This window comes from Hypanus sabinus, unplaced genomic scaffold (assembly GCF_030144855.1).
Source record: "Hypanus sabinus isolate sHypSab1 unplaced genomic scaffold, sHypSab1.hap1 scaffold_1680, whole genome shotgun sequence".
NCBI lineage: Eukaryota > Metazoa > Chordata > Chondrichthyes > Myliobatiformes > Dasyatidae > Hypanus > Hypanus sabinus.
This window is the reverse complement of record NW_026779764.1, coordinates 17,501-74,232: the sequence shown is the minus strand read 5'-3', so window position 1 is coordinate 74,232 and position 56,732 is coordinate 17,501. Positions and strand designations below refer to the sequence as shown.

Below are 56,732 nucleotides of genomic sequence, written 5' to 3'. Positions count from 1 at the left end.
GCCAATTTTCATTGGCATGGCTCACAGAAGAAAACTGGTCTGAAGCATATTGGATGGCTGTCCTCAGAAAACATCAGTGCCTCCGTGAGAGGGCTAAGAAGAGAGCCACTTGGAAGTCGGGTGAGGAGCCAAATACTCATCATTTACTAGGAAAGAAATGATGTAATTTTACGACATGTGTTAGACCACTCCACTCTTTTGCAGAACCCTATTGATCACAATTGTAATGTTTCACATTCAGAAGACAAAAAAGAACCTTTGATATCATTTATTTTAAGAAAAAAAAGTCAGTTCCTCTTTCAATATAAATAGACTAAAGACATCTTGATAGATGGGCTAGTGCCATCTGTAGAGCCAGGGTTAAAACCCACACATAATTTTGTTAAATAAATAAATGGAATGTTTTATTAAGACAAGCTGATTAAATGTTTAAAATGTACACAAATTCAAGTACAGAACATTGCATTTCATAGGGTTAAGAAAACAAATGAAGCAAACTCATTCAACATTTTGTATAATTCTTACCAAGAGGCAAAAGAGGAAAGAAAATGATGTGGTCAAATGCTACAAGTGAACTGATTCAATAAACTGTACCCAAAGTAAATAGAAGAGCATATCAAATTTCATTCTTTTATTACCTACACTACTCCCAGGGAAGATCAGAGGTATGGAGGAGAACTAAAAGGAGTCTTGCTCAGGCTCAACTTGTGAGTTCACAAAGTTCAAAGACTAAAGTAATGCTTGGCCTATAAAACTGAACATTTTAATTTATGTGATCAACAGCAAATTCCTCTGAGATAATTGCCTTAATGTTAAAACAGTGTGGAAAGAAAATTGAATAGTTAAGTCTTATTTACTTATTATACCCACACATATTATTTGAAAATATGCATCATTTACTAAAATAACACTACATTATTGAAAATTTAGAGATGGTATTTCTCCAAATGAAAACGCTAAATGGGAATTTATTTTTCCTGGCAGTAATCCTGTCTTCCAAGACTGTCGGGAGTTCATGGCGTTGAAAATCTATTTCTTTGGAAATTATCCCTTTACCAAAGGACCATGTGAAAAATGAAGCAAAATGAACCATAAAACCATAAGACTTAGGGGCAGAATTAGACCATTCAGCCCATCGAGTGTGCTCTGCCATTTGATCATGGCTGATTTTTAGCAGTCATGATTGTCCTTCAGTCACACAAACTCAACCCCAATGAACTAAAGTAGATAGAAAAAAACTAAACCAACACCTTGTTATTGGTCCAATGCTCACAGACTACTCTAATGATCATTCATACAAATGTAGAGAAATGGTCATATATAAATGAAGTCTCCAGTGTACAACCCCAGTCAACCAGAAGTAACCACAGACCATATAATCCAGAACGATCTTCAAACAAGAAGGGATACTCTTCTCATAATTGTATTGATTATATATTAAAAATAAATTATAGTTGATGATCTATATCAGCTCTACTTGTGTTTATTTACTGAATCTATTTGCTTTAATGGGTGGATGAAAGTAGAAAACTACTCTGAATGCATGGTCAATTTCCAGGCCAAAAGCTACTTAGGTCTCAATGCAACATTTTGGCTCAACGACCTACATATAGGTTGTTCTGCATTTACTTCAGCCTTTTGAATGGAGATGAAGCTCATAATCATTTATTTGTTCACAGAATCCTTCTTTGCACTCAAGTTAGTTTATCCCATCCCTGGATCCTGCATACTATCTAGTAACGGCTATTGAAAAAGTTAATACACATCATTTCCAGAACTCTGCAACAGAGGTAAACGAAATAGCAATTTGCATACGAGATTCCTTTTCCTTTGTGAATAGGTATCTGATCAACATACAAACTGAACCTTCAAAATCAGTATCTTTTGTTTATTTTCTGAAAAGGAATCTCAAGCTATTTCTTTTGTGAGTACTGGTTAGCTCAACACCTGATGTAACTAATTGTTAAGTTATATAGCTCATGCTTTAGTGTTTTCTACTGGAAACTGGTATTCGACAGTTTTAAAAGGAAATTTTTCAATTTTGGTTGTAAGCATATGATCTCTCACGATCAACTTTCTGCCTGACATTTTGCACAGGTATCTCATAAGGTCACTAATGAAGACCAAAATTCATGTTTTTGACATGATTTAGGAATAATTATTTAATGCACAAATGAACATGTTCCTAGGAACTGTACAGCAGACTCAACTTTAAAGGCCTGATTCACGACTCTCTTTATTTCCACTATATAAACCTTAAATACTGTATTTCCCTCATGAAGTAGTGTTTTTATTTTCCCCATGAATGAGTTTTAGGTTCTACCAGGACAAAGATAATATCTGTTACTCCTCATTGCAAAAATCTGATTCATAATAGTCTGACTTTTGCTCAGCTGGTAGGGCTGCACAAAATTTCTATTTACTGGCCAAGGAAAACATTAAAGAATAAAGCAAAAGATTTATAGTGAATATTAATACTAGTCAATTTCTAACATTTAGTGAATGGAATTTTAATAGGTGTTTTAGAGATCAAATTCTTTCTGTTTTTATTTTGTTAAAAAATGCTTTTCCGTGGCCTTACCTGTCAGAAAACCTGACGAGCTATCAAAATGAACAACATTATGTCAAGGCACACGAGTGAATCTGCAGATGCTGGAAATAATTGATTGATACCTGGAATTCGTGGATTGATACCTGGAATTACGATGTTGCAGTTATTAGTGAAACATGGTTGCAGGAAGGGTGTGATTGGCAACTAAATATTCCTGGATTTAGTTGCTTCAGGTGTGATAGAGTAGGAGGGGCCAGAGGAGGAGGTGTTGCATTGCTTGCCCGAGAAAATCTTATGGCGGTGCTTTGTAAGGATAGATTAGAGAGCTCCTCTAGGGAGGCTATTTGGGTGGAATTGAGGAATGGGAAAGGTGTAGGAACGCTGATAGGAGTGTTTTATAGGCCACTTAATGTGGAGCGGGAGTTGGAAGAGCAAATGTGTAAGGAGATACCAGATATTTGTAGTAAACACAAGGTGGTGATTGTGGGAGATTTTAATTTTCCACACGTAGATTGGGAAGCTCATTCTTTAAAAGGGCTGGATGGTTTAGGTTTTTTTTAAATGTGTGCAGCATAGTTTTTTGCAACAATACATAGAAGTACCGACTAGAGATGGGGCAGTGTTGGATCTCCTGTTAGGGAATGCGATAGGTCAGCTAACAGATGTATGTGTTGGGCAGCACTTCGGGTCCAGTGATCACAATTAGCATTAGCTTCAATATAATTATGGAGAAGGACAGGACTGGACCTAGATTTGAGATTTTTGATTGGAAAAAGGCTAACTTTGAGGGGATGCGAAGGGATTTAGAGAGAGTGGATTGAGTCAAGTTGTTTTATGGGAAGGTTGTAATGGAGAAATGGAGGTCATTTAAGGGTGAAATTTTGAGGGCGCAGAATCCTTATGTTCCTGTTAGGTTGAAAGGAAAGGTTAAAGGTTTGAAAGCACCATGGTTTTCAAGGGATATTAGAAACTTGGTTCGGAAAAAGAGGGATGACTACAATAGATATAGGCAGCATGGAGTAAAGGAATTGCTCGAGGAGTATAAAGAATGTAAAAGGAATCTTAAGAAAGAGATTAGAAAAGCTAAAAGAAGATACGAGGTTGGTTTGGCAAATAAGGTGAAAGTAAATCCGAAAGGTTTCTACAGTTATATTAAAAGCAGGAGGATAGTGAGGGATAAAATTGGTCCCTTAGAGAATCAGGGTGGTCAGCAATGTGTGGAGCCGAGGGAGATGGGAGAGATTTTGAATGATTTCTTCTCTTCGGTATTAACTAAGGAAAAGAATATTAAATTGTGTAAGGTGTGGGAAACAAGTAAGGAAGTTATGGAACCTATGACAATTAAAGAGGTGGAAGTACTGGCGCTTTTAAGAAATTTAAAAATGGATAAATCTCCGGGTCCTGACAGGATATTCCCCTGGACCTTAAGAAAGGTTTTTGCAGAGATAGCAGGAGCTCTGACGGAGATCTTTCAGATGTCATTAGAAATGGGGATTGTGCCGGAGGATTGGCGTATTGCTCATGTGGTTCCATTGTTTAAAAAGGGTTCTAGAAATAAGCCTAGCAATTATAGACCTGTCAGTTTGACATCAGTGGTGGGTAAATTAATGGAAAGTATTCTTAGAGATAGTATTTATAATTATCTGATTAGGAGTAGCCAGCATGGATTTGTGCGTGAAAGGTCATGTTTGACAAACCTTATTGAATTTTTCGAAGAAGTTACGAGGAATGTTGACGAGGGTAAGGCAGTGGATGTAGTCTATATGGAATTCAGCAAGGCCTTTGACAAAGTTCCACATGGGAGGTTGGTTAAGAAGGTTCAGTCGTTAGGTATTAATGCTGGAGTAATAAAATGGATTCAACAGTGGTTACATGGGAGATGCCAGAGAGTAGTGGTGGGTAATTGTTTATCGGGATGGAGGCCAGTGACTAACGGGGTGCATCCGGGATCTGTCTTGGGCCCACTGTTGTTTGTAATATACATAAATGATCTGGATGATGGGGTGGTAAATTGGATTAGTAAGTATGCCGATGATACTAAGGTAGGAGGTGTTGTGGATAATGAGGTGGGTTTTCAAAGCTGCAGGGAGATTTATGCCGGTTAGAAGAATGGGCTGAACGTTGGCAGATGGAGCTTAATGCTGAGAAGTGTGAGGTTCTACATTTTGGTTGGAATAATCCAAATAGAACATACAGGGTAAATGGTAGGGCATTGAGAAATGCAGAGGAACAGAGAGATCTAGGAATAACAGTGAATAGTTCCCTGAAGGTGGAGTCTCATGTTGATAGGGTGGTGAAGAAGGCTTTTGGAACGCTGGCCTTTATAAATCAAAGCATTTAGAACAGAAGTTGGGATGTAATGTTAGAATTGTACAAGGCATTGGTAAGGCCAAATTTGGAATATTGTGTACAGTTCTGGTCACCGAATTATAGGAAAAATATCAATAAATTAGAGAGAGTGCAGAGCCGATTTACTAGGATGTTACCTGGGTTTCAGCACTTAAGTTACAGAGAAAGGTTGAACAAGTTAGGTCTCTATTCATTGGAGCGTAGAATGTTGAGGGGGGATTTGATCGAGGTATTTAAAATTTTGAGAGGGATAGATAGAGTTGACGTGAATAGGCTGTTTCCATTGAGAGTAGGGGAGATTCAAACGAGAGGACATGATTTGAGAGTTGGGGGCAGAAGTTTAAGGGAAACACGAGAGGGTATTTCTTTACTGAGAGAGTGCAAGCTGTGTGCGATGAGCTTCCTGTAGAAGGAGTAGAGGCCAGTTCAGTTGTGTCATTTAAGGTAAAATTGGATAGGTATATGGACAGGAAAGGAGTGGAGGGTTATGGGCTGAGTGCGGGTAGGTGGGACTAGGTGAGGTTAAGAGTTCGGCACGGACTAGGAGGGCCGAGATGGCCTGTTTCCGTGCTGTGATTGTTATATGATTATATGTTATATAAATAAAAACACAAAATGCTGGCAGAACTCAGTAGGCCAGACAGCATCTATGGGAGGAGGTAGTGACGACGTTTCGGGCCGAAACCTTTATCAGGAGTGAAGTAACATGGAAGGGTTTTGGGCCGAAACGTCATCACTACCTCTTCCCATAGATGCTGTCTGGCCTGCTGAGTTCTGCCAGCATTTTGTGTTTTAAATATTATGCAATTTAATCTCTGCTGTTGTTGTGTTAATGAACTGCACCATCATTGCAAATGGAGGAACTATTTTCAGAGACTATCTTGAGCGTGGTATGTAGGAGAATAGTACAACTTGACAATGTGTTGATTATTCTTTTGAACATGCCAAACAGTAGATGTATTTTGCATCTCTTCTCAAGCCATTATTGATTGTTAACATTTTATGAATGGCCAGATCTTGCTGGGTTTGCCCATCTGCACTTACTTATATTCATTTGGAGATACAGCATGGTAATAGGCCTTTCGGCCTAATGGGTCTGTGTCTCCCAATTGCAACCATGTGACCAATTAACCTACTAACTCGAACATCTTTGGAATGTGGGAGGAAACTGGAGCACCCAGAAAAATTCACGTGGTCAGTGGGAAAGAATACAAATTATTTAAAGAGAGTGGCAGAATCGAAACAGGGTCACTGTGGCTGTAACAGTGTTACACTAACAGCTATACTACCGTTCTGCCCCCTTCCCAGGGGTCGTTTCTGGAGGACTGATTTCCATATGCTCCTGCATCATTGAGGTAGGTGATTTATGGAATTATTCTCTTGGCCTAAACAAACTGAACAGAAAAATAACCCTTTCTTTCAAAGTACAACTTACAATTGCTGAAAACCATTAGACTAGATCCTAGTATTGATTTGTACTTTATTTTAGCAACTGAAAAACGATTTAGAATATACAAGAGAACAGTCGTCTAATAAATCTTGCATGAGATTATCCAAGACATTGGAACCAAGGCCTATGCAACAAGAAAACAATGAGCAAGCATGACCAATTAGGAGAACATTGTTTTGGTGGTCAATGGGAATAAAGGTAAGGAGGTATGAACATTGCTACTACACTCAGAACAAGAGCTGACCTGATTAGTCAGAAGAGTCATCATCCCATTCAGTCAAATTCAACAAGTCCTTCCAGTCAAACTGACAATTCCAAGAATAATCATATGTAGCAACTAGCTAAGATAAGGATCTATACATAGAATCGTTTAAGCAATTCGTTATAGTTAGTGAGGGTACTGATACGACTTGCTGAATAAAATTATTCTGCCCCTTTTTTCCCAGTCCTGATGAAGGGTCTTGGCCCAAAGCTTACACTGTTGATTCCATTTCACAAAAACTGCCTGACTTGCAGAGTTCCTCCAGTATTTTGTGTGTACTGCTCAAGATTTGCAGCACCTGCTGAATCTTTTGTGATTGTATTTGATTACTGGATACAACTTGGCTGCGTTTTGTAAAAGTATAAAGTTGAAATTCTAAAATGGTTAGGTTAGCGAGCTCTCGGCAGTGATTAATACTCAGATGAAGCAGCACAATAGCTCTGTCCTGACACACTCCTTGCAGATGAAAAGCAAAGACTGCGAGTGGAGCTGCAACTTCTGTCAAAGGTATCACCACTGATAAAAGTTATTTAAAAGTTATTGTAAAATCTTTAAGTTATTTAAAAATCTTTGTTCACAGCTGCAAGTGAGCGGCGACTGTCCAACTGGTTGAACTTGATTTCAGCGGAAAGGACGCACCCTGTTCTGAATCACGTGTGGGTGTTGGAATCTGTCCAACATACAGGGCGGATGCTAGCACGGAGATAATGAGCTCTGAGTTTCACAGAAAAACAACGGGCTCTTCCTATACTTAAGAAGAAATGCTGATGCTGAAACCCAAAGCAACACACGGGAAACTCTGAAGAAATACAGAATACCAGATAGTTGACGTGTCGGGCCGAGACCCTTGATCAGGAACTAACCCTCAACTCCTAAACCAGCCAAGTATTCCCCTGCTCGTTGTTCGGAATGAAGGTAGAAACAACTACTTGGAAATATACCCACAAGGAAATAGAAGATTGTTATGTTACGTACCCCGTAACTGAGTGTCTGACCAGCAGAGAAAGAAGAATCCATCAATCAATTTTAAATGGCTGTGTCCATCAAACCAGCCCACACTTGCAGTCCACTGAGGAATGTTATTGAACAGAATGGTATAGGATAAATAACCCTCGCAGAAGTCATAATACGGTAAATCAACAAGCCTCTCTCCCCTCTCTTAACTGTAGCAGATGTTGTTGCAGGTTTTCTTTTCATCTCTCTCTCTCATGAGCAGCATAGCAACAGTAATGGTTTGTGATACTCAAAGGGGAGATATGGGCAACCCTGCACCCTATTGTCCATCAGAACTGTTCATCCTTCATAACACCCCCATCCTTCTGGGAATTTTAGGTGAAAATTAACGAATGCAGCATATTGCAGAATTACGGAGTTTAACAGAATACGATAGTGGTCTTAACTACAAAAATAATACAGATACACATTCAACTTAGCATCGAGACAAACTGTCAGCAATTATATAGTCACACCCTTTAATATGTTTCATTTTAATATCGAATTCCTGTAGCAACAGACTCCAACTTTGTAATCTCCTATTTTTGTTTTTCATGTTAGCCAAAAATAACAAGGGGTTATGATCAGTATAAACAATTACTGGCCGCTGTGCTGAACAAATATAGACCTCAAAATAATGTATCGCCAAGATAAGTGCTAACAATTCTTTTTCCACAGTAGAGTAATTTCTCTGGTGCACATTGAACTTTCGAGAAAAATACGCTACTGGGTGATCCACTCCATCCCCTGCTTTCTGCAGTAGGACTGCCCCTGCAGCCTCATCACTTGCATCGGTCGCCAGGGAGAAAGGTTTCAAAACGTCAGGTGCTCATCCCGAGTGTCACAGCAAACCACCACATCGTCAATATAAGCCCTTGTGTTTGGTAACCCTCTAATCACTGCAACGATCATTCTCTGAAATGTCCCAGGTGTCACTCCAAACCACCACATCGTCAATATAAGCCCTTGTATTTGGGAACTCTCTAATCACTGCAACGATCATTCTCTGAAATGTCCCAAGTGTCACAGCAAACCACCACATCGTCAATATAAGCCCTTGTATTTGGTAACTCTCTAATCACTGCAACGATCATTCTCTGAAATGTCCCAAGTGTCACAGCAAACCACCACATCGTCAATATAAGCCCTTGTGTTTGGGAACTCTCTAATCACTGCAACGATCATTCTCTGAAATGTCCCCGGGGCATTTTTCATTCCAAACGGGAACACATTGTATTCATAGAACCCGGATGGGGTGACAAAATTCTCGAGCCCTGTCCGTTAAAGGAACGCACCACTAGCTTTCGGACTAGACCATTTCTCTTTAAGTAGGGTTAAAGGTCCTCTGGGCCTGCGACCAAAAACAAGCTCAAACGGACTGAACCCCAGAGATTCCTGAACCGGATCCCTCACTGCAAATAACAGAAGTGGTAATGCATCATCCCAGTCTCCAGTGTTTTCCTGACAGTAAGTTTTGATCATGGTCTTCAAAGTAGCGTGGAATCTTTCCAACGCTCCTTGAGATTCCGGATGGTATGAAGAGGCTAAAATTTGTTTAACTCCCATCTGTGTCAACATTTGCTGAAATGCTCTGGATCTAAATGTACTCCCCTGATCCGACTGTACTTCCTTAGGTAGCCCAACTGTGGTGAAGAATTTAATGAGGGCCTTCACCACCGCAGGCGTCCTAATGTTCTCCAGGGGCACAGCCTCTGGAAATCCTGTAGCAGCACACATCATGGTCATGACGTACTGCCGCCCACTCGCAGTTCTAGCAAAGGACCCACAAAATCCACAATGATTCGGGAAAAGGGCTCCTCAAAAGCGGGTATCGGTCTGAAAGGAGACTTTGGGATAACCAGTTTGGCTTTCCTACCACCTGACACGTATGGCACCTTTTACAATAGTCAGCTATCTCCTTCCTCATATTTGGCCAGTAAAAATCTTTCATAACTCTATGCACTGTCTTCCTTACTCCCAAATGTCACCCAGAGGTTCCTTATGAGCTAAGGGCAAAATTGCATCCCGATACACCTACGGGACCATCACCTGGTGTACCACCGCCCAGTCCTCATCGACTGGCACCGTGGTCGGCCTCCACTTCCTCATCAACACTCCGTCCTTCAGGTAGTCACCCTCTGGTTCTTTATCCAGTTCTGACTCAGAAAGAACTGACTCTCTCAATGCCACAAGCTCCTCGTCACGTCCCTGCTCTTTTATAAATTCTCTCCTTGCTAAGGCTAAGTCTACATCCTCTCCTTTCCTCTCTTTCACCTCCCTATTCTCCGCTTTACCATCCCACAACCCCTCTTGGTACAGAGTCGGTAAAAACGTCTCAGCCAAATCAACAGTGGACTCATTTAAACTGTCCTCTTTCTCAGCCGCCATACTCGACATGCTGCGAGTGATTGCGCATGCGGGATAGATCTTAGAATCTCTGGGCGGGTTGTCAGCACTCACAGGCTTGCTTGTCAGCTTCACTGCTGAACACACGTCACCACCTGTTAAATCATTACAAGAAGGACGTCCACGCCGTCTCTCGGTAATTCTCAACGCACCCCGACTTCGACTGGTCCAGATAACAGGTCTCACTTTAAATGATCCTGTGCAAAGGTACAGATTCCTATGTCTCTTAATACTACCTCTCCAGTTTCGGGACCGAAATCCAGCACCTTACTTAGGATCAATGACTGGTCAGCCCCAGTATCCCTCCAGATTCTCACTGGAACTGGGGTTTCTCCCTCTTTCACAGACACCGTCCCTTCCGAAATAAATTTCTGACGGCCCTCTCGTACTCTATCGACATTTGCCTTCCTTGTCGACTTGCTGATCGACTCAATACACCCTGTAGGGACTGCCGTTTACCCTTTTCCCGTCTCCTTCTTCGGAGCAAAGCACTTAGATGCAATATGACCAACCTTTCCACAATTATAACAGGTCAAGCCAGGAACCCTCCTGCGAGCTTGCTTGTCCTCCTCCTTATCTTTACCACTACCTCCCGGCTTATTCTCTGCCTTAGCCCGTGGACTTTCTCTACCGTCTCTACTGCCTTTCTGGTAACTCTTATTTGGGGGAAACTTTGTCTTGTGGGTTAGGGCATATTGATCTGCTAACCTGACAAATTCCGATATAGACTTATTCGACTTCTCGTTCAGATATGGCCGGATATTATCCGAAACACAACCATTAAATTCCTCGATCAGAATTAACTCTCTTAAGCGATAGAAATCCTCCTCCACCATCTCTGCAGCGCACCAACGACCCAAGAGCACACCCTTCTCGTATGCAAACTCTGTAAACTTCTGATTCCACTGTTTCTTTAAATCCCTGAACTTTTGTCTATACGCTTCAGGTACCAGCCCATAGGCCCGAAGGATAGCCTGTTTTACTTCCTCATAACCCTCTGCAGCCCCCTCAGAGAACGCCGCATATGCCCGTTGAAACTTCCCGTTTAATACACTTTGTAACAACGCCACCCACTTATCTCTGAGCCACTTCTGATTCACTGCCACCTTTTCAAAATGCAAGAAGTACCTATCAACATCCGTCTTCCCGAACGGATGTACTAACCTAAACTCCCTACCAACATTAAACTTCTCCTCCCGGTCTGCCCCGCTGCCCATATGTTGCCATCTCTCCCTCCCGAACTGCCGTTGTTTCTCTGCCTCCTCCCACTCCAGCTTCTTCCTTTCAATTTCCCTGTCTGCTTCCATCTATTTCATTCGAAGTTCATGTTGCCTCTGCCTCTCCTTCTGAGCCAACTCAGCTCTTCCTCTTCCTTCCGTGCCTCCAACTCAGCTCTTTCTTTCTCCCTTTTCGCCAACTCCTTTAGCTGGATCTCATCCTCCATTTTCTTCTTTTCTGCATCCAACCTTAATTTTTTAATCTCTAACTGAGCCGCCCCATCAACTGGTTTCCTCTCAGGAAACAGATCCAATAACTCAGACGTGAACACAGCCTCGGATACACAATGATGGTCTATGGCCTTCTGTATCTCCCACTTTCTCATTGACGACTTCACCTCTGGGAGATGTAATCGTTTCGTAACATTCACCAAGTCTGCCTTTTATGCATCATCTAGCGCCTTCAAAGTCGGCTTTTCTATAATTTTGTCTATTTCCATCTCTGCTGGCTTCCCGTCTGGTTAACCACGCAACCAGATAAGATAAGGGACTTTTAGCCCCGATTCACTGCACCCCCTCCCCAATTTAGTAATAAAATGCCGGAGGAGCCCCCAATTTGTTACGTACCCCTTAACTGGGTGTCTAACCAGCAGAGAAAGAAGAATCCGTTGGAGTCTGGTCGTACTATATTCAAAAGTGTTTATTAATAAAATAAGCAAATTACTATCAATAACGCAAATATATAGATAATACATGTTAGCAGTAATAAACCTAAAAATGTAGGAATAATAATAAGTAATAATAATCAAGCTCTATCGATGTCCAGGGGATAATGAATTGTCATATATAAGTATAAAGTTCAGTTCCGTTCATACCTGCTGAGTTAGATATTGGTTGTTGTGTTGTAATCGATGGAGAGAGAGAGAGAGAGAGAGAGAGAGAGAGAGAGAGAGAGAGAGAGAGAGAGAGAGAGAGAGAGAGAGAGAGAGAGGGAGAGGGAGGGAGGGAGAGAGAGAGAGAGAGAGAGAGAGAGAGAGAGAGAGAGAGAGAGAATGAGAGAGAGAGAGAGAGAGAGAGAGAGAGAGCAGTAACAGTTACAGGCAGGCAAACCTTCCTTTACGTTCTTGATCCGTCGTTTCGTCGATGTGGTGGCCATTCAGTTGTGACCCCTCTTTACTTCAGCTAGACCGTTCTTCTGTGGTGGACTCGTCACTCTGGCATGAGTGGACACACACACGAGCCCACACCGGCCCTGCTATCACACTGTGAGTTCAACTGACCGATCTCTTTGTTCAGTCTCCGATGCCAAACACCTTCCCGTGGGTTCCAACACTCAATCAGTGTCCACTAGTGTGTCTGAGGGGTGTCTCCCCAGGCCTCACTTTTACCCCTACTCACGGGGTCTCAGTAGTCAATTAATTTTGAATGGCTGTGTCCATCAAACCAGCCCACTCCGGCTGTCCATTGAGGAATTTTAATGATCAGAATGGTGTAAGATAAATAACCCTCTCAAAAGCCGTAAGTCTCTCAGAAATCATAATACGGTGAATCAACAAGTCTCACTCCCCTCTCTTATCTCTCTCTTATCTGCAGCAGATGTTCTTGCATGTTTTCATTTCCATCTCTCTCTCTCTCATGAGCAGCATAGCAACAGTAACGGTTTGTGATTCTCCCGGGGCGGGGGGGAGGGGGGACATGGGCAACTCTGCACCCTTCTGCGCATCAGAGCTGTTCATCCTTCAAAACACCAGCAATACTCTCAAAACAACCCAGTTCCTCCTCCATCGATCACTTCCCCGCCTTCCAGGTCATGGTGAGTAAAATACAGACAGTTTTACACATCGATGGAAATAATAGCTTGTTTTCCCATCGTGGCTGGAGCTTTTACTAAGTACATTATTCACACCACGCCCAGGCCCATCTCAACCCACTCTCAAGCATTGAATCAGTTCCGTGTGAATGTAATAAATATTAAACTAGAGGTCAGACAATTCATCCCCCAGCAAGGTTCACATGCACGTGTATGCCACAGACATGAACACACACACACACACACACACACACACACACACACACACACACACACACACACACACACACACACACACACACACACACCCCGGATGTTCGGATTGAACCCGGTACACGGGAGTTGCACGGCAGACGTCCCACCCACATGGTCAAATATATCATTTCGAACGTGCTGTTAACCCGATGGATTAAGTACAATCAGCGACTTGGTTTGCCGCACATGAATGCTGCCAGATGAACCTCCTCCGGGATCGCTGTAAATTTCGAATCCACTTCTCAATTAATCCGAAAGTTATTCGTCCGAACGCACAGCGCCCTGCAGGAGGATCAAACACACTACGCTGGAGGAACTCGGCAGGTCCAGCATCCCCTGTGGACGATCACCGCTGTGGGGCGAGACCCTTCACCAGGACTAGAAAGGATGGGGAAAAGTGACCAGAATAAGAATGTGGAGTGAGACGAAGTCGGTCGGTCAGACTGAAAGGCCCGTCATGGTGACGTCAGCGGTGACCGGGTTGTTGTTCAAACCTTGCCAGCGAGCAGTGCCTGAATCTAGTCCGGCCCCCGTGACGCAGCAGGGTCACCAGCCCGGGGCCCTGCAGGCAATTCCAGAGAGTCCAGGAGCAAGCAGGGGAATGGGCTGAAAACAATCTTCATTCAGAATAAGAATGTTTTGCAGGGTAAACCGTGCAACGCCTCCTCCATCTTTCATGAAGGGAGTGGGTGGCGGTGAAGACTACCTTCTCTCCACAGAGTCCAAAATTTAACTTTGGGGCAAAAGTGATGTTTAATCGCCTTTTCTCCTTTGAATTGGCAGGCGCTGTGGGCTCTGGAGGTGACATCCTGTCCCTGGATGATTAACCGCTTCATTTGCTGGACCGTTCACGCTCTGTGCATCAGATACCAATCTTGCTCTCCCTCCAACCACCCCCTCCCCCACCACAGCCGATCTTCTTCTCCTTCCTCTGTCCTGATTACCCTTAATTTTGGCAGTCGGATCTTTGCAGAGATATAAAGGGGGTGAAAATGTTGGTTGAGGTTTCAGAGAGGGTCTGGAATCTCAGAGACGGAGACAGTACCCATCCAAGCGGATGCACGGAACGCACTGCCAGCGACGGTGATGGAGTCAGATACACTAGGATCTGTTAAGACACTCTTTGGTAGGTTCACGGATCACAGAAAAATAGAGGGCAATGCGGTAGGGAATTTCTCGGCCGTTTCTAGAGTAGGTCAAGTGGTCGCCTCAACATTGTGGGCCGAAAGGCCTGTGGTGCGCTGGAGATTTCTCTGTCTATGTCCTCTGTTTTGTGTTGTTTCCTCAGTTTACAACGCTCCCCGGTTGTTTTATTTCCACACTGACCGACAAGAATATATTGACTGTTCACAGTTGTGAAACACAGGTCGGACTGGACAGACGCAGAGTGATGACGAGATGTGGGGGTGGAGTTTGAAAATTGTTTGGAACCGGAGCGTTCTGGAGCATTGGAGAGGGCGCCGAGGAAGTTCACCAGGATGCTGCCTCGATCGGAGGACCGTGTGCGTTGGAGAGAGTTCGGTTAATCCTGTGTTATCCTCTCCGGGGTGTTGGAAGCCGCCCGGATATCGCTCACAGGTTCCCAGCCGGGGGTCAATGGGCGACTCGGTTAATGACAGAGATCTATGCAGTAAAACAGAATCTCAGGAATCGCTGGCAAAGCCACGATTGGGGAAGTTGCTCGCAAAGTGCTGTCAGGCAGGCAGTTGCCGGCTTCGGACCCCACCAGTGTGAAGGCACGGGAGACGGTTTTCCGAGTGGGGCTTCTCCTTCTGTTTTCTGTCCTTCGGCCTCAGAGCAGCAGATGATGGGTGGGGAATGAGACATTAGGAGAGGCTGGTGGAATAACCCTGGTGAGTAAAGATGATGCAGTTCTGTAAACGTTGCACACATCGGCCACTGGGTGTCGCTGGTGGTTGAAGGGAACTACTGCAGAGTCGAACTCGACACTGTCTGCGAACAGCAGGTAAGAGAGAAAAGGGAAACTGTGGTAATGACTTCCTCATAGTTCCTCAGCAGTTCAATTAAACAATAAACAATACAAACAGAACCCACTTTCTGATACTTTTCTCCCTCTCCGCCACTGGCCAGTTCATGGTAAACAAAATACAGGCTGATTTAAACATCGAAGTAAATAAGAGTTTATTTTTCCATCAAGAGCTGAGACTGTACTGATTATAGGATTCACTCAACATCCAAGCCTTCTCAACACACTCAAGTGCTGAATCCGTTCCATGGGACTGTAATGAATACTAAACCACAGGACATGCAACCCATCCCCCAGCAGTTTCCTCTAACCCGCTCTTCACAAACACACACACACACACACATACACACATACACACACACACACAAACACACACACACACACACACACACACACACACACACACACACACACACACACACGCACACACACACACACACACACACACACACACACACACACACACACACACACACACACACACACACACACACACGCAGGTCGGGAGGTACTCGGGAGCTGTCCGGCATCGGCCACACCCATGGGTGCACTGTGACCGATGTTGCAGAAGCGACAAACTCCAACATGTTGTCGCTTCTGAAGGATTGAATACTGTCGGGGACCCGGGTAGGTTGCAACAATTGGGTGATGCGGGATCAAACTCCTCCGCTATCGTTGTAAATCATCGAACACATTTCTGAAAATAATCTGAGAGTTGTTTTCACACGCCCAGCAGTTACACACACACAATGCTTGAGGGACTCAACAAGTCTTGCAGAATACATGGAAGGACAGTGTTGCAGTCCAAAGCCCTTCACCAAGACTAGACAAGAAATGACAAGAAACCAGCTCAGGAATGTTGGGGAGGGAAAGCGGGTCAAACTGAAACACCAGTGATCGCGTCTTCGGCAGTAATTAGACTCTTGTTCAAATCCAGCTGACGGGCAGTTTACAAATCTAGTTTCTACTCCGCAGATCAACAGGGTCCCAATACTGGCCCCAGCAGCCAGAGGAGCATCAGAGACATTGCAGATGTTCCGGAAAGCGGCTGGGGAAAGGAAATGTCCAGTTTGGGTGTGTTAAAGTACACGTGGAACACTGCCTACCGTCTGGGTGGGAGAACCAGCTGATGGTTTGGGTCCTGGGACCTTCATTCGGGATTTCGGACCCGAAACGCAGACTGCGTCTCTCTCCACAGCTGTTGCCTGAACCTGGGTGTCCTTACAGTAATTTGTGCCTATTCGAGGAAGAACTGACAGTCGGAAAGAAATCACTGACAGGAGATCAGAGACCAAAGTGTTCTGCTGTGGCGCAGCTACAGAGTCCCGTGCTCAATCTCTCTTTCTCTCTCCGTCCTCTCTCCCTCCCACTGGACGCTAATAAAGGGTTAATTATTTTGCTATGGATCTGAGTTCGCAGCTGCAGTCGGCTCCATCCTTTGTTGGAAATAAATTTCGTTTCATTTTTCAATCTTTTTATTGATTTTCAAATAAAGAATATACAAATCGAAAGAGGAGTTTAACAAATAAATCATATAAAAGACATATAAACAGCAATATTAAAAACTGGAAGTATATAATATCAAAATCAGATAGGTAATATATTATGCTGTTATATATACAATGGTCAGAGAGAAGTTACAACTCCTCATCGCAATCGTAAAAAAAGATTCCCTTAATGTTTCATGTTTGAAAAGCCTTATCCAAAGTTGATGGTTCAAAAAAGAAATTAGAATAAATATTACTAAAGTAAAAAAATCATTTTATTCAAAGAATCTACGAAATTGAAAGCAATTTTTTAAAGTTTGTTTTACAATAGGGTTAAGAACTTGTCTACCTATTCTGGAGAGCGAAAAGGGTAGAGGAGCTCCTAATAAAGAAGCTAACGAAAACCCCGCTACTGAATTTTCCGCCGGCTGTAACCATGAAGGGCGATCTTGGTCGTCTATATCATAAATCCAGAAAGTAATATAGCGAATATTATTTGCCCGATATTAAAATCTAAAGTTTGGTAAAGCCAATCCTCCATCATTTTTTTTGATTTTTGCAATAAAACTTTATTCACTCTAGAGCTTTTATTATTCCAAACATAAGACAAAATCAGAAAGTCTATTTTATCGAAAAATGTTTTTGGAACAAAAGAGGTAACTACGTGAAATATATATATATACATTTCGGTAGAATAACCAATGTTATAGCATTTATTCGACCTATCAATGACATCGACCTATACCTACAAAGGTCTTCAATTTTTTTGTAATTTTGATACCGTTAAGTAAAATGGTTTTTGGCAAAATTAAAAGGTATTTGATCATAATAATCAGAATAATTATTAATAGGAAATAATTCACTTTTATGTAGATTAAGTTTATATTCAGAAGAAGTACCAAATTCCATAAATATGGATAATATAGAAGGACTAGATTTCTTAGGAGTTGAAATGTAAACTAATAAATCATCCGCGTATAACGAAACTTTATGTAATTTATCCCCTCTCCTAATACCCTGCACAGAATTGGAATCCCAAAGAGCAATAGCAGGTGGTTCTAAAGCCAAATTAAATAACAAAGGGCTAAGGGGAGAGCCCTGACGAGTACCTCTATATAATCTAAAGTAAGGAGACTTTTGATTATTAGTTAGAACCGCAGCTACCGGGGCATGATAAATCAATTTGATCCAGGAAATAAATCCTGGACCAAAATTGAACCTCTTCAAATCCTGAAATAGATAAGGTCACTTCACCCTATCAAAGGCTTTCTCTGCATCCAAAGATACAATACATTCAGATTCTTTGGCTGAGGAGAAATAAATGATATTTAATAATCTTCGAATATTAAAATGTGGGTATCTATTTTTAATAAATCCTGTGTGATCATTTGAGATAACATTAGGCAAGGTACTCTCAAGCCTATTTGCTAGAATCTTAGAGAGGATTTAAAAATCTACATTCCCTAAAGAAATAGGTCTATAGGATAATCATTCCAGTGGGGCTTTCCCTTTTTTTTGGAATCAATTAATTTAGTGCTTCATAAAAAAATTTAGGAAGGTTCCCAGAGGATGTAGAGTCGATAAACGTTTGCTGAAGATGTGGTATAAGCATTTCATGACAGGTCTTGTAAAATTCTACCGCATAAAGTTCTACCGCCATCTCCTCCTGTTTAATAGGTGCATCTAACAAATCAGCATCTTGAAAGAAATTTGAGGTGTGTTTAACCTTTGCAAAAATATATTCATAGTAATATTACTATCAGATAATTCCGATTTATAAAGATTAGAATAAAAGTCCATAAATATCTTATTAATTTCATAAGGATCTGAAGTTTCTGTTCTATCTGGTCGCCGAATTTTTAAAATCTGTCTTCTGAGCATCCCAGCCTTTAACTGACCCGCTAAAAGTTTGGCAGATTTTTCCCCATGTATATAAAATAAACTTTTAGATTTAAAACTTTGCTGTTCAATGGGAAAGGTCAGAAGCAAATCATACTGTGATTGAAGTTCGACCATTTCTTTATATAGGTCTGAATACGTTTTATCTATCTGTTTAATTTTATTAAGAAGCACTGACAATTCCACTTCATTTTTCTTTCTCAAGGCTGCTGAATATGAGATTATCTGTCCCCTAAGAAATGATTTCAAGGTGTCCCATATAACCAGATTTGACATTCCTTCAGTTGTATTAAATTCAAAAAATATAGAAATTTGCCCCTTAATAAAATTAACAAAAGCTGGATCCTGTAACAAAACAGGGTTCAATCTCCACTGTGAAATTTTCAAAAATTCTATCCGGGAGCTTAAGGGTTAACTTTAAAGGCGTGTGATCAGAAAGCGCAAGGATGTCACACGCACATTCAACAACGGAGTTTAACAGACGTGTATCTAAAAAAAAGTAATCAATTCGAGAATATTTGTGATGGGCGTGTGAGAAAAAAGAGAAATCTTTATCATTGGGGTGTTTATATCTCCAAATATCGACAAGGCCATATTCTAATAAAAAAGAGTTAATACAAGCTCACGCTTTATTAGGAAGAGACGGATTGGTCGATGACCCGTCAATCGCCGGATTTAAACAACAATTGAAGTCACCACCCATGATCAGCTTATATTCATTGAGATTCGGTAACACAGAAAAAAAAGTTTCTTAAAAAAATCAGAATTATCTACATGAGGTGCGTATACACACACCGGAGCTACCTTTTGCTGGCAGAATAAACCAGTAACAATTAAATATCTTCCAATCGAATCAGTGGTAGTATTAAGGTGCACAAAAGGGATTCTGGGACCGAGAAATATAGAAGCGCCTTTTGTTTACTATCCGACAAAGGCCCTTTCCAGAACCGGAACAATCTGTCCTCATCCTGTTTTTGTATATGATTTTCTCGCGCAAAGATAATATCAGCGTTAAGTGTCTTTAATTTCTTAAAAATCGTTTTACGCTTAATGGGATGATTGACACCGTTCCAATTCCAAGATATTATATTAATTTTATTAACACCCATGTTGAAAATTGAATTCAATATTATATGAAAGAAATGTTACGCAAGTACAGATTAAGCCAAAAGGCGCCGGTACGACCAGAAGGAGTGACGCATTTACGAGAAATCCATCAAAAGAACTGCCCAAACAAGAAAAAAAAACCTACTCTGATAGACCCCTCCCCCCTCCCGCCGCCCAATAGATAGAAATGAAGGACCCAATAGGCTGGTCCCATGCTAACTAATCACCTTAACCCTGTTCTCCATCTTGCAGCTCCATATATATATATAAAAGCAAAATTTCCATGGAAGATAGCCATAATAAAAGGCACAAACAGAATTCAACAACTATAATGTAGTGTCTAACATTAATAAAGACATAATCAACAACGTCCATTTTAGAATCAGCTGAAGTAGCTTAAACACATATTCAAAAGAAGGAATAAATCCGAGCAAATAATGTTACAAGCAATATTATTTCTCTCAAAAAGAAATGCAAATGAGTATATGTATATAAGAGACCTACAGCTATAAGTATTGAAACAAATAAAAGAAATAAAAAGATTAATACAAAACAGGTCCGACACGGACCACTAAAGTACAATACTATAAAGGTTCCCTACAAAACTGTTATAGATATACTAATTATTAATAAGGTAAAAAAATTTATTCGTACACGTCCCATATCAGAGAATGAAAAGGTTCAGCATGTACTTAACTCAAAAGCTCCATAAACAACTCATACAGCAGATACTTCAAAATTGCCTATTGAATAATCGGAGCAACTTTAATATTTTATTCAGTAGGCTTAAATTTCAGGTTTTTAATATACTCCCATCCCTCCTGAGTAGAGAAAATTCTCAATGGTTTAGATTTTTCACGAAAAAAATTTCAGCTTTGCTGGAAAGCGAAGGGAGGGATTTAAATCTAATTTATACATTTCACTCATAACTTCTCGATATTTCTTTCTTTCGGCAAAGATTTCGGGAGGATAGTCTTAAACTACACGAATCTGTGTTGAATTAAAGAGTAATTTCCGTTTCTTTCTGGCTTCTGGAAGAATAGCTTCTTTAGTCGTGTTGAAATGCTCGAGGACGGAATTCGGCAGAACGCCGAGAGAATGGAATTCTGTGGGTTCTGTCGATTAAGGGGCTAGTTTCGAGTGTCCCATTGAAAAGTGAATACAGCATATCTGACAAGAATTTTAACAGATCGCCAGTTTCAGTATTTTCTGGCAGTCCCAGAATACGCAGATTCCCCTGATGCCCTCTTCTGTCTAAATCAACCATTCTTTTCTTCGTTTTGGATAGTTCCATGGTAATTTCATTGATTTTCTTTTCAATTGAAGATATCTTCATTCCTTGATAAATCAAGGAATTTATCTGCTTGAATAAATCATGCTCACTCTCGATTCGGGTTGTAGTCTGGTGAAGTGTTTGAAGTTGAGAGTCCAAGTTTCTCAGCGAGTCTTGAATCGTAGAAATAGCTTTTTCGAGCTTCCCGTTTGAACCGGTCAGCTTATCAATTTTACTATTAAGCGATACGAATTCCGACGTCGTATCTTGTATTGAAGAAAATAATCTCGCTAGTGTAACAGATTCCTCCGTTATCTTGGTTTGTTCAGTTTGTTCTATTTCATGGAAAGTCTTGCCGCTTCTCAATTCAAAACCAGAACGACTTTTTCCGGCCATTGTAATTAAGTCGTGAAATCCTTCAGCAGAAATAATAAATCCTGCAGTAGAAGTAGTAAGTCATCACAACTAAAAGGAACCAGTTCGTGCAATATAAAATATATTAAAAGAGAAAGAGCCGCTAAAAATGCGGCCTACTCCATATGCTGCGAAGTGGAAAATCCCAATAAATACGGTTTTTTATTCTCAGATTGGTTGTTACTTTACTTCCTGAAGTCACGTTTGCAGCGCTCGGGGTTCTGTATTCTGAGAAACGCAACAACTTCTCCAAAAACGTCGGGAGGTTCACTCGATAATACGTCGTGACGTCAACTGAAGCTGCTACTGTGAAGAACGGCTGTGAGCGGTCCTGCTTGCAGGCCTGGGCACAGAATGTCCCTCGGGTACCGAAGCAGATAAGCCGACATGGCACTGCAGAATTTGAACCGTATAGTTCTGCCCGCTCTTTATTTCTTTCTGCTCTGAGAAACATGAAATACTCTTCGCCATAGACTTAAATGAAGATATTAATTTTCCGGCAAATTGACTTCTAAATAAATCACTCCAGAATGTCGATGATATCTGCAACTCTGCTCCATATTCACTACATACAGTTCTTTTCTACTTCTGGTGACCGCAGCCTACAGAAGTGCAGATCGTGATAATTGCAAAATAAAATTACTTGGACGTTTCAGTGTTCGATTGAAGTGGAATATCAACAGGAACTTTTATTTAGGCGGCAAACTGATCTATACAGAAAGTCTGCTGTGTTGGCAGGTATAATTTCCACTTATTTATCAACATTGATAAATGACTCGATGGTGTACCCTGTCCTTTCTGCTGATTATTTGCTCCCTTGCGCCATCTATAGTCAGTATTGGGAACTGACTGGACTGAACAAGTTGATTTCAGACTTGTGACAGTACGTCTATATTTTCCGATCATTTCTGATAAAACGCGTTATGTTCGGATTAGCTTTTTTTCTGAAAAGAGAGATATTGCCTCGGTTAGATGTCTTGTAACCATGTTTTATTTGAATTGCGCCCTTAGCGTCACGGGTGAATACAACTGTATCGATGTTTTCCTGAGGACTGTAAGAGTTGATGTTTACATTGACATGAGACACGGGCTCTGCCAATAGAACTGAAAGAGGAGTGGAATCACTCCTTTCTACTGCAGTCCAATCACATCAGCTGGGAGTTTGTAAACAAAGTTACGAAATGCAGTTTATGAAAAGGAGTTCCCGGCCATAATTCTACGGATTTATTTTGTCGGCCTCTTTTTTCACTGTTGGCCTAACTTAATGTCACTTAAATTTGTTTAATTCTGTATGTCCAGCGGCTGAATTTCGTTCACAAACGGATCGATTCCTTAACATCGTGAAATCACGCCCGCCCTGCTCGGAGGTCTGTACTCTGAGATACAGATCTACTTCTCAAAACTTCAGGAGCTTCACTGCACAGTTGGTGGTGATTCCAAATGAAGCTGCCGGTGTGAAGAGAAGCGATGTGAAATCCAGCTTACAAGCATGGACACAGACAGTCTCTCTGTGACAGAGGCAGATAAACAAGGACGGTTTTCATTTATTTTAAATGAAGAGTTAAAATGCTCTGGCAAGCTTGGGACATTATCGCTGTAGCCTTAAATGTTCATCTCCAGAAATTTGACAAATAAATCCAGGACAATGAATTATAATTAAAAGTCCTGAAGGACCTCTAGTATATCTGTTATTCTGCTCCACTTCCCCTGTTCCTGATAAAAAGTTTTTTCCCCCCGTGACGACTAAAGTAGATAGAGTAGAACAGCGTGAAAACTGCAAAATAAAATTGCTTATAAGTTGAATCGGTGGTTGGAAGTGGAATATCGACAGAACCGTTCACTTGTCCGGTAAAGTGATCTTTACAGAAAAGCAGTTGTGTTTCATGGTTACTTTGATCTCAATCTGACAAGTATAATTTCTACCGACAGCTTTGTTCACCGGCTCAGTGGGGTTGTTCTGGCCTGTCTGCGCATAGTTTGTTCTATTGCGCCATCTATTGTCAGCATTGGGTACTGACTGGGCAGAACAAGATTATTTCAGGTTTGTAACGGTATCTGCCACAGTTGGGCCCTGAAGTTGAATCATGAAGTTGTCTGGCCTATCTTCAACAGAAATCGAGATGGTGCGTTGTTTCTATAATCAGTAACACTGAATATAATTTGATGTAATCAGCTACCTGCTCATGACATTCATGTAAGATTCTGCATCGGTCTAACTGAGAGGGTATCGGTATCCGGACGAAGGCAAAGAGTTCAGCGGGAGTGCTCATGGCGTTGAAACGGAGTCTTGAAGGTGTTAGTGGGAACAGCGGCTGTGGTTGCAAAATCTCCTCTTGAAGATCGGCACTAACAAACAACAACTCAGAAGCGAAAGGCATGCCCCCCGTTTGCAGAACAAATATAAAGGCGTGGTAGTTCAGAGGGGTCCCTCATTTATAGCCCGAATATAATTTCCTACATATGTGAAGGGTCTTGGTATATTCAGCAGCTTCACACAAGAATTTCAGTGTCTGGGCATGACAGAAGAAGAAACACACCTGCACACGGCGATAAATGACACTGGTGGCAATACAGTGACGTCAGGAGATTCACCGCTTATTGAATGTAGAACCTGTCTCTTATTTTGGTATCTATGCTATTTGCTTGCGTTTGTTTTCACGGTTTGATCTTTTTTTCCTGCACATGGAGTGTTTGACGGTCTTTTAATGGGGTCTATTTGGGTTCTCTGTGTCACCGAGACGACTCACCTCCCACACTCTGAATGCCGCGTTCCGGCCCAAGGAGCTCCTAGTCCACCAGGCAGAGCGCTTGCCCGCGTCAGATAGCAACAGAGCAGCGTCGCCTCTTTCATGACAAACTCATCATGGAGCTCCGACGTGTGACTCCGAGAGGAAGCGAGTATTTCTTCCATGTCCACAGAGTATGCGTCCTGATCCTCTAAATGAGGAATTCTCCAATCACCATAGCACTCCTCTTTCACCATTCGCTTCTGGGCCACAGAGTTGATCGCAGAATCTTCCTCCTGGTCATTCCCAAGCCCCGGCAAACCACCAACCCCATCTCAAGCGATATACTTATTATTGAGGGGCATGGCCACAAGGGGGCACTGCTCTTGCTGCATATTCCCTTCCACTCTCCTGCCGGTCACCCAAGAAACTGCCCACTTCATCTCGGGCGTCTACCTCCCTGTAGCTTCTACCTATCCCCTCCTCATTGTCCTGTGTGAATCGAAGCTCATCGAACAGCAGCTCCCGTTCCTTAACATGCTCCCTCAGGAACTGCACCCGATGCACATTCTGCAGATGTATTTATGCGGGATAGAGGAGGTATCTCAATTTCACCTAAATCTCACACAAGGAACACGACACTGACTCCACATCTATTATCAGCATGATAGCTATGTCATAACACTGAAAGGAAATCAAATCACCAGAAACTTCATTCCTTATTTCGAACATGCGTCTGCGTTTGTCCAAGCGTGATCATGCCTAAGATTGTTTAACTAAAGGCGGCCCACGCTAACAATTCCCCACTCCAGCAATGACCGCTCCAGCAATGGAGAATCCTTCTCCATCGGGGAGACCAAGTCAGAGAATTGCTATCATTGCTGTCTTAAACGCCAGGCGGCGTAACATAAATAGATAATAAATGCATAAAATGTACATATTATTTAAATACGTAAACAACTGAATGAACGAATAAATAAAGGAAACAACAAAATAGTAAATGAACAAATAAATAGAAGAGGAATTATGAGGTAGAATTCATGGATCAATAGATCGTTTAGAAATCTGATTGCAGAGTCAGCAGGTAAATCATTGAGCGCGGGTCTTCAGAGTCATGTAACTTCTTCCAGATAGCAGCAATGAGACAAGAGCACATTCCGGATGGTAGTAATGAGACAAGAGCATATCCAGGATGGTAGAAATGAGAGGAGAGCATATCCCGGATGGTAGTAATGAGACAAGAGCATATCCCGGATGGTAGTAATGAGAGGAGAGCATATCCCGGATGGTAGTAATGAGACAAGAGCATATCCCGGATGGTAGTAATGAGAGGAGAGCGTATCCTAGATGGTAGTAATGAGACAAGAGCATAACCCGGATGGTAGTAATGAGAGGAGAGCATATCCTAGATGGTAGTAATGAGACAAGAGCATAACCCGGATGGTAGTAATGAGAGGAGAGCATATCCTAGATGGTAGTAATGAGACAAGAGCATAACCCGGATGGTAGTAATGAGAGGAGAGCATATCCTAGATGGTAGTAATGAGACAAGAGCATAACCCGGATGGTAGTAATGAGAGGAGAGCATATCCTAGATGGTAGTAATGAGACAATAGCATATCCCGGATGGTAGTAATGAGACAAGAACATATCCCGGATGGTAGTAATGAGACAAGAACATATCCCGGATGGTAGTAATGAGACAAGAACATATCCCGGATGGTAGTAATGAGACAAGAGCATAGCCCCGGTTGGTAACAATGAGAGGGGAGCATATCCCGGATGGTAGTAATGATAAGAGAGCATATTCCGGATGGTAGTAATGAGAGGAATGCATATCCCAGACTGTAATAATGAGAAGGGAACATTGAGCGGTTCTAACTAATGATAAGAGAGCATATTCCGGATGGTAGTAATGAGAGGAAAGCATATCCCTGACTGTAATAATGAGAAGGGAGCATTGAGCGGTTCTAACTAATGATAAGAGAGCATATTCCGGATGGTAGTAATGAGAGGAAAGCATATCCCAGACTGTAATAATGAGAAGGGAGCATTGAGCGGTTCTAACTAATGATAAGAGAGCATATTCCGGATGGCTCTAATGGGAAGGGTGCATATTCCGAATGTCGATGGCGATGGTCTTTAACTGGGGACCTGGACTTCTGCAGGTGCAACGTTTTCAAGATGTCCAGGATTACGGTGAGGCTAGTACCGTGATGGATGTGATTGTGTGCACAGGTGTTTGCATTCTGTGTGGATCCCAGGCATTGGGGCCCGCACACCAGACGGTGATGGAAACAGTCCGAATGCTCCCCACCTTGCAGGTCCGTACATATCCCAGTCTTTGTTGACATACCGATATCAGACCTCCTCCATCACCGAATAGAATCCAGCCGCTGACGTGCGGTGACAACACTCAACCTTTCTATCTACTTCAGAGGAGTGTAGTTTTGAGGAAAATGTCACGTGATCTGGTAAACATGAGGGCATAGTATCGAGGGCTGAATAGTCTGTTTCTTCAGCGCTTTAAGTCTGTTTATTTCCCTGCTTCTCGCTCTACTATCCAACAGCTCCGAGGTTTGACCTAGCACACTCTCGACATCTGGCACGGAGACGAGGAAATGCGGATCACTCTCCGAAAGTAACAGAGACAGATGCCGATCTCTCGGGATCGCGTAGATGACGTTCACTTTACTCGCTCTTTTTCTCTTCATGTCGGTGGGTGAGAGACACTCTCTTTGAGACCATTATCGCACTCAACAAAACAGCAGCAGATAGTTGTAGAACAGCTCACAGGATTTGATGTAGATTCGAGCAAAGTACAGACTCTCTGATCCAATCAGCGCTGCCGCTTGTGACGTCAGAATCCAGATATCAGACCCGCAAACCAGGAAGTGCGGCTCAGTCTCCGAGTGTAACAGAGATCGGCGCTGCTCTCTCGGGATGTCGGGACTGGCCTTCGCAGCTCTCGTTCTTTGTCTCCACATAACGGCGGGTGAGGGTCACTCTCTCGAACAGTGAGCGGTCAGATAATCAACAGAACGGCGGGTGGTCAGAGGATAGAAGGGCAGTTTATAAGAGGCGATATGACTATCAGTGTCGATTGAGCTAATTGCAGTTCTCGAGTCTCTCCGCATCTGTCACTTTTCACTCTTACGATTTTCTCATTCTCAGGTGAGTCTCGGCAGTTTACCATTCTCGAGTTCAGCCAGATAAATGTCACCGTCAGGAGAAATGCGTTCTTGTCGGTGCGGCCGTCGGCCGTGGTCACCAGTGGAAGCTGGAATTTTAATGGGAGAACAATCGCCCAGTGGATCGGCCAAACCGTGTCTATTGACAACGCCTACACATCGCGGACTGAGCTATTCACGTCCACAGGGTCGCTTCTGCTGAAGTCGGTGAAAATGTCTGACGGTGGGGAATACCGTGTGAATATGGTTCCAACTAGTGGCTCCATGACCTCAGCGACTATCTCTCTGCGTATCATTGGTAAGTGAGACAGAGTTATACAGAATCATGCGATCTCGGACTATAACTTTCATTTTATTTCTGGTGTGATAGAATACAATATAACCTTCCCTGTTCGCTGCTGGGAGATGCATTATTTCCGATTGAACAAAACTATAGCGGGTGAGCAACATAGTTCCGCATTAGATTTAGATTAGAGTTCCTCTCGGACATGCATAGGTGGCTGTGATGCAGAAACGGGCCACCAGTGCACCCTGCCAGTCCCACGTTATGGACTGTTCAACTCTCACTCGTACTCTGTAAAGCTGCAGATCAGTAACTATAACAGGAAGAACACGATAGTGGACCGGACAACATACTGTGCAGATTTAAAAATATAAACAAATATTAACAAAAATGGAGAACATGAAATGACGAGATAAAGTGTCCTTAAAGTGAGATCACTGGTTATCACTGGATGGGCAGGTGAGTGCAGTCATCCGATTTGATCAGCCTGATGGCTGAAGGGTGGTAACTCTCCTTGAACCGAGGGCTGCGAGCACTGAGTTTCTCGCAGCTTCTACCTGATGCCAGCATGGCGAGAAGTCCTGCGTGGTGAGGCTATTTGATGACGGATGCTGTTTCCCTACCACGGCGCTTCATGTAGATGCGCTCAATGGTTGCGAGTGCTTTACCGTGATGGACCGGGCTGTATCCAATACACTTTGCAGGATTTTCCGTTCCAAGGCATTAATTTCCCTCACACCGGACCATGAGGCAGCAGGTCAATGAGCTCACCATTACACATCCATCGACCTTTGTCGCAGTTTTAGACGTCATGCCCAGTCTGCGCAGTCTCCTTAGGAAGTAGGGGCGCGGCCATGCAATCGTCGCTATTGCACCTACGTGTTGGGTCCAAGACCAGAACGTCCTCAAACAGTTAGCATGCTCCCCACGGTACATCTGTAGAAACTGGCGAGTATCTCTGGTGACATACTAGGTCTCCTTAAGAAAAATGGCGGTCGCGGTGCCTTCAGTGCAATTACATCAATATGTTGGGCCCAGGATAGATCCTCACAGAGTCTGACAGCCAAAGGAAATTCAAACGACAGTGAGACATAGGAGCAGCATTCGGCCGTCTGGTCCATCGAAGCTGCTCCGCCCGTCAATCATGGCCGATCATTTTTTTTTTAACTTTTCTCCGACACCAATTCCCGGCCTTCTCCCTGTAACCTTTGATGCCATGTCCAGTCATGAACCTATCAATCTCTGCCTTAAATACCCCCCGTGACCTGACCTTCACAACTGCACGTGGCCACAAATTCCACAAATTCCGGACTCTTCTTTTCACGTTGCCGGAAGCACCATCAGGTTAACATGTTCCACAGAGTCCCGCCCAGGCGCTGGATTGAACTGGCAACTGAACGGTGCCCACGTACCAAGTGGGGAGGAGGTCGTCCTCGACAACATCTCTGTGAGCCACACGGGAAAGTAAACTTGTGAGGCCTATAACATGGCTACAAAAAGGAATAATGCCTCCACCGCGGAAATCAATGTGTTCGGTAGGTCGTCCGTTCCTCCCTTTGCTGAGGTCCTATCACTAATGGTGTTGGTGCCGTCAGCCCGAATAATTCAACTAAGTGCCTGAGCCCGATTAGAATATCGTCTGACAATATCGTTTGACGACGGTGCATATTTAAGAATAAGAGTATTGATGAAGATGTGAATCGGATTTGATTTGAATTGCGGATTGGATTGCAAATGGTTAATTGCTGTAGTTAAGACTACAAGGCGATACAGCATGGGAAAGAGAATTAGACCATTTGGCCAATGGAGTCCGCTCCGCCATTTCATCATGGCTAATCCAATATTCCTCTCAGTCCCATTCACAGGCGTTTCCGCATATCCCTCATGCCCTGACCAATCTATCATCCTCAGCTTTAAACTTACATAACGACATGGCCTCTCCAGCTGCCTGTGCAACATAATTCCCAGATTCACCACATTCAATTCAAATAAATTCCCTTTCGTCTCCGTTCTCAAAGGACGCCACTCTATTCAGAGGTTGTCCTTCTGGTGTTGAACCCTCCCGCCATAAGGAACATCCTCTGTATGTGCACTCTAAAAAGGCCTTTCACAACTCGATGGGTTTCCGTGAGATTACCCCCACATTCTTCTGAATTCCAGTGGATGTTGGCCAGAGCCGACAAACCCTCTTCTCAGGAAAAGCTGTTCAATCCTGGAATGATTTTGCTGAAGCTCCTTTGAAACGCCTCCAGTTTCAACACATCCTTTCCGCAGAAAGGGGCACCATTTTAGAAAACAATGTGGACAGGTTTTTGGACGGGAAAGGAGTGGAGGGGTATGGGCTGAGTGCGGGTCGGTGGGACTAGGTGAGAGTGAGCGGTCGGCACGGACTGGAAGGGCCGAGATGGCCTGTTTCCGTGCTGTAGTTGTTATATGGGTGACAGTTCAGTTGTGTCATTCGAAGTAAAATTGGACAGGTATATGGACGGGAAAGGAATGGAGGGTCATGGGCTGAGTGCGGGTCGGTGGGACTAGGTGAGAATAAGCGGTCGGCACGGACTAGAAGGGCCGAGACGGCCTGTTTCCGTGCTGTAATTGTTATGTGGTTAAGGTTATACAAAACAGATCACAATCCTCCAAGTGGGGCCTCACCACTGGTTTCTAACATTTCAGCATTTTCTCCTTGTTTTTATATTCCCGTACCCTGGGAAAGAATGCTTTCATTGCATGAACTTTGATACCTGGAAAGTCCAACATATCGCCAGTGAATTCCACAGTGAGGGATGATGCAGAATACCTATTCAGCTCTTCCACCAATTCGTTGTTGCCAAACACTACCTCTCCTCTCTCGTCTTCCAGCAGTTTGATATCCACTCTCGCGTCTATTTTTACACCTCACGAATCTGAAGAAACTTTACATATCCTCTTTAATATGATTGGCTAGAGTGATTTCGAATTCCATATTTTCCTTCTTAATGACCTTTTAGTTGCCTTCTGTTATTTTTTTAAAACTTCCCAGTCATTTTACATCCCAGTAATGATTGTTCCATTGTACACCCTCCTTTTGGCCTTTGTGTTAGCTTTGACTTCTCCTGTGAAGAAGCACATAGGGATAAGAGCTGGCAATGGCGACGATGCTCAGTTGGCAGCATCCAAATATTATGTACATGATGTAGATAAAACCCAGTGAAAGCTATTTGCATTTTAATTGTATTTACAGAGACAGTGACCGGGGTTGCCGTGGTGACAAATAATTCCACTCCCCTGGAAAACCTCGATACCATCGCACTGAGTTGCGACGCGTCGGGCACTGTTCAGACACGGACATGGTTCAAGGACAACCAACCCATCCGGGAAAACGGCAGAATATTTACATCTCCCGACAGGGCGAAACTGACTATAATCAGCGTGAACAGAAACGACGTCGGGACGTACAAGTGCATCGCCAGCAACTCTTTCAGCAGTGGCGCTGGAGAGACCTACGTGGAGGTTTACTGCAAGTACACAGGTAACCAGCAACCATCATTTGTACCGGATTTTATTCTACTAGACAGGTATTCCCATTTTGTAGATAGGCCGGAGAAGGTCAGAATTGAACCGGGCATGCAAGTTTACTGTCAGTCCACAGTTAGACAACCGCGTTAATTTGTATCGGATATCCCATTGTAGAGATGGACTAGAGGAGGTCAGAAAATCCCGGATCCACCAGGATATTACTCTAATCAACATTTTATTTTCATTTTACTGATAGACCAGAGAAGGTCAGAATCGTAGCCGAGCGTCCAGTTGTGTCCGATATTGTGTCCGATGTAAACGGTGATGTATCAGGGTTTCAGTGAGGTGTTGGGCAAGGTTCCCAACGATGAGATCATTCGGAATGTCAGGATTCACGGGGCCGAGAGAAACTTGGCTGCGTGGGTTGATTGGTTGGAGAAGAAAAACGGTGGCAATAGCGGACAGGCGTTCTGCATGGGCGTCATGGAATAGTGGTGTGTCGCCGGGGTCTCTTCTATTCTGGGATGGCCGCTTGTTGCGAACGGTTTGGATGAGAGAGTCGAAGGGAGGGCTAGGGTGCTTGAGATAACACGACGGGTGAGAGAGCGGACGATTTTCCTAGGTGATATCCGCAGGAAGCAGAACTGTGCTGAGAAGTGGCAGATGAAGTTTAATCCAGAAAGGAGTGAAGTAATACACTTTGGAAGGTCGAAAACAAAGCGCAAGACGCGAAATACTCAGCAGGACAGAGAGCATCTGCTCAAACAGAAATATTGTACTTTAGTCTGCTTGATAAAATGAACACAAATTTAATGTTAGAGCGAAGGCGGGGGGGGGGGGGCAAAAGCAGATTTCTGAAAGGGCGGAAAGGATGGGGATATGTTGTGATCCAAGTGGTGAATTTACGCCTGCAAAGTTTTTAAGTTTAAAACATGAACGAACAGAAGACCTGGTGATAGCGGAAACTGGAGGATGCAAATGCAGTCAGAAATGGTAGAAGAGCCGGGACTGGGGTTCTGTATCTTAGTAACTAATTCAATGACCATTTCCAGTAGCTGAATTGGCGTTCATTCACTTTACCTTTCCTGTTCAGCCCTCTCCGGAAGCAGGTGACTCCCAGATCTCCTTGCGTGGTGAGTTGAACTCCATGCTGTCTGTACGGATTACAGACGAATGGCATCGACATGATGTCAGAATATTGGACCAAAACCAATGTTCAATATGGAGACAGCGTCCGGAACGATTCCGAGTGTGGATCAGTCATCATTTCCAAAAAAAAAAAACAAAGATGTGTTTTCGCAATCTAAAATTGATGTTTGTTTTCTCTCTTAGCACCAAAAACAGATGGAAATAGTACCCTCAGCCCTGGAGAGTTCGCGCTCTGTGCATTTGTTGTACTTCTCATGAGCCTGTGCAGAGCAACCTGTAAATGGTGCCTCAGATGATCCTAATCTCGCTTGTGATAAGCTGCAGACAGAGGCACGTTTCGCAGTTGCAGTCGTCAGCGAGAAGGGACGCCTCCCTGCAAAAGGAGCATTCAGCTCTCCTGCCCGACATCTCCACTGTCTCGGCGGAGCGGTTATAAAGTGGGTGGAGGGGACAAGACCTAAACGTCGCGCTTTACTTTCCTTTGCTTTCTCTGCCTGAGGCCTCAGCGATCTCAAGATGACCACTCTGACTCTGTCCAACGTCATGTACTCCGAGGGTTCACTCTTTCTGTAGACTGTCCCTTTAAAACGCCGAAAGCATGAGACTAACATTTATACGCAGTTGGATTTCTGCTGACGACAAAAATTGCTCCTGTGCTATGGCGAACAGCTCGTGTTTCTATTTCTCTGGAATTACACCAGGACCTACCAGAACTGCTGTCGGCTTCTGGGTTGCCATCGGTGGGGAGGAGCAGGAAGCAGTTACAGGATGGGCAGCTGGTGTTCAGTCTGGGTGTGTTTAAGCAAGGTGAGCTGTCTTTCTCGCGGAGTCACACACAGTGGGACTTCCGACAGCGCACAAGGGTGAGTTGAGATCGATCCCGAGTATTGATAACTGACTCTCACAAGTTGCTGCAACTGGACGAAGTTTGCAGAGACGGGGAGGGGAGAGGAACGTTTGAAACAAAGAGATCACTCTTTGGACTCTCTCCAAGTAGCCTCTAAGTATCGTTCCTATACTGAGCGACCAGAACTGGACACAGTACTCCAAGTGTGGCCAAACTAGAACTAGGCCTTACTGTGGCCTAATTTCGCCCTGGATTACAAATATCTCCCTCAACACAACAACAACAACTCTGTACATTTGAACTGAACTGAACTTTCTAACATCCCATCGTAAGACTGTAACGATTACCACCTGAGTTTCAATTTGCTTGGCGAAATTTATCTATACATTTACGTTTGCATAGTACTGCTAACTTTTTAACCTGCTTTAAGTTGCTAAATTTAGAAGTTACTCATAAAATAGTGACTGTCAACTGCAAAATGAGGTGTGTCCAATTGCTGCTGATAGTTTTACAGGGTAGCGAGCATGTAACAGGAACTCTCCCCAGGGTTGCGTGTACCTAACACCACGCAAACCACCGCCGCCGCGCTTGGCACAGCCTTCCTTTAACTTGCTCCAGCTAACCAATCCCAGAGGCCGGCTGGTCGCTGGTCGGAGCTCTTCTTCGTGAATTGCCCCGAAACTCTGGCTTTGAAAATCTCCATCGCCGCCCCTCTTAGGCGCTCCCTGCCGCAGATTGTACAACACGAACCGCTCTCTCCACTCGCCCCCTCTCTCCACTGAGCCCGACCTCTCCTCCCGCAAACCCCGCCCCTCGTCCCTAACGCGCCCCCTCCTCCCACGAACCCCGCCCTCTATTTCCTCTCATCCCGCCCACCTCACACACCCCGCCCTCTCATCCCACTGACATCATCCACACCTCGCAGTGATTCCCCTCCACACGCCACCTCGAACCGCGCCCCCTCCCCTTGTCTCCGTGACCGCCTGCCTCCGATTGGATCTCCGTCAGACTGTAGGTCAGCTGCCTGCATACGTCCAGCTCCCCCTCTCCCTCACACATCCGCACTAACTGCCCCGCAGCGTTGCCCCCGCCCCCAGCATCCGAAAGAGGGGATGGTTAAAGACGACCAGACGGCCAATCGGATCAACGCGTTTTATTAGCGAAAAGCTTGTGCGTCGAACAGCTGACGGTTCAGGTGGCCTCAGCGAGCTGAAGAGGTGGGTCTGCTGGTATTCCGGGAGCGCGGGACGTGTCGGAGAGTTGGCGGGGGGGAGGTGTGTGTGTAGGGTCTGGGGGAGGTGGGAGTGTGTCTGGGATCTGTGCACAGGAAGAACCAAACCCCGCATTAAACTGTGGGTAGCTGAAGGGTGTCCCAACTACCCCGTGTGATGAGCTTTGCAGGGAGGGAGGGGAATATTCCCGAGGGGTGGGCCGCAAGCACAGCGAGGGGTTGGCATCGGTCAGGAAACTCTCGTTTCTCAGACCAAGGGTTCCAGCGGAGCGCAGTTACTGAAGTTTTCCTGGATGGCCACCAGAACTGGCAGTTTGTTACTGGGTACGAACACCTCCATGTGGACGAAGTTGTTGGGGTTTCCAATATCGACCTGTGGGCAGGGTCACTCGGTTAGTCATGGGAGTCCCGTCCGCTAACCCCCTTCCCACTGCCACCTCCGTGACCCGCGCTCTCGCGAGACTTCCCTCCACATCCCCGCCACTTCATCCCTCGCTGCTCCCCTCTCCGACTCCTTCAACCCTCCCTCCCCTGCACCCCTTCCAGTCTCTATCACCCCTCCTTACCCTACACTACCGCCCCGTTTTAATCGTCCCTCCCTCCCCCACATCCCTCCCCGGCTTTGATAATCCTAACCTCCCTTACACCTCTCCCCGTCTCCGTCAACCCCTCCCTCCCCTAAACCCCTCTCCGACACCGTCACACGCTCCGACCCCTACACTTCTCACCGTCTCTGACCCACCCCGTCCACTTCACTGTCATCCCATCTCTCCCCTCTAACCCTCCCGGTCTCCGTCACCTCCTACCTCCCCTGAAACACTGCTCGTCTCCGTCACCCCCTCCCTCCCCTAAACCCCTCTCCGACACCGTCACACGCTCCGACCCCTACACTTCTCACCGTCTCTGACCCACCCCGTCCACTTCACTGTCATCCCATCTCTCCCCTCTAACCCTCCCGGTCTCCGTCACCTCCTACCTCCCCTGAAACACTACTCGTCTCCGTCACCCCCTCCCTCCCCTAAACCCCTCTCCGACACCGTCACACGCTCCGACCCCTACACTTCTCACCGACTCTGACCCACCCCGTCCACTTCACTGTCATCCCATTTCTCCCCTCTAACCCTCCCGGTCTCCGTCACCTCCTACCTCCCCTGAAACACTGCTCGTCTCCGTCACCCCCTCCCTCCCCTAAACCCCTCTCCGACACCGTCACACGCTCCGACCCCTACACTTCTCACCGTCTCTGACCCACCCCGTCCACTTCACTGTCATCCCATCTCTCCCCTCTAACCCTCCCGGTCTCCGTCACCTCCTACCTCCCCTGAAACACTGCTCGTCTCCGTCACCCCCTCCCTCCCCTAAACCCCTCTCCGACACCGTCACACGCTCCGACCCCTACACTTCTCACCGTCTCTGACCCACCCCGTCCACTTCACTGTCATCCCATCTCTCCCCTCAAACCCTCCCGGTCTCCGTCACCTCCTACCTCCCCTGAACCTGTCCTCGTCTCGTCACCCCCTCCAGCTCCTACATCTCCTGAACTCTCCGTCATGCACTTGCTCCGCTACGTCCGTCCCCATCTCCATCTTACTCCCTCTCCCCAACCCCATCTACGTCCCTGGCAGACCTCCTGGTCTCCATTCCCCTCCCACCCCTCCCCGTCTCCATTCCCCTCCCACACCCTCCTGGTCTCCATTCTCCTCCCACCCATCCCCGTCTCCATTCCCCTGCCAGAGCTGCTCCCTTCCCGTCTCTGTTAATCCTAACCTCCCGTACACCTCTCGCCTCCTAACCCCTCCCGATCTCCATTCCCATCCCACACTTCTTGGTCTCCGTTCCCCTCCCAGCCCCTCCCGGTCTCCATTAAGCTCCCAGCCCCTCCCGGTCTCCAATCCCGTCCCGTCTCCATACCCCTCCCTCCCCATCCCGGTCTCCATTCCCCTCCCACCCGCTCCCGGTCTCCATTAAGCTCCCAGCCCCTCCCGGTCTCCAATCCCGTCCCGTCTCCATACCCCTCCCTCCCCATCCCGGTCTCCATTCCCCTCCCACCCGCTCCCGGTCTCCATTCCCCTCCCACCCTCTCTCGGTCTCCATTACCCTGCCAAAGCTGCTCCCTTCCCGTCTCTGTTAATCCTAACCTCCCGTACTCCTCTAGCTTCCCACCCCCTCCCGGACTCCATTCCCATCCCACACCTCTCGAGCTCTATTCCCCTCCTAGCCCCTCCACACTTCCCGACTCTGATAATCCTAACCACCCCTACACCTCTCCCCTCCCACCCCCTCCCGGTCTCCATTCCTCTCCCAGCTCCTCCGGGTCTCCATTCCCCTCCCACCCCCTCCCGGTCTCCATTCCCCTCCCACCCCCTCCCGGTCTCCATTCCCCTCCCACTCTCTCCCGGTCTCCATTCCCCTCCCACCCTCTCCCGGTCTCCATTCCCCTCCCATCCCCTCCCAGTCTCCATTCCCCTCCCACCCTCTCCCGCTCTCCGTTCCCCTCCCACCCCCTCCCGGTTTCCTTTCCCCTCCCACCCCCTCCCGGTCTCCATTCCCCTCCCACCGTCTCCCGGTCTCCATTCCCCTCCCACCCTCTCCGGGTCTCCATTCCACTCCCACCCCCTCCCGGTCTCCATTCCCCTCCCACCCTCTCCCGGTCTCCATTCCCCTCCCACCCCTGCTCCCTTCCGGCTTCTGTGTGGAAACTCCACCTTGATCAGTAGAAGTTTTCCCAGCATGATGGTCTGGTCCTGCTCACGGTACGATTTCGCGACGAATATCTGCTCTAAGGCGTGGATGTGACTCTCCGCGTCGGATTTCACCTGGACAGGAACAACACAAACTTCTGTATCTCCCGGGGAGGACAGAGCGGGACGAGGAAGGGTGTCCGGAAGCGGGTGGCGGTACCATTTATTTTTTACTTCACCTCCCTCCATTTCACCGCTTTACCTCGTTCCGTCTCTCGCCTTTCCCCACCTCGTACCCTTACGCCCCACTCTTCCTCGTCTCTCTCTGATCTATCATTTTATCATCTCCCTCTTCCCCCCTCTCCGCCTCCCCTGCTCTTTCACCCTTCACCGTCTCTCTCTTTCTTCTCCCTCCACATCCCCTGCTCTCTCACCCCCCTCACCGTCTCCCTTTTCCCTCTCTCTTCGATTCCGCTGCTCACTCACCCCCTCACCGTCTCCCTCTTCCCCCCTCTCCGCCTCCCCTGCTCTCTCACCCCCCTCAACGTCTCTCTCTCCTACCGCTCTCTCGCCCAGCCTTGCTCTTTCCCCCTCTTTCTGTGTGCCTCTATAATCTTTACCCTGGCCAGGCTTTTCTACATCTCTGTCGCTCCGTCACTGATCTTTCTCCCCTTCTCCTGCCCTGTCCTTCGCCTCACTCTCTGCTCCCTCATTCCACATTCCCTGCTCGTTCTCACACTTTTCCCGTCTCGCTCTCGCTCTTCTCCCTCTCCCGTCTGTATCCGTCTACAATCTCTCCAATTCCCCTGCTGGAACTCTCACCTTTTATCCGTGTCTCTACCTTCTTTCTCTCCCTCTCACTTTCTCTCTCTCGCTCGCGCACTCTACTTCTCGCTCTTTCCTTCCCTCTCCCTCTCCGTGCTCGAAAATTCCTCTGCCCTCCCTCCCCTATCTCGCCTGGCTCCCTGGCTCTCTGCCTCTCACGTTTCTCTGTTTTCCCTGCTCTTTCTCCCCGTATCGCTGTCTCTCTCCCGCATGTCCCCACTTCCGCTACTCTTTCTCCACCCTCCCACCTCTCCCCACTTCCCCTGATCTATCCCCTCCCTCTCCCCGTCTCTCTCTCCCTCTCTCTCTACCTCCCCCCTCTCTCTCCCCCACTCTGTTCGATCTTCAATTACCCCGCTATTCCCCCACTCTTGCTATTTCTCCCTCTTTCCACTCCTGGCTCCTCCTCCTTCCACCTCCCTTTCTCCTAACTGCCCCCCGCATTCCGTTTCGTTCTCCAATTTTCCTCCCGCCCTCTAATCCAAACACTCACTCTCCCCCTTCTCCTCCTCCTTCCTTCCCTCTCTCGTCCCCCTCCCTTTCCCATCCCCCTTTCTTCCGTCTCCCTCTACCTCCCTCCCCTTTCCTCTCCCATATATCGCCCCCTCACAATTTTTCCGCAATCTTCCCCTTCATCCAGCCTCCGCCCTGTTACTGTCGCCATTATTCACCCCGTCCTACACTCAATCCTCTCCTCTCCCTGCTCCAAATGGACTTCCACTGTCTATTCCGTACCTCTACTTCTCTACCTCCCGCTCTTTCCTTCTCTCTCCCTCTCCGTGCTCGAAAATTCCTCTGCCCTCCTTCTCCTATCTCGCCTGGAGATATAAATATAAATATATATTTTATTTAATTTCTGACCCCGCCTCTCTCTTCTATCCCCCCGAGGAGGGCAGTTTAAGGGGTGTGGGAGTGGGGAGGACTGTGCTCCTGGTTCTGGAAGAGTTTGGAACAAACCTCATCTGCGACCTTATGGACCTCTGTCGTGGCCGGCTGTTCTTTTGTCCAGACTGGTGCCATCTCTCTCTCTCTCTGTTGCACTCGTTCGTTCGCTGACTCTCTCTCTCTCTCCCTCTCTCTCGCCACTTGTCACGGCCGCTTATAAAGATCTGGCCCCTCCCCCACCCCTCCGACATGCCCCTCCCCCCTCTCAGCTATTCCCCCGCCCCGTTTTGCCCTCTCTCGGGCTCTTGCCCTCCGCTTGGGGCATGGAACCTGACCCCGGCCCCTTACGGATGTGACCTACTTACGGGAAAGGTGTACAGAGCATAGGGAACATTCACAGAGATGCTCCTGGGTCTGCGGGGCCTCTGGTTTCAGGAAACATTGAATGGGACAGGATTCTAATGAACGTAGAAGATTGAGAGGGGATTTGATGGAGGTTCACTGGCTTTATCCGCTGTGGTTGGGTGGGACTGCAAACAGTGATCAAAGGTTAAGGGTGAAAGGTGAGAAGTTTAAGGGAATTATGAGGGGGAACGCCTTCACTCAGAAGGTCGTGAGAGTGTGGAATGATCTGCGAGCACGACTGGTCCGTGCGAGCTCGATTCCAACGTTTAGGCGATGTTTGCACGGGTACACGGATAGGAGGCTTCCGGGGGTCTATGATCCAGCTGCAGCGGGCTGGTATAATGCAGCTTAAATGGTTTCCGCATGGGCTAGATGGGCCGAAGGGCGTCCCTGTAAGTCGTGTTTCTCTGTGTGCTTTACTCTTTGGAGAGAAAGAGGATGAGAGGAGACATAATAGAAGTGTACAAGATATTAAGAGGAATAGACAGAGTGGACAGCCAGCGCCTCTTCCCCAGGGGACCACTGCTCGGTACAAGAGGACATAGCTTTAAGGTGAGGAGAGGGAAGTTCAAGGGGATATTAGAGGAAGGTTTTTCACTCAGAGAGTGGTTGGTGTGTGGAATGCACTGCCTGAATCAGATACACTAGTGAAGTTTAAGAGACTACTGGACAGGTATATAGAGGAATTGAAGGTGGGGGGGGGTGGTATATGGGTGGCAGAGTTTGAGGGTTGGCACAACATTGTGGGCCAAAGGGCCTGTACTGTGCTGTACTATTCAATGTCTATGTTCTATTACAGGACAAGAGGGCATGACTTCAGGGTTGAAGGACTTTCTTTTCAAACTGAGATGTGGAGAACTTCCATTAGTCAGAGGCTGGTAAATCTGTCGGATTTGTTGCCACGAGCGGCTCTGGAGGCCGTCATTGGGGTATTGAAGGCCGAGACAGACATTCTTAATTAGCCAGGGCATCAAATGGTATGGGAAGAAGGCAGGGGAATGTAGATGACTAGAAGAGTTTGATCAGCCTATGACTGAATAGGGGAGCAGACTCGATGGGCCGAATGACCTACTTATTTCCTATATCTTAAGGTCCAATTATAGTAAGGCCAGATTTGGAGCACTGGGACATTTCTGGTCATTCCACTGTAGTCGAGGCTTTGGAGGGGGTGCAGAGGACGTTTGCAAGGATGCTGCTCTTTCGAGGATGTGAGCTACCATGAGGAGCTGGATAAATGTGTAGTTCACTGGAGCACTAAAGTTGACGAGAGATCTGATACAGTTTTAAAATATTATCAGAGGCTTTAATGGATTGGACAGGGGTTATCAGTTTCCCAAGGTTGAAATGTCTGATACTCGAGGGCAGACGCTGAAGGCAGAAGGGATATATTCAAGTGGGATGTGAGGGGTAAGTCTCTTTATTCAGAGAGTCGTGTTCGGAGCAAGTGCTGCCTGGTATGGAGGCAAAGGCATGAGAGGTTTTTAAGAGACGGTTGGATTGGCACATGGATGTATGGAAGTTTGGGGATATGGACATAGTGCAGGTAGGAGGGATTAGTGTTTGTGTGCTTTGATTTGCTTTGGCACTACATTGTGGGCCGCATTTCCTGTTCGTGTGCTATGCTGTTCTATGTTCTATGTGGAAGAATTCTCCAGGCTGCCCTGACTGAGCAGTCTCATGACATTTTCCCCGAGATAGGAACGCCACAAGCCCCTTTTAACCCCTCCCACATTCCTGCATCTCAAACAACGGAACCCGGTAATTCTGAGCTGCCAGCCCTGCCGTCCGGCAAACAAGTCTAATGGCCACAGTAGCTCATCCTCCTGTCCTTCAATTATTATTGCACTTAAATATTAGTCATATCACCACCAGTACATCATCATATCATACTTCACCTTTTGATTTCTCTCTCCCTACCGCTTTCTCCACCCTCTCTCTCCCTTTACTCCACACCCCTCCCTACTATCTCACTCGCCTTGCTCTCTCCCTTTCTCACCATCCCCGAGTCTCTTTCTCTCACAACCTCCTCCTCTAACTCGCACTGTCTCCACTCTCTGTCCTCCGCACTCTCCCTACCCTCATCCTCTCATTCTCTGCTGTCTTTCTTTCTCTCTTCCTAGCTGTCTCTCTCTCGCCTCCCACCTTCTTTCTCACCCTATCTGCCTCAGAGAGTGAAACACATCTACGGCTTTACCAAGTTCCACAACCACATTCTGGGCTACCCCTCCCTCTGATCACCCCTGAACATCCACATCACTGTGCCCCTTCCACTCACTCTCACCCATACATCAACACTATTTAAACGTTTACTGGTAACTGTGTCTGGGAATGAACCAGCTTCCAGACACGTGATAACGGTCTTTATTTTGTGGAATGTCGTTATTGTATGTATATACTTAAAAACATCATGAAAAAAAAATAAACAGCAGCAGATGATGCGAGCTTGAGGTGAACATTAAATGCTCTAAACTCGCAGCAAATGGGGCAACAACTGTAACTGCTAAAGGTGCTGGTTGACGACCCTCGGTATTTTTTTTACATTGATGTTAAAGATTCTATGGCATTACCTTGCAGCAGAAAGAGTAAAATACAATTTTGATGTGACTTTTTTTTTCCACACCCGCATAAGGGTGAATTGCTGATAAGATCTGGTTTCAGCATAAAGGCCGCGCCCTGTTCTGAGAAATGTAAGCGAACCAGCATCTGCTTGCACGCAGACATTGAGCTAAGAGTCAAGCAGAACAACAACCCGTATCTTCGAAATCAATGATCGGGCCTCTTCCTCATTCCCTTTTCTAATTCCACTACGTGTTTCAGCCCGAAATATCGGTTTATTTTTCAGTTCCATAGATGCTGCCTAAACTGCTGAGTTCCTCCAGCATCTTGTGTGTTGTTATGCTTACGAAAGATCTGCGATAGGGAAACTGTCGGGCATTGGACAAAGCACTGTGAAACGACTTTAAACATATCTACACTGTTGTGAATATTCCTGGGGAATTAATGTGTTGAATATTTCAACTGATGAGATAGGGCAAGTGACTGAGATATGTGTTTGGGGAGCCTTCGGGTCCAGAGATCTCAATGCCATCAGTCTCAATATAATTATGGAGAAGGATAGGACTGGAACCAGGGTTGAGATTTTTGATTGGAGAAAGGTTAACTTTGATGAGATACACAAGGATTTTGAAGGAGTGGATTGGGACAATTTGTTTTATGGGAAAGATGTAATAGAGAAATCATGTCATTTAAAGGTGAAAATGTGAGGGTAGAGAATCTTTATGTTCCTGTTAGGTTGAAAGGAATGGTTAAAAGTTTGAGACAGCCATGGTTTTCAAGGGATTTTGGAACCCGGTTTGGAAAAAGGGAGATATCTGCAACAAATACAGGCAACATGGAGTACATGAGGTGCTCGAGGTATATAAAGAATGTAAGAAGAATCTTAAGAAAGAAATTGGAAAAGCTAAAAGAAGATACGAGGTTGGTTTGGCAAATAAGGTGAAAGTAAATCCGAAAGGTTTCTACAGTTATATTAAAAGCAAGAGGATAGTGAGGGATAAAATTGGTCCCTTAGAGAATCAGAGTGGACAGCTATGTGTGGAGCCAAAAGAGATGGGGGAGATTTTAAACAATTTCCTTTCTTCGGTCTTCACTGAGGAGAAGGATATTGAATTGTGTAAGGTAAGGGAAACAAGTAGGGAAGTTATGGAAACTATGATGATTAAAAAAGAGGAAGTTCTGGCGTTTTTAAAGAATATAAAAGTGGATAAGACTCCGGGTCCTCACAGGATATTCCCTGGAACCTTGAGGGAAGTTAGTGCAGAAATAGCAGGGGCTCTGACGTTTCAAATGTCGTCAGAAACGGGGATGGTGAACAGAGGATTGGCGTATTGCTCATGTTGTTCCATTGTTTAAAAGGGTTCTAAGAGTAAACCCGTCAATTATAGGGCTGTAAGTTCGACGTCAGAGGTGGGTTAATGAACGCAAAATATTCTTAGAGATGGTATATGTAATTATCTGGACAGCCACTGTCTGATTAGGAACAGTCAACATGGGTATGTGCGTGGAAAATCATGTTTGACAAATAGTATTGAATTTTTTGAAGAGGTTACTAGGACAGTTGACGAGTGTAAAGTAGTTGATGTTGTTTATATGGATTACAGTAAGGCCGTTGACAAGGTTCCACATGGAAGGTTAGTTAGGAAGGTTCAATCGTTAGGTATTAATATTGAAGTAGTAGTAAAATAGATTCAACAGTGGCAGGCTGGGAGATGCCAGAGAGTAGTGGTGGATAACTCTTTGTCAGGATGGAGGACTGTGAACAGTGATGTGTCTCAGGGATCTGTACTGGGTCCCATGTTGTTTGTTATATACATTCCTGATCTGGATGATGAAGTGGTAAATTGGATTAGTAAGTATGGAGAGGATACTAAGGTAGGTGGCGCAGGTGAAATAGGTTTTCAAAGTTTGCAGAGAGATTTAGGCCAGTTAGACAAGTGGACTGAAAGATGGCAGTTGGAGTTTAAAGCTGATAAGTTCGAGGTGCTACATTTTGGCAGGAATAATCAAAATAGGACATACATTGTAAATGGTAGTGCATTAAAGAATGCAGTAGAACCGAGTGATCTCGGAATAACGGTGCATAGTTCCAAGAAGGTGAAGTCTCATGTGGATACGGTGGTGAAGAAAGCCTTTGGTATGCCGGTCTTTATAAATCAGAGCATTGAGTATAGATGTTAGGATATAATGTTAAAATTGTACATGGAATTAGTAAGGCCAAATTTGGAGTATTGTGTACAGTTCTGGTCACTGAATTATAGGAAAGATGTCAGCAAAATAGAGAGAGTACAGAGATGATATACGAGAATGTTACCTGGGTTTCAGCACCTAAGTTACAGAACAAGGTTGAACAAGTTATGGCTTTATTCTTTGGAGCGTAGAAGGTTGAGGGGGGACTTGATAGAAGTATTTAAAATTATGAAGGGGGTAGATAGAGTTGACGTGGGAAGGCTATTTTTTCATTCAGAATAAGGGAGATTGAAACAAGAGGACATGAGTTAAGATTTAGGGGGCAAACGTTTAGGGGTAACACGAGAGGGTACTTCTTTACTCAGAGAGGGGAAGCTGTGTGGAACGAGCCTCCAGTAGAAGTGGTAGAGGCAGGTTCGATATTGTCATTTAGAATAAAATTGGATAGATAAATGGACAGGAAAGGGATGGAGGGGTATGGACTGTGTGCAGATCGGTTGTAATAGGTGAGAGTAAGCGTTCAGCACGGACTCAAAAGGCCAAGATGGCCTTTTCCGTGCTGTAATTGTTATATGGGTGGATGGTTATATTTATTTTGGATCTTTATTTAATCAGCTCGTTATGATTAATTAGTTATAGAGTAATATAAACCTTAATACACTATTGCAGTGACTCAGCTCTCCACGCAGCATCTATGGAAAAGAGTGCAGTAGACGTTTTGCGCCGAGTCCATCAGCAGTCCTTTCACAGAAACAGAACCTGAACCACTGAAACAGCTTTCTCCCATCGGCCTTCCCCGGGGTAATGGCCCACCATACCTCTATCATCCAAACTTCTCTTCAACGTTGAAATCGAGTTCACATTCAACAACTCGTTCCACACTCTCAGGACGCTCTGAGTAAAGAATATTGCCCTCACATTCCGCATAAACCTTTCACATTGCACCCTTAACCGTTATATGAACTTTGCTTGCATTTATCTTATCTATACCCTTCATAATGTTGTATACCTGGTTCAAATCTCATCACAATTATCTGCTTTGAGAAGAATAAAGTCCTAAACTATTCAGTCACTTCTCATAACTCAGTTTCCCCAGACCCAGCAATATCCTTGCAATTTTTGTCTGTGTTCATTCAACCACATTTCCATCTTTTCTGTAGGTAGGTGACCAGAAATACACAGAATCCAGCAAACTCGGCCTATCTAATGTCTTGTGTAACTGCAGAGTTACATTGCATCTCCTGGACTCAATGCAGTCATTTATGACAGTCAATGTGCAAAAGCTTTATTTACTAGCCCACCAACCTGTGATACTATATTCAATAAACAGTGGAGCTCTGCCGCACCCCTCAGTGCCCCACTGTTCACAGTGTAATATCTATCCTGTTTTGTCATGCCTGCCTGCATTACATTCCATCTGCCTATTTTTCCAGCTGGTCCAAATTGCACTGTAAGCTCTGAAAGATTTCCTCACTGTTAACTATGCCCCAATCTTGTTGTAATCCGCAAATTTATTAATTCAGTTAACCACATTCTCATACAGATCATTGATATAGATGACAAACAACAACAGACCCAGAACCGATCTCCGGAGTCACAGGCCTCCGCAACTTACCTAATGCTAAGCATCATTTCACATATACCTCCTACAACCCCTGCAATTTCCGCAATTTCCTCCTTCTCGGTCCGAGTGAATGACTTGTTAGCCGCTGAAGATTTATCTAACCTAATTTCTATCCAGTCAGAAAACACCTCCTCCTATGTACTCTGTATAGGATCATGACCTTACTCTGCGGTGGGTCACTTCAATAGATTCTGTGTCCGTAAACACAAATGCAAAAAGAAACATTTAAGATCTCTAGCATCATTTTTGTCTTCATGCATAAATTACCATTCTGATAATCCAGAAGGTCAATTCTCTCCCTTGCAATCCTTTTGTTCTGATTATATTGTCAAGTAACACACTCAACAACTTTTATAAAGTTGTATCGTGGAGAGCATTCTCACAGGCTGCATCACTGACTGGTATGGAGGGGCTACTGCACAGGACCGAAAGAGGCATATAATTCAGCCTCTTCATCTCCTTGAAGACTGGAGTGACATTTACAATTTTCCAGTCTTCTGGAAACACTCCAAGACATCCTGATTCTTGAAAGTTCATTACTAATGTTACCACAATCGCTTCAGGGAAGTCTTTCTGAACTCTGGTGTGTACACCATCTGGACGAGGTGATTTATCTACCTTCTATCCTGTCAGTTTCCCTTTGTCCCTTTTAATGGCAATATCACACATTTCTTGCCCCTTGGCATCTTTAACATCAGCCATACAGCTAGTCTGTTGCAAATTATTTATTCATCTTTCTGCGTTACCTTGTCTACCATTCCGAACTCTTCAGCATAGCTTCCAGCGTTTCGATACCCAGTCTCGCCTCTGTTTTACACTTCATGATTCTGAAGAAACTTGTGGTATCCTCTGCAATATTATAGGTTAGCATACATTCGTATTCCATCTTTTCCTTTCAACGACTTTATCACTTGCTTTCTTTGGTTTTTAAAATTCTCTATCCTCCAACTCCCCACTAATATTTGCTCTATTATAATCTCTTTATTTGGATTCTTTTGTTGTTTTCACCTTCTCGTTGGCAGCGGTTGCCTTTACAGTACCTCTTCTTCTTCCGGATTCTTTCCAGAAAATCCAGCCATTTCTGTTCTACCGTCATCCCTGCCAGTGTTTTGTCCCAAGCAATTCCTCCCTCATGCCTCTGCAATTCCCTGTACATCTTTGTTATATTGATACATCTGATTGTAGCTTTTCCTCTCACATTTTTGAGTGAACTTGATCATATTATGATCACTTGCCCCTGAGCGTTCAATTACAGTTGTTTGCACAACCCCCAACCCAGAATATCTGGTGCCGTAGTGGGCTCAGTCTCAATCTGCTTTATAAATCCATCTCGTAAACTTTCATTCCGGAACGTGCTTAAGAAGGAAATTAGGAGAACCAGAATGGGCCATGAGATGGCCTTGGCAGGCGGGGCTAATCAAAACCCTAAGGCATTCTATAAGTATGTGTAGAGCAAGAGGACAACTGTCTTAATCAGTCAATGTTTATCCAGACGTATATCTGGTCCCTTAGAACAGCTTTCCTCCCATTGTTATAAGACTATTGAACGGTACCCTGGTATGATTCTTGACCGCTGTACTTTTCCAATATTGGAATCTTCTCCACACGGGTTTCTCTGAAGTTCCGTCCCTCTGCCAATGGAAAGAAATTCCTTCTGCATCTCAATTATTTCCTCTGCATGTTCTCCCCACACCCCTTCCGAATTCAGCAGGTGTTATTGGCCTGGTCTTCATGCTCTTCAACTTCTATTAGTCAGCAAGATTCCACCAACCTTCACAACTCTTTTTATATTCTCTGCCACTCCACGACTTTCAGCATTTTTAAGGGAACATTTCTCCCTGATTTTCTGAACGATTCGGCCCTCGCCACCATTAAGTCCTGGTCCTGGATGAGGCCCGTCCACTGTGATCCAGGAACATGGAGCTGAGCAAAATAGCGGGCTGAGCGCTGGCGAAATTCTTGGCAGTCTCTAGAGTAGGTCTCTCTGCTGTGGGCCGAAGGGCCTGTAATGTGCTGTAAATATCGATGTTCCATGTTCACACAGTTTTTTTTCACTCCATCCAGAGAAAACAGTAATGGAGTGGTACATCTGTTATTTCTGTGTACTCGATGGAACGTTTAAAGACACGCCGCCTGTGGTTTGGACAAACGACAGGCGGGTGAGGAACCGCTCCTGCTTATCGTCGACGTTTCAGTTCCTGCCACTTTAATTCCCTGTTCCGGTTAAGTTCTGATGTTCATGTGTCTGGCCACATGCACTGATATACGGGTGAAACGCCACCGTTTCCTTGGCTGCGGAAGTCTAAGGAGAGCACACTCAATTCCCGCCGAACCGGTGAGATTGAGACGGCTCGAGCCCACCTCAGACCCCGGGTTGTGTGGATGCTGTGTAATTTGCTATCCGGTTACAAATAACAGACTGCACGCTGCATACGATTAAAGGAATTATGCTTATGAATCTCGACTTAACTGGAAGGTTAGTAAAGAGTAACAAACGGAAACTGCCCAATCCAAATTAAACAGTCAAATGTGCACAAGTTGGAGCTCATCTGGAACTTCTCTGTCACTCACGCGCTGGGTCCTCGGTCAAGCTGAAAGCTCACACCAGCTTCCGCACGTCGCTCGCAACCCATCTCGAACAAGCGGCTCTCCCACCGGATCCTATGCTTCGACCGGTTCTCTGCAGCGTCTTCTCTCCCCATCCCCCGCAGAACAAAACCCAAGCCCAACCTTAGTGTCCCTCACCAGAGAACCATCTCCTTAACTCAACCATCCGAATCGGATGGCGCACATGTCCCCTCATCTCTTATGTTCAACCACAAGCCAAACAAGCTGAAAACAAGCTGCTTTTACAGAACAGCCAATATGAAAGACATACAGCATAACAGTAAAAGTAAGAACCGTGGCATTACACTCTCCCCCCACCAAAATAGTCATGTCCTCATGACTTGTCATCTTGTCAACTTGTCATCTCAGAATAATAACACCGTTTTCAGTAGAATTTCCTGATGTCAGCAACTCCAGTCCACTTGTAAAGGGTGGTGACATATCTCCCTCGTGGGATATTCGTAGCACTCAGTTCCCCTGGTGCTACATAGACAAGCCTACCTGGGGGTCTCCTGATTCTTTGAGACCCCTTTGTTCCATCAACTAATCCTTCAGTTTCATACACTCCTAGGGATACCTCTGGTGTCCATGACGAGGCTTCCCCCAGTCTATCACTCGTGCCTTCCTGCAAACCGGATCCCCCTGCTCAGTTTCATCCCCAGTTACTGTGGAGCCCACACCCCCTTCCTGGTCCAGCTGCAAGCCTGTCTGAGCACTGCTAATGCCACAACCTCCACCCCCCGACCAGGTCACCTGCCTCAGTGTGGGAAAGATTTGGAATCTCCTCCTCACATTTTGGGGACTTGGCGAAAGGCAGCAGATACCACAACCCCTTTTCCTCATCCTCTGAGACATTCAATCTCTCCACGTTGCCGCAGAGTCCTCTTACTAAGTGTAGGGTCCAGTTGAGGCAACTCTTGCCCCAGATGTTCCGTTTCAGAATCCATTCCCATGCTCTGGTATCGTGCATAACACTGGTACGTTTGACACCCCAGTCTCCATTACATAGGGCGCAACTCCCGGCGGCCAAACAACTTATGCTTCCCAGGTCGCCCCAGATATTTATGAGTACTCAGTCTGCATGCATGCGTGAGGAGAACCTAACTTTTTGATCATACCTCCTGTTATTTCTTTGATTCTGCCTGGGAGCCGAGACCTCAGCTAATTCATCAGCCCTTTTCAGCTCCCTTCGCATCTCGGACACATACTTCAGATAATTGTTCTGCGGTAGATCTTCAGCGCCAGTCTCAAAACAGAGGTCGACAGGCAAACTTTCCTCGCTCCCAAACCCTACCATAACTTCCCTGTCTCATCGGAACGTACCGACGGAGAACTCCACACCGAACAAACTCCACCGCATCTAAAACACTTGCTCTAGGGAGATGCCAATTTATATTTGTGAAATTAAAATCTCCCACCATGACAACTGTTATTTTTATAACCTGCCACGATCTGTTTCCCTACCTGCTCCTCGATATCAATGTTACTACTGGGCGGCCTATAAATAAAAGACCCAGTTCAATTATTGACCCCTTCCTGTTCCTAACGTCCACCCACAGTCTCCGTAGACAATCACTCCATGACGTCCACCTTTTCTGCAGGCTTAACACTATCTCTGATCAGCAGTGCCACGCCCCACCTCTTTTGCCTCTCTCCCTGCCCTTTCTGAAACATTTAAAACCCTGCACTTTCCTGTCAACGAGCCATCCAAGTCTCTGTAATGGCCAAAACATCATAGATCCAAGGTCTGATCCAGGCCCGAAGCTCAACCGCTTCATTCACAATACTCCTTACGTTAAATCAGACACATCTCAAACCGTCGGTCTGAGCGTCCCTTCTCTATCACCTGCCTATCCTTTCTCACACATTGTCTCCAAGCTTCCTCTATTTGCGAGCCAACCGCCTCTTCCGCAGTTCCCACCCCCCAACCATTCCAGTTTAAACTCTCCCCAGTAGCATTAGCAAATCTCCAAAATAGGATATTCCCCCCCCTCCCCGGGATTCAAGTGCAATCCATCTTTTTTGTACAGGTCACACCTGCCCCAAAATTAGTCTTAATGATCCAGAAATCACTGCCCTCTGCTCCAATCCCTCAGCCACGCATTTAACCTTCACCTCATTCCATTCCTATACTATCACGTGGCACAGGCAGTAATGCCGAGAATATTACCTTTGCGGCCCTGCTTCTCAACTTCCTTCCTAATTCCCTGGAGTCTGTTTTCAGGACCTCTTCTCCTTTTGGGACCAATATGTACCACGACCTCCGGCTGCTCTCCCTCCCACTGCAGGAGAGAACGCAGAAATTTGTCTGACTGAGGGCAACAGCAAACTGAGAAGCTGGAGAGGGGAGTTTGCGGAGGTGAAGAAATCACAGACAAATCTCGGAAGAGGGAAGCGGAAGCTTGAAGGGAACCTGAAGATGACCATCGACAGTTCAAATGAAGTGCAAAACCTGAAAGTTGATCTGGAAGAAGTCATGAGGAAGGAACAACTGGAGAGAAGTGCAGTGAATACTGAACTGGAGGCTGACCATTCTTTAACTGCTGCTTTTCCGGTCGGGGTGGAAGAAGCTGTTGGAGTAACTGCCTCCCCGATTGAGATGGCCGGGATGCGTGAGTCAGAACTGCTGAGCCTGTGGCGAGAGTTGCAGGAGGCTGAAGAGACAGCCGGAGCAGTGCAGGCCACGTGTTTCCGTTTGGAGAAGATCAAACAGTAGCTACCGATCACAGAAATGAGGAAGAATACAGATTCGATGGATAATGTGCTGGGTGTGTGGTACATGCTGCCTTTTGCTGACTTTCCCTCGATTGAGGAAGAGACCATTGGCCCTTCTCCCACTGAGTCAGGTGTAGCGGGGAGGGTTAGCTGTGTGCAGTGTGGGGCATGAGTGAGAGGTTGAGAGAGGAGTTGGCAGTGGGCCCAAGGTATCCCCAGTTGTATCCGAGCCTGAAGGGTTTAGGTGAGGGGGTACGGAAGTCTCAGCAGGATTAGGGAACTCCCAGATAGTTGGCCTATGTAGCGCCTGAGGAACAGGGCGTGAGGTTTACTGTGTGGGGAGGAGATGTCACTGTTTGTGCTTGGGTTACGGTGTGTTGGCAGGAAAGGTGGCGAGTTATTTAATAGTCATGAGGACATGACTTTTATTTGGTGGGTGTAGAGAGTAAAGGGGGTTTATTCTTTTTTCTTTGTTATTGTGTATGTAATCAAAATGGCTTCTTTGTTTTGTTAAAAGCAGGAATGCTTCTTTGTTGCGAGAGAGTGCTGGAAACTTGTTTGGGTTAAAATTTACTGATAACGAGAATTGTATTCCTTTGTAAACCAATTGGGATTAATGTTATTCTTTCTTCTGAGTCTGTAAGCTATTGTTGGCGGACTTTTGGGAGATCGGCGCGAGGGGGTGAGAGAGAGAGGACGCGATGCTGTAAACTGGGCGATGAACGGACCCCAAGCGGGGGTCCGAAGCCAGCAGGTACTCCGAGGAGGGGGGATGAAGCTCGATGTGCTTGGTTGACCACTCGGAGGGTCCTGAGCTGTTTGGAGAGTCGAGGAGTTCGGAGGGTCCTGAGCTGCGAGTCGAGGAGTTCGGAGGGGATCGAATGGTGGCCAGAAGACTTCAGTAATTGAGCTCCAACCGTTGTGCACGAAGTGCTTTGGACTTTGATAAGTTTGGCGCCTTTTCTTTATTTTTTTCCCTTCATATATACTGTATCGTTATTAATCACTTAGTTATAGTAACCTTTATAAATTGTACTCATTTAATTGCATATGGTGTGCTGTCTGTTTTTGGGCGAGGCGGGGACATCACACAGCATCCACACCAGCTGATTACCCAGTTTGGCGGGGCCGGAGGCTGCTCCCCCTGGACGGGAACGAGCTGAGCGAGCCTCAGGCGACCCAGGGGGTTACACTAGAATCGTCATTTCTTTGTCTTTGAGATTTTGCAAACTCATCACAATTGGGATTTTCCTTGAATTACATCATTTTTATTTTTTACCGCAGCTGTTGGAAGACACGCCAGCCTTGTGTAGTATTGAGTATAGATTATAGATGAATGACCGTGGAGATTCGTCAGCTCAGAGATTCTTCAGCGAGATCGCGGGCAGGTAGAAGACAGGCTGAATCTCACACAAAATGCTTGAAGTATTTTACCGTGTGAGAAAGACATGGTACATGATCATCGCCGTTATCGGCGATCCCGGTAAGAACACAGGCGAACGAACAATTGCGGGTTTCTGTGCGCGGTCTGTGAACTCGTTTAGTTACCGACAGCGCTGTGATGCCGGTGTATAAATGAGAGCGGTGCAGACATTGTGATAAATCTCTGTGTTCGTTCAGAAATCTCCTTGCTGTTTAATCCGTGCCCTCGACTGAAAATCACCTGGCGGTTGAAATAGATGCAGAGTAGAAGATCGGAGATATGATTCATGTCAGGCTGTCGAAGTAAACTCCGATAATCCCGAGCTTCTGCTCCTTTACGGGCTATTAGTGCTTTTCCGAATCAATAGAGCAACATGCTTTAAAATCATATTTAAATTATTGCGCAGTGTTTTCAGAAATTGCTGCAAGTTTGAAGGGAATGCAGGAAGCGGATCGCCGGTGAGATTCAGCGGGGAGAAGTAGACATCTCTTGTGATACACTCACAATGAAAAAGTGAACAGACGACGTTACGGGCCGAGCCCCCTCAGCAAGTCCGTCCTGCTGAAGCGTCTCGGCCGGAACTGTCGACTGTACCCTGTTCCATTGACGCTGCCCGGCCTGCTGAGTTCCTCCAGCATTTTGTGTGCGTTGCTCGGATTTCCAGCATCTGCAGATATTCTCTTGTTTGTGAATGGATTAGATCCCTTGCGGGTTAGACTCCGAAACATCGGGAGTTTCCGAAATTAAAATCCGGTTCTGCGTGCGTTTGCGTACACCAGGATTTGTTCCCCCGTGAAGTGAAGCGACATTTAAGAGCCAACCCAGCAGGGTCAGTTGGAGGTCAGAGGGGCAATATGCATACAATATCATGACCTCCTCTACTGCCATGATGAGGCCAAACTCAGGTTGGAGGAGCAACAGCTCATCTACCGTCTGGGTAGCCTCCAGCCTGGTGGTATGAACATTGAATTGTCCAATTTCCGGTAATTCCCTCCGCCTCCCCTTCCCCTTCTGCTATCCCAGGTCCCGCTCTGCCTCTCTCCGCTTTCAGCTTTCTGCTCCTTCATCTCTACAGTTCTTTCATGCTTATCCCCTCCCTCCCCCCCGTTTATCTTTCCTCTGATTGGTTTTCCACCTGTCGCCTCTGGGCCCTCCCCCCTCCCCTATCTCTATTACTGGGCCTCGGCCCTCTCTTCCCCCCCATTCCTGATGAAGGGTCTCGGTCCGAAACGTTGGCTACTCTTTTCTCACGGATGCCGAGTTCTTGCAGTGTTGTGTACGTATGCATACGATACTCCGCTCTCGAACGATAAACGATACGGGCTTTAAGTTCGCGCACCCACGTTTCCACAGCCTGTCGGCACCATCTCCAACTGACGGTGGCCAGTCTCTCTCGGGAGTAGCCTCGGCAGGAGAGGTTGGTCTCCGCCCCAGGCAAGGAAATTCCGTATATGATACGGAGGGGCGCCTGTAAAACGCCAGGCAGCGGGTTCAATATTTGACAGGTCGGAGTATGCCAATTATGGGTGGCTACAGGTTTTCTCAGCGGATCGGGGTGTCCTTGATCGGACTACGTAACTCAGCCGGAGTCCAGGGTTTTAAAATAGGGACATCGTCCACCATTATCCGGCGGAATAGAGAGGTCCCTCGCCTTGTGAGGCTATCGGGCAACACCTCTCCCCTCTCTGGTGGAAACCCGAACCTCGATGAACGGAGAGTCCGTCCCCGCCCAGGCTCCGAAAGAATCGGGCAGCGCGGCAGTGCTCCGGTCCTGGAGAGCATCCGGTGCTGCCGCAGACGGGGCTGGCAGCCCGTTCTGTGGTCTTTGTTTCAATCCCACTGCGACCTCAATAACCTCCCTATCTGCATGGGGTCTCATGGGGCGGTGGAAGCGCCAGCGGAGCCTACAGGTCTCCCAATGGAGCTTTCGGAGTGACACTAGAATCTGCCATCGGACTGTTACCTTCCCTATTTCTGGCGTTTCCCTTAGGGCGCTAGCGCCGCTTTCCCACCTCTTCCCATTTAGTAACATATGTAATTAAGATCCCAGCGAGTATCCTCACCCACAGACTCAACGCAGTGTCTCCCTTGCAGTATTCCATTTTGACCAAATCGAAATAGTCTCCATAGGGCCAGTCTCCTTGATCCAGCCATGTAAATCACTGGTAAAGGTAACAGAGTACCTGTTGTTCCTTGGTTCCAACCAAACCTTATAGGCGGGCGAACCCAGAGGGATTAACGTATCGCGCAATTATTGTTTTGTGTTCTTGAATTTTGCAATTTTCCTCTCCGTGTCCTTATTCACTGGGGCCTTCGTGTTCGGATCGGCCGGGCGTCGTTCCCGGGGGCGTCCTTTGTTCTTCTCCAGTTCGCTTGACCAAGACTTACTGGCTTGGTTTCCTATTTTAACGTGTATTTCTATCCTCATTTATTCCAGTTATTAGTATTCCACGTTCTATTTCCCATGCAAACCGTACTTCGTAATCATCTGGTTAACATATACGAATACCAGGTTCCCCTGAAATTTAACAGATATATTCTGTCCATTGGGTCTGATCTCCCTCTCCCAGTTTCGTTCTTGTTCTTACCAGAGCTTAGAAACTGGGCACCGGCCGGTCAGGGACGGACTTTCTCCCACCTCGCCCTGGTCCTGATCTTGACTCCCGTCTTTCAGGGAAGTCTCACAGGTAAGAATGAGATTCCTGTCCGAGGGGCCAATTACTCTGTCGGGGCTCAGCTGGACCCCGTACACAGGGATCCCATCCTCGCCGCCAGATTGTCAGGGATTTTTCCTTTCCACACAAGACTGGGACTCGGGTTTTCGTTGGAGACTCTGTATTGACGTGACATTGAGAGCAGTCCCTCCGTAGAGCAACGCCTTCGCTTACAATCCTCATGGTTGATTTTAACGGGTATGGTTTGTTCAACATTTCATATTAGGTATTTTTCTGAGCAAGCTAGAGGGGAAAAAAAACACTGAAGTCACGTGGCCTCGCGGTGTACCGCTGCAGGCCAGAGGGCAGTACGACGTAGTGTTTTCTCGACGCTAGAGGGCGCCTTCAGGATTTTATACTGATCCAGGCATTAAGCAACACAGACACAAGATGCTATAGACCCGCAAAGGTATTTACCCAGCGCAGCTGACCAAAATTCTCGACATAAGTGAAAAACCCTTCCTCAGGACCCTGATGCAACCACAAAACCTCTATCACACACAACCGACAAACCAATATATTGTACTTGAAACTTGTTAATGGAATACCAAGTGCGTGTAGTAAAGCACCTCACTGGGAAACAGTAAACATTTAGTAAACAGCTCGCTGTCCAAGTGACGAGACCTCAGTGCTGGCGGGATATTCATTAGTCTCGCAACCCGAGGGAAGATGTTATTACCCGGCATTCCTAGTGCTGATATGCATGCACCTTCATCCTGACCGCCGTGTGTCAAAGAGATCATGGGATGGGTGGTAGGGATTCTCAACAATGCTTTGGCCCCTTCGACTGCAACGATCCCGGAAAGTGTCACAAACAGGGCCGAGTGAGAACCCGATCATCCTCTCGGAGGTTTTTGCTCTCCCCCATATTGTCTTGTGGTTCGATGCCTTGCAGCTTCCGTAGCATAAAAAGACGCCGGACGTGACACTCTCCGTGGTGCTCCAGTAGATGCTGCTGTGTCTTCCTGACTAGTGTGAAGGTGTTGTGGGTCCAGGTTAGATCGTTTGTTATGTGCACACCAAAGAACTTGGTCCTCTTCATCCTCTCCAGAGCAGAGCCGTTGATGATCGATGAGCAGTGGTCGATCTCTGCCTTCTTGGTCCCCCATCAACGCTTCACTTTCTCTTCTCCGCGCTGACACTCGCGCTGTTGTTCTCGCACCATTGAACAAACCTCTCAACCTCCTCTCCGTGTGCTGAATCACCATTGTTGCTGATGATACCGACCACTGTGATGTCATCACGGAACCTGATGATGTTGTTTGAGCTGAATCTGGCAGTGCAGACGTCAGACAGCAGTTTGGAGAGCAGAGGACAGAGTACACAGTCCGGATAGCGGAGGATGAGAGGTGAGTTAATAGAGGTGGACAAGATATTGAGAGGTACTGATCGTGTGGATAGTCAGAGGCTTTTCCCCCAGGGCTAAAATGTCTAGCACGAGAGGACATATTTTAAGGTGCTTGGAAGTAGGTACACAGGAGTTGTACCAATAGTATTACTTACATGCACGTATCCATTTCAAATGTCAAAAGTAACAAAAGTACAATTTAAAAGTTAGATTTTCTATAATCATCGTGAGCAAATTTGTTGGTGATACTGGAAATGTCTATTTCACGCAGACGTTCATGTTCAATGCTCATTAGAGAGAGATTGTTCAATCTGTTTTGACCCAGGGTGCACCTTAGTTCATTTTTAATGCTTTTCTGTTTTGAAAATGAGCGTTCT

General features: G+C 45.7%; 2 protein-coding genes across 2 annotated transcripts; one reads left to right on the top strand and one right to left on the bottom strand.

Moving 5' to 3' along the window:
- The first annotated feature begins 27,100 nt into the window (after window positions 1–27,100).
- Window positions 27,101–33,620, top strand: LOC132387271 (carcinoembryonic antigen-related cell adhesion molecule 1-like). The gene is made up of 4 exons (XM_059959621.1): window positions 27,101–27,181; window positions 27,361–27,675; window positions 30,881–31,168; window positions 32,488–33,620. The coding sequence occupies exons 1-4, from the start codon at window positions 27,130–27,132 to the stop codon at window positions 32,598–32,600; spliced, it is 768 nt and encodes a 255-aa protein (XP_059815604.1). The 5' UTR covers window positions 27,101–27,129; the 3' UTR covers window positions 32,601–33,620.
- Window positions 33,621–34,296: 676 nt separating this feature from the next.
- Window positions 34,297–38,985, bottom strand: LOC132387272 (cystatin-B-like). The gene is made up of 3 exons (XM_059959622.1): window positions 38,846–38,985; window positions 37,088–37,198; window positions 34,297–34,755 (listed from the first exon to the last, which is right to left on the bottom strand). The coding sequence occupies exons 1-3, from the start codon at window positions 38,906–38,908 to the stop codon at window positions 34,630–34,632; spliced, it is 300 nt and encodes a 99-aa protein (XP_059815605.1). The 5' UTR covers window positions 38,909–38,985; the 3' UTR covers window positions 34,297–34,629.
- Window positions 38,986–56,732: the final 17,747 nt, after the last annotated feature.

What these genes read in the sequence shown, in the direction of transcription:
- LOC132387271 (XM_059959621.1), top strand. Translation starts at nt 27,130, where the DNA reads ATGTCGGGACTGGCCTTCGCAGCTCTCGTTCTTTGTCTCCACATAACG. An exon ending in TTGTCTCCACATAACGGCGG is followed by an intron (nt 27,182 to 27,360) that starts GTGAGGGTCACT and finishes TCTCATTCTCAG; the next exon opens with GTGAGTCTCGGCAGTTTACC. An exon ending in GGTTTACTGCAAGTACACAG is followed by an intron (nt 31,169 to 32,487) that starts GTAACCAGCAAC and finishes TTTCTCTCTTAG; the next exon opens with CACCAAAAACAGATGGAAAT.
- LOC132387272 (XM_059959622.1), bottom strand. Translation starts at nt 38,908, where the DNA reads ATGGCACCAGTCTGGACAAAAGAACAGCCGGCCACGACAGAGGTCCAT. An exon ending in TCCATAAGGTCGCAGATGAG is followed by an intron (nt 37,199 to 38,845) that starts GTTTGTTCCAAA and finishes GTTCCTGTCCAG; the next exon opens with GTGAAATCCGACGCGGAGAG. An exon ending in GAAAACTTCTACTGATCAAG is followed by an intron (nt 34,756 to 37,087) that starts GTGGAGTTTCCA and finishes CCCTGCCCACAG; the next exon opens with GTCGATATTGGAAACCCCAA.